This window comes from Pteronotus mesoamericanus, unplaced genomic scaffold (assembly GCF_021234165.1).
Source record: "Pteronotus mesoamericanus isolate MK-2021 breed Mesoamerican mustached bat unplaced genomic scaffold, CSHL_Meso_final contig_164, whole genome shotgun sequence".
Taxonomy (NCBI): domain Eukaryota; kingdom Metazoa; phylum Chordata; class Mammalia; order Chiroptera; family Mormoopidae; genus Pteronotus; species Pteronotus mesoamericanus.
The window spans coordinates 31343584-31413812 of NW_026555065.1; the positions used below are offsets into that span (position 1 = coordinate 31343584).

At 46.4% G+C, this 70229-nt stretch overlaps 2 protein-coding genes and 1 pseudogene across 2 annotated transcripts; all 3 read right to left on the reverse strand.

Annotated features, from left to right (window-relative positions):
* Nucleotides 1-628: 628 nt before the first annotated feature.
* On the reverse strand, nucleotides 629-40129 carry TEP1 (telomerase associated protein 1). Its single transcript, XM_054565634.1, has 55 exons — nucleotides 40060-40129; nucleotides 37705-38207; nucleotides 36154-36339; nucleotides 35761-35889; nucleotides 34864-35025; nucleotides 34298-34459; nucleotides 33923-34000; nucleotides 32176-32300; nucleotides 31802-31959; nucleotides 27141-27250; nucleotides 26521-26611; nucleotides 26105-26291; nucleotides 21994-22162; nucleotides 21358-21516; nucleotides 21145-21222; nucleotides 20240-20370; nucleotides 19598-19657; nucleotides 18551-18709; nucleotides 17713-17889; nucleotides 17366-17486; nucleotides 16876-17000; nucleotides 16489-16602; nucleotides 16282-16399; nucleotides 15937-16131; nucleotides 15633-15808; nucleotides 15376-15532; nucleotides 15086-15265; nucleotides 14527-14619; nucleotides 14114-14246; nucleotides 13806-13956; nucleotides 13433-13566; nucleotides 13139-13227; nucleotides 12756-12870; nucleotides 12081-12321; nucleotides 11768-11891; nucleotides 10780-10904; nucleotides 10557-10656; nucleotides 10192-10347; nucleotides 9846-10058; nucleotides 9446-9599; nucleotides 9138-9350; nucleotides 8421-8581; nucleotides 8047-8160; nucleotides 7025-7132; nucleotides 6540-6672; nucleotides 6372-6448; nucleotides 6134-6266; nucleotides 5856-5992; nucleotides 5568-5692; nucleotides 4413-4556; nucleotides 2355-2451; nucleotides 1538-1643; nucleotides 1256-1431; nucleotides 1043-1147; nucleotides 629-834 (listed from the first exon to the last, which is right to left on the reverse strand). Exons 2-55 carry the CDS (start codon nucleotides 38182-38184, stop codon nucleotides 712-714), a joined length of 7767 nt encoding a protein of 2588 aa, XP_054421609.1. The 5' UTR covers nucleotides 38185-38207; nucleotides 40060-40129; the 3' UTR covers nucleotides 629-711.
* A 7180-nt stretch (nucleotides 40130-47309) lies between these two features.
* On the reverse strand, nucleotides 47310-47805 carry LOC129064114 (S-phase kinase-associated protein 1-like; annotated as a pseudogene).
* A 3063-nt stretch (nucleotides 47806-50868) lies between these two features.
* KLHL33 (kelch like family member 33) lies at nucleotides 50869-59419 on the reverse strand. Its single transcript, XM_054565635.1, has 5 exons — nucleotides 59310-59419; nucleotides 58354-59123; nucleotides 53836-54760; nucleotides 53547-53714; nucleotides 50869-53437 (listed from the first exon to the last, which is right to left on the reverse strand). Exons 2-5 carry the CDS (start codon nucleotides 59102-59104, stop codon nucleotides 52933-52935), a joined length of 2349 nt encoding a protein of 782 aa, XP_054421610.1. The 5' UTR covers nucleotides 59105-59123; nucleotides 59310-59419; the 3' UTR covers nucleotides 50869-52932.
* Between the last annotated feature and the right edge of the window lie 10810 nt (nucleotides 59420-70229).

Genomic DNA, 70229 nt, shown 5'->3' on the forward strand with positions numbered 1-70229 from the left:
TCAACTTATTTTAATGTTTGTGAATTTTCATTTGAAAGAAATATACTTTTTTAAGATTTATTTTTTTTATTGATACACTCTTGTAATCTCTTCCAAGAATGCAAATTACTCTACTGACTCATGCTTGCAAGCCAAGTAGCTGCTGCTGCTCTGTCAGAGGTGAAAGCTAGAAGACTTGGTCTGCTTTCAGTGCTCATCTGGGCAGTTAGTTCTGAGTGCATGGGACTGTGCCTCTAAGGGAAACCTAGTGTTTTCCTACTTCTGTCTAAAGGCCCTGACTAAGTGCACTATTGACTCGCTCTCCCTTCCCTTATCCTTTCTTGACGAAGTGAGAGGTCTCCAGTTCTCCATTCAAATTCAGTGCTGACCAACATCACTTTCATTCCTCCTCCTTGGCAGGAGTGGTATCTTTGATTCCTGGACCCAGCAAATGACACAAGAATTTTAAAGTCTAGTGTCAAAGATTATCTACTGAAGATCTGATTCCCTTTCTTGAAGTTCTAGTAAAAATTAATGTTAAATCATAAAAAAAAAGACCTTATAACATCCATTTTCTTCTCTCTTGGTCCAAATCCACATGAGAACACAGGCAGAACTGCACTTAAGTTTCTAGACACTTTATTTTTATAATTTTATCATGAAAGCTGCCACTGATCTCTTCGGGCTTGCACCTCTAGCCCAAGCAGTATCTTTGGCCTGAGGAGTGCATCTTCATTCCCAGGACAGAAAGTACACATTGCCCAGTGTGTCTCCCACTGCGAGCTGCAGGGCAGCGTTGGGCCCCAAACAAGGTTCCAGGCAGCTCACAGCCCCTTCGCACCGGAACAGGCCCAGCTACAATGGGAACAAAAATGGAGGTTTCCTTATTGACTTGTTTTTCCCTCACATTAATGCCTTTTATTTGCAATAGATTAGTCACACGTTATTTCAAGAAAGACAGAAGAAAACAGAATGTTGAGCTTTTAAACTTTTTTACCCCAACTGTGCTCTCTCGTGACATCTCTTCAGCTCTCCGTGCATACATGCCCACGCACACACTTACCAGTTGCATACTGGGTCTCTCCCACAGCTTCACATCTCTGTCCTTTGAAGCCGTCACCAGCAACTCCGGCAGCACGTGGAGGGCTGTGACAGGGCCCGAGTGAATCTCAGAGAGGAAAGATAAGAGTATGGTGGGCCCTCTTTAGTCGAGAAAGCATCAGGGTCAGACCTACAGACTCTTCCCCTATTTTTGTGACCTTTCCCTCAAACTCACCTTTCTACACTGCCGTGTATTTAGCTGTGTGGATGGCCGCTGACACCAGGATAAGTCTGTTTCTGAAGTTCTAGGCATTTTCTGCCAGATGTTACCTGTGGTCCATTCTCCTTCACTGGTGCCTGTGGCTAGGTTCCAGAGCATCCCATCAGAGCTGGCACACAAAAATGAGGATTCTGCCATTTCATGGACAGAGTTAGAGCCAGGTCTCAGGTTTTGAAGCACCCACCATCCTCCCCTAAACCATCCCTGGATTCCTTAGATCCTCCCATCACTACTCACCAGATTCAGGTTTGGCCTGAGTTACTGATATTAGGGTCCCATTAGGATTCTCTAAGTTCAGAACAAAGTCCAGGCGCTCTTCAAACTCTCCAGATTCCTTTTGCCTCTGTGAAAGGACAGATCATTTTGTTTGGCCTACTTGTATCACGTAACCCTGCCCAGACAATAGCAACTCTTTCCTGGAATGGCCAGGAGTTTTCTTTTTTAACTCTAACCTAGATATGTAAAGTAAAATGTGCATCTCGATGAATTTTTACACATGTATTCATCCATGCAGTACAATCATTGCTCAGATCAAGATGGGGAACAGTTCCATCACCCTGGAAAGTTGCCTTCATGGCCCTTCCCAGTCAATACCAGGGAACTCCACCCCCATGGCTAACGATATTTTGATTTCTGTCACTATAAATTACTTTCTGCTTGTTCTTAAACTTCATTTAAGTGGAATCATGTAATATGTACTCTTTTGTGGCTGGCTTCTTTCACCCAACATAATGCCTATAAGATATGTCTGTATTGTTCCAGACATAAATACTGTGGGAAGACAAGAGAAACAAAAAAAATGTAATTAAGAATACACCTAGATTTATAGTTTCCCATAATTTTATTTAACACTAGAATCTTTTGTATCAATGAAATCTGAAGAGGGAAACCCAATCTATAATGCTCTTAAATAAAGCTGCTCCAGCTGAAGGAAGAGAAGGGGATTTGCAACCAACTGCCTTGCCCTTTCTTTTATCTTCCATCATGTCCCCAAGGTTTTAAAACATTGGTCTGGACACATGTTTATTTTAACGCACACCCAAATAGGACTTACAAAGACAAAAAGACGTCCAGGGTCCTTTGGCTGCAGGGCAAACACACCATAGTCCTGGTGAGTCGACAACATCATAGGATCATCATCAAAGACCTCCCTGGTTTATAAGAAGGAAAGAGACTCTAGAGGACTCCTGACCAAGATGGAGTGTAGGCAGATATACTTCACTTCCTTGCACAACCAAAAAAAGAAAAAAAAACCAACCAATTTAAAAACAAAAACCAACCACAACTGCCAGAAAACCAAACTGTATCTGGTAACTGGGGGATAAAGAAGAAATTCATCCAGACTGTTAGGAGGGGCAGAGATGGGTAGCCAGGGCAGAGAGGACATGGACAAAGCGTCAGCTGATGTACTGGATGGTCCCACAATCACATGCAGATATACCGGGAGGAACAACTGGGGAGCAAGACAGACTATGCAATCCAGGGTTCCAGTGCAGGGAAATAAAGCCTCAAAACCTCTGGCTGTAAAAATATGTGGGGGTTGCAGCAATGGGGGAAATGCCCAGTTCCACCGGAGAGCCCGTTGCAGGGATTCACATGTCCTAGAACGTATACAAGCCCACCTACCCAGGAATCAGCACCAGAAAGGCGCAATTCGCTTGTGGGTAGCAGGGGAAGTGACTGAAAGCAAGGCAAGAGCCAAGCAAGTAGCATGGTTCCCTCTCCGGCCCCTCTCCCACATATAGCACCACAAGACAGTGAAGTGGGTTGCCCCACCCTGGAAAATACCAAAGGCTCTGCCCCTTACAATGTAACAGGTATGCCAAGACAAAGAAATATGGCCCAAATGAAAGAACAGATCAGAACTCCAGAGAAAGAAAAGCAACAAGGAAATGGCCAACCTATCAGAAGTAGAGTTCAAAACACTGGTAATCAGGAGGCTCACAGAAATGGTTGAGTATAGTTGCAAAATAAAGGAAGGAGTGAAGGCTATACAAAGTGAAATAAAGAAAAATATACAGGGAACCAACAGTGAAGGGAAGGAAACTGGGACTCAAATCAACAATTTGGACCAGAAGGAAAAAATAAACATTCAACCAGAATAGAATGAAGAAACAAGAATTCAAAAAAATGAGGAGAGACTTAGGAACCTCCGGGACAACTTTAAACGTTCCAACATCTGAATCACAGGGGTGCCAGAAGGAAAGTAGGAAGAGCAAGAAATTGAAAATTTACCAAGACACATCATAATTAAGTTACCCAAGATTAAAATAAGGAGAGAATTTTAAAAGTAGCAAGAGAAAAGGAACAAGTGACCTACAAAGGAGTTCCAATAAGACTATCAGCTGATTTCTCAAAAGAAACTTTTCAGGCAAGAAGGGGCTGGAAAGAAGTATTCAAAGACATGCAAGGCAAGAACCTACATCCAAGATTACTCTATGCAGCAAAGCTATCACTTAGAATGGAAGGGCAGGTAAAGTGCTTCTCAGATAATGTCAAGTTAAAGGAGTTCATCATCACCAAGCCCTTATTATGTGAAATGTTAAAGGGACTTATCTAAGAAAAAGAAGAAGATCAAAACCATGAACAGTAAAATGACAACAAACCCAAATGTCAACAACTAAACCTGAAAAATGGAAACAAAAACAAACTAAGCAAACAACTGGAACAGGAACAGAATCACTGAAATGGAAATAACATGGAGGGTTATCAGTGGGGATGGGGAGGGGGAGAAGGGAGAATTGGGGAAAAGGTGCAGGGAATAAGAAGCATAAATGGAGGGTACAAAATAGGCAGGGGGAGGTTAAGAATAGTATGGAAAATGGAGAAGCCAAAGAACTTATATGTATCACCCACAGACATGAACTAAGAGGTGGGGAATGCTAGAGGAAGGGGGTTGCAGGGTGAAGAGGGATAGAGGGGAGAACAACTGGGACAACAGTAATAGCATAACCAATAGAATCTATTTTTAAAAAAAAGGAAAGAAGCTGATCCCAAGAACATCTCTCTGTAAGACCCCAGCACTAGTTTTCAGTCAGACCCAACCCCAGGGTAACCACTAACCCACTTTTCCTTTCTCCAGCCTGAGAGGAAACTGCATTTTGGATCTTACCAGATTTCAGAGGGAGCAGTCCCCGGCTTCAAATGCAGTAATTTCAAATCCACATTGGCCAAGATGAGGGAGTGACCGTCAGGGGCCAGGCACACACCTGTCAGGAACCCTAAGTCCTCCTGCAGAACTCGGTTCAGGTGAAGACTGGATCTCCAAAAAGGCACAGGGGCAGAGAAACATCCTCCTTTAGCCCAGCTCTCTCAGGCTCCTCGGGCCCCCATAAATTCCTCAGGAGTGAAGTAGAAAACCTACAAATACTGTTCCTTCTGATTTTCTTGTATCAGTATTCATCATCATCATCCCCTTCTCTGCTCAAATTAGGAATCTCTAACATTCTTGTCTTCTCCTTCCCTCCTGACCTCCAACTGATCAATAAGCACTGTGGATCCTATTTGCAACACGTGCCTAAATCGGTCTCTCTCCTTCTCATCCCTACTGTCCAGATCAGGACCCATATTATGTCTTCCCTGACTACGGCAACAGCTATAAAAGTGGTCTCTCTACCTTCAGTATCTCTCTACTATTATCATCCTCCTTACTGCTCCCAAGTTCTCTTTCTAAAATTCAGATCATTATCCTGCTCAAAAGTCTTAGCACTGTACCCTCTTAGCCCGGCATCTGTTTATCTCATGCCTTTGTGCCTTTTGTTGCTGCTTTCCTCGTCCTACAACTCCATTCCCTTCTATTACTGGCCCAGAAACCTCCCACTCATCCTTTAAGCCCAAATAGCAACTCTTTTGAAAACTGTAAATTTCTCAAATTCTTCAGCCCCATGAAGAGAGAGAGAGAGAGAGAGAAAGAGAGAGAGAGAGAGAGAGTGTGTGTGTGTGTGTGCACGCGCGTGTGGTGTAGTACTAGCCACTTTGAATATTGTTGACAATTTACTTATATGTACCCTCCTCTACTGTGAGCTTTCCTAATTAACAAATTAAGTTCATACTGCCTGGCCCAGAGTTTAGCATAAAGTGGGCACTTGATAGTTACTATTTAAATTGATACAAGGAGCAGAAAACAGTTTCCCAGGGACTTTTTTTCTGCCTAATAACTAACATGCTATTGACCCAGTTCAGAAGTGGAGGGGCAGTGATTTCAGTAAAATCCTGGGTGTAGGGAGACAAGTGTTTCTACCACACTAACCCACTTGCTTCATTTCACCTGCAATTTCTGGGTATTGAACCTTTCTGCAGTTCCACTCGCCACTCGCTGACTTTTTCATTAGCACTGACAACAATCAAGGTGTTCGCCGAGGACCAGATTAGAGCACTGATGTGGCCGGGAGCCTGGTATATACAACAAGTTCATTTCAGTATTTCCGAGAAGCCAGGATTAAGCCACTTTCCTCTCCCAGCCGTCTAGGCAACCTCCAACCTGGGCTTGTACCATTAAATACATAACTGGGGTGGAATTTGCATGGACAAGGATCTGAGGCTGCTCCAGCCTCACCTGTACTGTGGCCACAGCCTTAGCTTCCTGCCATAAGGTTAGTTCCCCAGCTTGATTCCCAGACACTGCCATAGAACCGTCTGGAGCCCAGGCCATAGCAGTGATGGCTGCAGGATTCCGGGGTGTATTTGTCTCATCTGGAGAAAAGAGAAATGATATTCATTAGGAGCTGGACACCTGCTGGGATACAAGAAGAGATTATCAGGCTGCCCCTGACCTTCTTGGTCCCGGTTACACAACCCACTCTCCTACCTTACCTCTCTCCACGCCTCACTCACCTGCCTCCTTAGGAACCTGCCAGAGCCGTATGGAACCATCCTCTGAGGCGGTCAGCAGGAGACTTGAGGCCTCTGAAACAGCAGCTGCATTGATTGGGCCACTGTGTCCCAGCAGGGTGTGTGTTTGAAACACCTAGGAAGAAAGAATGAAGAAGGGACAATAGCAGGTTGACACATAGAAGGTTATCCCGATATGCCTTTTCCACCTCTGCTACCCCAGTCCTTTCAGGAAACTCACCAAGAGTGGATGCCACAACCGTGTGACTCCATCCAGTCCAGCAGTCAGCACCAGTAGCTCTGACCCAGGCTGGCCAGCTGTTAAGACACAGACAGTAAGTGAGAAGGGGAGAAGCAGGGGCGAAGGGAAGGGGCAGCGGGGAATAGAAGGTCGCTGACGTCTCATCACCTGCACGGGGCTCCAGGGCAGCTGCACAATGGCTGATGGGTGCTGAATGAGCAGGGATGCTGGTCAGCTCTACACCCTGATGGTTCCATACTTTCAAGGTTCCATCCCGGCCCACAGACACCACGTGTTCCTCCTGCCCCAGAGCAGAGTCACACTAAGCAAGACAGGGCAAGCATGACTCCTACCACAGAGGTGTGGGCTGAGCATTATGGGCCTAGATGATGTTAAAGAGTGAGGAGAACTGGAGCTGAGGGGCTCAGGGCTGCAATCCTCCCACTGGGTCATAAATCTTAAGATGCTGTGTTTGCATGCTTGCCCTCCCCTCACACCAACCATCAGCCGCAACACACTAATCTTGCTCTAATCCAGGCCCAAGCACCTTAATCTTTATACTTCTTTGCCTTTGGGATTAGATACCCTATGCAGCCAGTCACACAAAGCACCCTTTCCTGAGACCCCCAGTGAACTCTGTGTTGCCTTCTTACCACAGCCACTACGGCGCTCACGGCACTCTGATGACCCAGGAACTGACCGAGCTGCTGTCCCAACTCTGGGTCCCACAGCCCCACAGAGCCATCACTGGAGCAGGAGACCTGCAGAGTCAGAGGTCAGAGGAGTGGGATTATCAGCATCCCTCCAGCATTTTTGTCTGCTTATAATGGAAGGTAGTACATCTTGTGACTAAGAGCATGGGCTGTCCCGGGTTCAAATCCTAGCTCCACTGTTCATTATTTTCTGATCTGAGGCAAGTTCATCTCTCTGAGTTTTAGGTTTCTCATCTATTCAACCAGGATAATGACAGTGCACCTATGTGACACGGTTGTGGTTGAGGCATCTATAAATAAAGGATTTAGCACAGCTGCCTAGAATACAATGAGCAATGAATAAAAAGTACCTATTGTCCTTGTCATTAATATTATGTTGGTCAACAAAGCCAGACAAAGGCTGAAATGTCTGCAATGCCAAGGAAAGATCTGGCTGTCTAGAAGGCAGGGAGAGGACAAACTCTGGCAAGTCTATTCAACTTGCTCCCACTCCTTTCTCATCTCTTTTTGAGAACAATGTGGGAACTCTCCGCTGGACAACTAGGCTTCATCAGCCTCAAGCACATAATGTGAGACTCATTTTTGCCTTCAAACAAAGAAACAACGTAGTACCCAGCTCTTGGGAGAGAGTTTCGTGTTCTTGTCAAGAGCATAAGCTTTCCTCTCAGAACGTTTACTGGCTCAGCTTTATCACTTACATGGTCTTGGAAATGTTCTTTAATCTATCTGAGTTCCATGTCCTTGTCTGTGAAACACAGATAAGAGTAGTGTCTACTTTACAGGGCGTTTTAAAGATTAAATGCCACCACCTACGTAAAGAGACAATGCCTGGCACGTACTAACTGCTCGGTAAATGTTAGCTATTACCATCATAAATGGGTGTTAGAAAAGGATCAGATGGGGAGTGCTGTCCTCTCCCAGGAACCCTCCTGCGCTCTGCACCACTCCTACTCTTCACTCACCAGTAGGTTGCCTTTGGTCCAGGCACAGCCAGTGACCCAGTCACGGTGACAGGCAGAGAAGGAGCAAATCAGAACAGGGGCTGCAGGTGTCCTCACATCCCAGCAGAGGAGACTCTGGATAGTTCCCGGAAGATGGAGGGAGGAGTTAGGACCAGGAGAGGGAGGCAGGAACACCAGGGTCATTACAGACACGAAGTTTCAAGGAAAGAGGGAGTATCAGGGAAGGGAAGGTGTGCAAATCAAAACGTCAGGAAAAGCAACAGGAATTGGGCTGTTGAGGAATCCAGGAACCAGAGGGTCTGAGGACCCAGGGAGAGCAGGACAGGGGGGCGGGGCGGGGGTGGGTGGTGCAGTAGCATCTCTCTGCAGCTCACCCGATCCCTGCCCCCAGTGGCCAGGCTGCCTCCATCAGTGCTGAAGCTACAGCAGTTTACAGGGCCCTTATGTCCGCGGAGTTCAGTGACACAAGGAAGGTCTTCTGCCTTTTGTGGCAGTGTCAGCAACTGCCTTGGCCACAGCCGTACTGTGAAATCCTCTGCATTGGAAATAGGGAGAGAGCAAAATTCCCTGAGAGAGAAAGCGAGACAGGCCTAGAGGCCAAAGACAAAATTGATCATGGGGGCTGAGGATACGTCTGAGGGCACAGCTCCAAGGGAGGGTAGCAGTGAGTCACAGGCTGCGCAGAGGCCCTGGACGAGGGTCAGTCACCATCTGAGTCACAGGACAGGATGCTGGGCACTCCCAGCACCAGCTCTGCAGCTGTCTCTCTCTAACTCCTACCGCACCTCCTTCCGCTGCCCAAGCTTTCTGCCTAGAGAGGAGGACTGAGGTCACTCTGCATTTTCACCTCCATATCTCTCTCACCTCTTGAGGGAAACCCATCCTTTTACACAAAGTCTCCCACTGGGAAGAATCTCAAGGGACCATAACAATTACTAAGAAGTCCCAGAATCAGGGCCAGGGTACAAGAAGAAACAGTCTAGACTGCACAAGATAAATGCATTTAAAAGGACTTTGAAAGTTGTAAAAAAAAAAAAAAAAATTGACTGTATTTTCAATGATTCACAACTGTGCCCACAGCCCAGCAGTACCTGAAGCACAAGCCAAGAGTTCCTGGGAGGTAGCCAGCCCCAGCACAGGCTTCTGGTACCTGGACAGGAGCCAGAGGGACTGAAGGGAGCTTTGCCCAAGTGTCCAGCCCTGCAGGGCCCCATCTTCCGCACCACTCACCAACGTCTTAGGGCTCAGCCAGGCCAGTGCGGACACTGCCACATCTAGCGCTTGACACTGAGCCCCCTGGGAACCTAGAGAATGAGAGAAAATGGGAGAGAGACAGACACTTGGAAAGGGGAGGCCTCTTTTCAAAGGCTCAAACCCCCCATCCTTTCTCCCTTTGTACCTGAAGACACTTTGTAGATCTTGATGCCATCGGCTCGGTAACCAACAGCCACGCGATCACCATCTGGGCTGAGAGCCACGGAGAGGGCAGGAGAGAGAGAAAGGGAACCTAGGCATCCACTGGGCCTACCCAGAGACCCAGACCACACCTGAACCTGAGGGACAATAAAAGGGCTTAAAGATATCCCACTTCCACCCGAGTTACAGCCAGGCTGTTAAAATCCTCCCTCCAGATACTCTTCTGAAGGGCGTCTGTGCGCACATCCACACCCTTCTTCCTGAAGCTCACACCATCCAAGCTATCTCCACAGTCCCCTCAACAAAGGCCTGCCCTCGCCCAAATATTCTCTGACTTTGCTACTCCCTCCCCATAACCCACCACCAGCCCCCTGTAACCTGACCTTGCCATCCTCCCCGGCAGTCAGTAACTGGCACCCAGCACGCAGGAAAAGGGTAGCAGCCACGAAGCCATGGTGGGCAGGGAACGCAGCGAGCCGTGCCCCCTCCTGCCAAGCCCACAGCTCCACCATCTTGTCCAGCCGGCCCACCGCCACAACCCGCCCGGGCACATTGAAAGCCAAGGTACGGACAGCAGCTCCTGGAGCTCCCAGTTCCTACACAGGGAGGTAGAAATGGAAGTGTCAGGGCCTGCTCTCAACACAACCCAAAGTGACACAGAACGTGGATGCCCATCATTCCCCGCCTTCTCCTGCTGCCCTTCCCTGTTCCTCCCCCAGAACCTCTCACCTTAGTGACTTTGAGTCCATCCACCTGGAAGAAGCTGAAGCTGCCAGCCCAGCTCCCTATGGCTATTACCTGCCCCTCTGGGTGAAAAGCAACACAATTCATGGGCTTAGGAGACGTGTGCTGGAAGGCCAGCTGCCCGCGGAATGTGTCCCACAGCTGGAGGATAGAAGAGGAGGAATCAGGTGCTGAAGACAGGTGCCTGGGCTCCTCAGTCCCACAGCTCCAGGGACTACCTTGTCCAGTCCCCCTCCACCAGCAGGGAAGGTGTCCCCAGGCTAAGCAGTCAGCAGCCTCTGCCACATTGACAGAACAACCTCCCAAGCTGACTCTGCACTTAAAGCAACTGTGACTACCACAGTCATTACCTTGAGGCATCCCCCTAGGCACACGGTGGCCAGCAGCCGGTGGTCTGGGCTCAGGCAGCAGCCCGTGATTTGGTACTGGTGAGCTTTGGTCTGGAGCACCCTATCCCAGGAACACAGAGTTAGGCCCCGGGCCTTCGGGCCACAGGCTTCCTCTCATTCCCCTCTCCCTGGGCTTCCCACAAACAGGAAAGGTCCTCACTCTGGGGCACAGGAGACCCCTTACCGACAACCATGCTGCAGGTCCCAGAGCTCGAGGAGCCCATCAAAGGCAGTAAGGAAGAGGGTATTGTCCGAGAGGAACGAACAAGAAGAGACCCCATCGCAGCCGCTCACCACAGACTTCTCCTCCTGAGAGAGTGAGCAGGGCAGCGTGCTCAGAACACTCCCTTGACCTCCCCGTGTCCAGCCACTCCTGGCCTCAACCAAAGAGGTGGCCATGGCAAGAAGGGCTGGAATCCCTGGCTCTCTACATTCTGAGTCTCAAAGTGTGGCTGTCTGGCCCCACGTTAGGAACATCTGTTAAAAGAACAAAGTTTTGGGTCCCACTCTAGACTGAGGCCAAGCTCGGGTCCAAGAGGGGACCTGGGATCCAAGTGGGGCCATACCTGGTCCTGCACTCCAAATGCCATGCATATCCCCAAATCACAGAAGACTTTGATGGGTCTGAGTAGGGAATGAGGTTACTCGTATGCATACATATGGGAAGTATGATATGGGTAGAAAAATGGGAGACCCATCTTTCCAGCCTTTAAGTGTCCTCTGCTGCAACTGTTCCTTGCAATTTACAGGAAACCTTGTCCTCCCATGTGTTTGCTCAGGCTCCTCCTCACTCAAACTGGAAGGCCCTTCCTCTCTGATATCCTACGGTCACTGTGCAACTCACTCAGCTCTGATCTATGAGACATGGCTAGGTTCTGGTTCCATTTTACTTGCTAAGTCTCATCTTTCAACAAAACTAAACTTGGTAGGCAAAGTCAATGTCCTAAACCCTCTGTTCCCTGCAATGCTTAAAAACAGTGACTTGAATGCAAGGTATGTGGCAAATACTTGCTGTGTGATTGATTTTGGGCCAAGCCCTTTTGATCTGATGTGAGGGAAGGAAAGTGGCTCAACCAAACTCGGTGACAGCAGGTGGGCGTGGCCTGTCTAGGGCCTCAGGGCAGTCGGTGAGGCTTTTCTGAAGTTAAACTGCCCCAGCGTGAGTGTCATACCTGCCAGGTCCTCAGGTCCAACAGGTAAACTGTTCCATTGGCAGTGCCCACAGCAGCTCTTTGCCCACTGGGGGAGAAGGCCACAGCTGTGGGCGATGAGGAAACTGCCAGGCACAGGCCGGAGCTAAAGAAAGAGCAGGAAGAAAGGGAGGAAATGAGGAATGAGAGGAAGGAAGCAAATGGGAATTCATTTCTGCATTTCTACGCCTGAATCCCCCTCTCCACAATCTGATCTCTCCTTTACTCTCGTTTCAGAAAGGGCTGCTGCTTGCTCTTTGGTGGCCTTACCAGGGTCTGGGATTAAGGATCTTACCTTTGCTGGCCCCCCATGGTGTGGGGTTTATTAAGCCATCGTAGCATGTGCTGGAGGTGCCATCGCTGGGAGAGCTGGGGGGCCTGGTGGCAAAGAGGCGAGTCTGGAGGTTGGTTGGCTGCCTGTTGGGGCAGGAGCAGAGGGTACTGACCCAGGATGGGAGCCTGTTGCTTCAGGAAGGTGTGAAATACAGCAATGTCAGCCTCAGGAAGCTTATGTTCCTCTTCAGGGACTGAGGAAACTACGGAAGAGATGCAGAGGGTCAATGGGGAGCCAGCCTGGACCCCCATGACCCCCAGCACCAAATACAATTACATGTGTATCTGAAATGGTAAGTCTCCAAGTGTGGCCCTCCGGGGCATCAGGAACATCTGTTAAAAGTACAGATCTCTTGTCCCCACTCCATACCTAGGTACCCAGAATCTGTGGACCCAGAGCTCTTCAATTTGAACAAGTTTCCCAGGTAATTTTAAGAAATAATGTTTGAGACCCTTTAATATAAGAGATTTAGGCAAAAGGCCTCCCGAGACTGACTTGCTGATCCTCTTGGCATTTCCCACTTGGAATGGAAATTGGATTCTTTTTTCCATTACACCTCCCTCTGAGCAGGCTCCCCACAAACACAGCCAGGGACTCCGTATCTCAGAGAAGCAGCCACACAGTGACTCATCTCACCATAGAGGGCATGGGCTTCCAGAAGCCGAGAGATCAGACCCAGTTCCAGGTATGCAGCCACCACATGGAGACTGGTGAGGAACTTTGCAAGAAGACCGCAGTTCCCGCTCTGGAGCTGAGAGGGCCAGAGTGGATTTGTTAGGGATGTGATGAGGCTGGTGAGGAGGAACAATCTAGTCAGACCCACCTGTACAGCTGGGACCTAGACTTAGGAGCTAGGACAAAGGACCTCGAAGAGGAAGGCAAGAAAACCAAAAGCAGGAAAGTAGAGGGAGCTTGAGAGGGGTAATGGCAATGGTGTTAGGGGTCATCGAGGGAGAGAGGGGTCTCAGAACAGTCAAAGCAGTTGCTTGGGAAGGTGCCTGTGGGATGTGGGGACTAACCAGGTGGTACGGCAGGTCTTCCAAAGCCTCAGGAGGGCAACTTCGGAAGGTGCCCGAGGCATCAGGGTCACAGGTCTTCCATAGCTGAGCTGGAAGTATGGGTCAGAGAAGCAAACATTGAGATGAGTTCAGCTGAAGCATTTCCAAAGATCACATCCCTCAGTCTATGGCGAGACATCCACCTACTGGGATGGTAGGTGAGGAGGCCAGTACATAAGGAGCTCCGGTGGGTGGTCCTGGCTTTCGGCCCAGGCCCCACACTCAGTGCCTTGGGCTAATTTGGGCTGTAGTTACCCGCTATCAGGACGTGCGCTGTGCACTTCAGCTCCAGCCTCTTCCCATATCGACATTTAACTGCTGTCCTCAGGGGTCCATCAGGGAGGCAGAGTCGGGCACCAGGACGTTCCAGGGGGCCCTCCCCAAGCAAACTGTCCTCACGCGAGGGAGAGGAGGAAGGAGAACAGAGGGAGGAGGCCCATCAGTGAGCATCCTGGCACAGAGTGGCCATTCCCATCTCACAGAGTAGTAAGTTGAGTGGGAGCCATTCAGGGCCTGGGAGATGCGTATCAGTGGCTACACGGAGAGAAGGGCGAGGTGAAGAAAAGATCACATGAGGCCCTGGTTCAAAGATGGGAAGACATGAGAGGTCAGCTGGGGTCATCTGTACCTGCGCAGACTCTGGACGAGGTAGGCAAATGGGCCCATGGGGTAGGGGACCCCACTGTCAGTAGCAGCCACTGCTTCTTCCCAGGTCTTGGCCCCTCTGGGAAGAAACTGCCATGCACTCAGCACTCCATGCAGCTGGTCCACAGTAAGACCTGAAAATGCAAGCTCTCTGAGGTCCTCACCAGACCACACAGTGTACTCCTCCCCAGGACACCTAGTCCCTCCTTGCACTGCTTACGGAGACCCTAGCTGAACCAACATCATCCAACCACGGAGCCCTCAGCCTCCCAATTCTCCCCAAGCACGGACCACTACGTGTGACCTCAAGGGTGGCCAAGGCTTGGGGAAGGACATCGGGACCATGCTCTTGCTCCAGGGTGCCCAGGATGTGCCGCAGCAGCAGGGGTACAGTGGCTGGCAGGGTCCGGAGTCTCTCAGACACCTGGGAGAGGAGACGCACAGGCTTTGGTCAGTGGGCGGAGAGAGAGAGGCAGCTTTGGTTGTGGGGAGGGAAGGGGGCAGCAGAAGAAACCATGGGAAGGGATGGAAAGGAGAGAAAAGCAGGGTTGGGAGCAAGGTGAGGATGGGGAATGGATGATCACAGATGGCAAAAGGGGAGGGTGGGAAAAGACGAGGAATGGGAATGAAAGACACTGAATGGAGATGGGAGGTGGGATTAGGACTCAGAAGATGAGGAGTGGGGGTTTACATCCTCAACCAACCTGCTCATAGAGTGTGAAGAGCCGCAGGTGATCAGTGACTAGGCGCAGGTAGAGCGGCAGGGCTGACCCGCGCTTCACCAACAGCAGCTGCATCTGATGAGAGACTCAGAGGACTCAGCGTGGGTACCAGGGAGCCTGCCCACAGCCAGCCCTCCGCCCCCTGCTCTCCAGTCCAAAACAAAGCTCACTGCAAGCAGCTCTTCCTCTGAGAACCCCCAGCAGGGGAAAGGTGCACAGCATCACCTCAGGGCACAGCCATCCCTTCCCTATGCTGCTCTGCCCAGAGGCCTCTTTTCTGGAATCCCCTGCGGCTCAGTCCACCCCAACAAATAATCACAGCTTCCCTCCTCCCCTTTCCCAGATGGGCCCCAGAGAAGCCATTCACCAGGGGGAATGGCTGGGGAATCAGTTATCTTATTAACAACTTCCCCTGGCACAAAGTTCCTGAGGGAATGAAGCAGCAGCCAGTCTGTGCGGGGCAGCTGGCTGCCTCAGCACCCTGGTCCTCACCGTTCCCAGACTCACCCCACACACCCACCAGCCCTGGCCTCAATCCAACCTGGTTGTTAAAAGGTGACTCTTCCAGGCGCTTCCCGTACAGAGCGAGCTCCTCTCTCACCAGCTGAGCTCGGGCAGATGGCTCCAGCGGCCCCAGGGCCACCACATGGGCACCTCGGCTCTGCTCAAGGGTCTCCCCCAGGCTCGTGTCACTAGACACACTCAGCACCAGATGTACCCACTGTAATAGTTGGGCAAAAGATTATGGAGGTAGAAGGAAAAGGAGAACAAGGTTGGAGAGGCCCCTTTCCTCCCTGCTGCATCCCACCCCCACCTCCCTCTCACACTCACCCGGGGAAGGGTCTTTGGAATCCAGTCTGAGATCAGCTGCCCATGCTGGTCCACCAACCTGTCAGCCCCATCGATGATCAGCACCAGGGTCTGGCCAGATTGCAGGGACTGGGCAGCCTTGGGCAGCAGCCTCTCCTGCAGCTCCCACACCAGTCCCCTGTATACAGAGGGGAAGGGCCAGGGTCAGCCAGAGAAGGAAATGCAGGGATGGTATCATGCAGCCTCAACAAGGCAGGGCTAGTGGGGAAGATACGCACCGGTAGGTATGGGGGAGGGCATCTGGCTCTTGCAGTTGCCTATGTAGATAGGCACAGAGGCGTCTAAGTAGGGTGAAGGCAAGACCCTGGTCAGGGCGGGCTCCTGAGAAGTGGAAGAAGACTAAAGGGGCCACTTTGGCTCCATTGGGAACCTGCAAAGCTGACACAAGGGATGCCTGTATGGGAAGGAAACAGAAAGCAGAGTCACATTCCACATGCACAACCTCCATGGCCCCACGTCCTCAGCCCTCCTCAGCCCACTCAGCCCTCCATCCCTCCTGCCCAGGCCTCTGAGACTCTGTACCAGGAAAGCAGTCTTGCCCTGTCCCGACTTCCCAGTCACCAGGCTCAGCCTCTCTTGATGCAGCAGCAGCTGCTGCACTGTTTCCTGAAGAAGGCGAGGTCGGGCGGGACTCGGTGGGTTCTGCAGCTGCTGAAAGGTGGCCTGGACCAAGTCATCATCTGGGATGGACAATGGCTGCTCCAGCTGGGCTCCAGGCTGAGGGCACATGGGGCAGTGACTATGTCTCCATGCTCCTCAGGACCCCAGGGCTAAAACTCAGAGCTCCCACAAAGTTACTTCCCATGCATGAGTATCCAGAATACCCTACCCCCTCTCCACTCCCAGGCCACCAGTGCTCCCACGGACCTGTAGGTAAAGTTTCTGGATCATATTCCACACATCCTGCAGAACCAACTGCCCGAACTCCTCCAGCCCCGCAACATAGGGCCGGCCGGCTGCCACACCCCCCCACTCACAGGAGTATCTATGGGCAAAGCAAGCACAAGCCGTGTCAGCACAGAGATCCCCTCACCACATTTCCCTGTACAGGTTCTCTCTTATCCCCCAGCTCACCTGCGACAGGTAACCCCTTCCTGTTCGCTCAGGTAGCTCTTCAGTTCTGAGATCCGACGTACAGCCTCTTCAGACTCAGGAATAAAGTCAGGTTTCCAGGCATCTGGCACAGAGCTGACCACCCAAAAAATGCCAAGAATGCTGCTGGACTCGGACTCCAGCCTCTCACCACCCCCAGCCACCAGACCTGGCTGTGGTTCCCTGAAACTCCTCAAGCAGAGACCTCCCAACTTCAAGGCTGATCTGGCGCTGCAAAGGCAAGCCCTCTGAGCCCTGTTTCTGTCTTCTAGAACCCTTCCTCTATTCTGACTATGGGAAGAAATGACATGGTCACTGAGCATGTCTGGCCTTCTGTGGAGATGGAGGCTTAGAGCCCAAAGAAGTTACCTGAGGAAGCTGGAATCCCGGAAGTAGATGAGCCCTTGGGCAGAGGGCTGTAGGCGGAGGCCCCGATTCAGGAACTGCATCACCTCCATCTCTGTCACAGAGCGACCTGAAGGGTACTGCTGGGCCTGAGGGAGAGGGTAGGGAACAGGGAGGTTCAGTTCTACGTCACACTAACCCTTCCCCTGAGACCTGCCAGAGCTCCTTCATCTCAGTAATGTGCCTCTCTCCCTCCAGGCAACAGCCGATAAAATGTAGCTAAACAGACCTGCCCTCTTAACTTCACATCCCTTGGTCACCCAGAGGTACTTCTCAAAGGAATTCCCTCATCTAGGACTTGGCCGCTCACAGAACCTCTGTCTACATTTCACTTCAAGTCTCCAGGACCTGCTTGTGCATAGTCTCAGGGGTCTTGACAAACCATGGCTTCTCCCCACTCCTGCCTCAACCTTTGCTTCCTCCCCAGGCCCTGCTCCAACCTTGTGTGCCTTACCCAGCGGAAGTGAGGATGGTCAGGGAGGTTGTAGATCGGGGGAACGTAGCCATAGCGGGAGCCCAGAATCCCCACAAACAGCTGTGAATTTTCCACCTCCCCGAGGCATACTTCCAGTTGTCTGCAGGCATGGTTATGGAGCATCATATCAGGGAACACAGGAACAAATGAAGAGCCAGGGCCCTGGCTCACAACTGAGCAGCAGGGAGGCAGGCTGCTCTTGTTGGCATCCAAGGAGCAATCCACTGCTCTCAGCCCTCAGGCAGCCTTACAGCCCCAAGACTGTAAGACCTCAGTTCCACCACTCCAGCCCCCTACCCGTCCCTTCTTCTCTGTGGTCCCCACACCTGTTCCTACGGGTCTCCTCCTCAGTGATGCCCCAGCGCAGGTCGATGGCATGAAGGCTAATGCGGTGGGGGGCTGCTCGGGCCTGCAACGCTGGTAGCACAGACCTCAGCAGCAGGTCCCGCTCCCCGTGCATGTCCCGGAAAGTAGAGGAAATGAAAAGCCGGATGCTGCGCCACCTGGGTGTAAGCAGAGTATTGTGCTCAATCTAGGGATCAGCCCCACAACCCAAGTTCACAGACAAGGCTGTGATCACCCTTCAGCATGACATGAGCCAGGTACAACACACAGCAGGCAGGTATCCAGCAGGCCTCCAAAGAATAGCTGTTTGTAGCCCCAGCTGCAGAGCCCTGGAAATTAAACCCCACTTGCCATTTCTCACGCACCCCTCCTTTGTCCGATAATAATTATGATGCACTTACTATGTGCCCAAGGAAGGCTCATGACAACACTGTGAGGTAAGAATAATTATTATATCAGGTTTACTGATCAAGAAACTACAGCTTAAAAAATTAAGTAACTAGCAGCCCAAGATTCAAGCTACTGTTTGGCAAATCCAGGATAACAAAGCCAGAGCCCATGCTCCTAAGCCCCTTGCCCGAGCCCTGACTGTATGCTGCCCACCTCACACTCTGACTCCCTTTCCCCAGCAGAGAAAGGGGCACGCTCACAATCTGACAATTTCCTATGATAGCGAGACCCCCGCCTGGGAAAGCAGAAGCATGCTTCAGTGAATAGAGCAAGCAGCATCTCAACAGCCAGAATTTCAGTCCCCCAAGTTTCTTTAAGTTATGAAGGCTGCCCCATCCAATACACAAAGGCACAGAAACATAGACTGACCCAGGCTGGGCAATAGGAGACAAGGAGCTTGGAGTATTCTCTTCCAGTGGCCGGAGAGACGGGGCCCCTGTCTTTCCTGAGGGAGGGGGAATCTTGAATATTTTGTCCATTTGGCCCACATGTTCTAGAAGACGGGAGGCCCCACGCTCTGCAATGAACCTGAAATAAATAGTGACCCCCAAAAAATCAAAGCAGAACATCACAATCAGAATCAGTAAAGTCTTCTAAGGGGACAGGGGACAACGATATGGATAGGTTAGGTCCCCCAGCTAACTGGAACGCCTTAAAAACAGGGTCATAGGCAATGACGGTAGACTCAAAATAAATGAGGGTGCAAAACCACAGGAATGAAAGAAAAGAGAAAAACCCAGTTCTAGTCCCTTCTGTTATGCATGGTTATCACAGGCTTTCTGTTGGGCCAGGGGAAAGTGGGCTGGGTGAGAGTATAAAGATGAAGCCATCCTGGTCTGAGCTTGATCAGCTCTGTACCAGCTTTGAAAGCTCCCTGAAGAAGGAGGAATTGCATGAGGCTTACTAATAGGATTTGGGGCAATAGGTGGCATCTAAAGGAAAAGGCAGGAAGGAAAACACGTAAATGAGAAGGCTAAGCATGGAGAAAAAAAAGTAAGGTTTCTGTAAATTTGGCATAAATAAATAACTTTAGCATGGGATTTCCTCTGGATCAAGAATGGAACAAATATAGAAGAAATGTGACCAACTCTTGAGTTTTTCACTGAAAAGCGAACAGTGCAATCTCCCATGTCCCCTTTTCCTCTTTCTTACTAAATTTAATACAAAAATGATGGCTGGAGCAGTCATTTTTGTACCAGGAGGCAGAAGCAGAATATTTGAAAATGGTGGAACGATGAAAAAAAAAGGTGCCTGGGTCTCTGTAATTCAGTGTTGCTGCTGTGCTTAGACAGCTGCAAAAGAGGAATATACTACTATCTTCCTTGAAATCAAGAAAGCAAATGGAGTAGAGACCACAGATAACAAAAAAATGCTCTAACAAACCACCAACCCTTTCAGCACCCACCCTATACTCACTTCAGTATCCCGTCAGTACAGCCTAAGAGTGTCACGTCATTGGGATTCAACTCTTGTATTCTGACAAAGGAAGAAGAAGCCAATACCTATCAGGAACAGCATTAGAAATACAAACACTGCCTCCTAACACCCTAGAATAGACACTCCACCTCTTCATTTTTAATAGGGTTATGTATGAGTCTGGGGCTATGGTGGACCCTCACAAAGGGGTGTGGGCTAGGCTGAAAACTTCAGAGAAGTTCCTTACACCTAAAGTACAACAGACAGCGTTGGCTGGTATGGCTCAGTGGATTAAGTGCTGGCCTGTGAACCAAAGGGTCCCTGGTTCAATTCCCAGTCAGGACACATGCCTGGGTTGTGGGCCAGGTCCCCAGTAGAGGGCGCATGAGAGGCAACCACACATTGATGTTTCTTTCCCTCCTTCCCTTCCCCTCTGTCTAAAAATAAATAAAAATGAAATCTTAAAAAAAAAATACAGGTTCCCCAATTATGTTTTTTTTAAAAAAGTGCAACAGACATAAGAGGCAGAGTTGGGGAGGTGCCTGGAAATTGGGAGGGTCCCAAACTTTAGCAAAGCAGAATGGGTCACTATGGATCACTGTCTTTGGGCACTGGGCAATCAATGAGTGTGAGCACCCTTACAGGTACGTTGTCCTTCTTAGGAGAACACCAACAAAGAGGCATTTGGAGTTCACGTGCTGCCAGAAAATCTGTTTGGCCTGGTTTATCAGTTTCTTATTCATAGTCTCTCCAAAGAGGATGACCCTGTCCACCTGTAAGATAAAAGGAGAGCGGGTAAGGCCAGGGAACAAAGGAACAAAAGACAGGCTAAAGAGCTCAAGACATCAAGAGATGTCTGAGAAATGGGGGAATTTGAGAATTCTGAACAGGAAGAAAACTACATCTCCTGAGAGCACTTAGGACCAGGCAGCCATGACACCCTGACTTGGAGGGCCTCAAAGCAGAGGCTGGGGAAGGGGCAGTGGTGTGTGGGAGCTGGCTCATTTGGGATCCCAAGGGCTGACAGCCAAATATTAAGGAATTTTGTGAGCCAGTTGATAAACATGACCAAAACTAAATATTGAATTGTATGAACTTACAATTAAATAAATTATATTAAAAACAAAGGTAAAAAATAAAAACTCATTACTTCCTAATTATTTTATTACATTTTATCATTATCTAGTCTTGATCTTACTTACACATACTTTATCTGTGCTGTGGAAAGACTACACAATGGTGTAATATTTAGCATCTCTTTCCAACTCTAAGTTCACTGACATCTTAAAATCAAACATGGAAGGAGTATTTAGACCATGGAAATTAGCTACCCCCAAAATACTACTAACCAAGACTTATTTTCCCAGATTGCTGGTTGTTAAAACATTCACCAGCATATTGCTTGTCAGGGGTTGCAGCCAGTAGGGAGATGATCAGGGTACTGTACATGGTTTGAAAGGTCAGTCAGCTTTGAGGAATGAGATACATCAATCATGGAGGCAAATGTAGGGGAAGGGAGGGTTTCTCAGGGACTGGGTGGTACTCACAGGAACCCTCTGGGCAGCCAGAGACAGCAGGTACTTTCCAAAAGTACAGAGGGACCATTCATTACCTCCATCTAACTCCTGAAGGAAAAAGCCTGATGTTATGTGGTTGCCTGGGAGATCTTCAGAACTGTGCATATCCAAGCCTGTCCTGACTATGCAGGCTCTCCCAGGCCTGTGTCTATTCATATATTTTTGCACAGTAGGGTGACTGACCTGGACTTGAGCCTGGAGTTCCACGGCAGTCTTCAGGATACCGTCTTCGGCCTTAATCACAGCAGTCTTCAGAGTACCGCTGCCGCACAGTAAGAGATCTGCGTGCTCCGCCCGGGCAATCATCATTCCGACCAACAGCAACACATAGTTCAGGGGGGGCTGATTGGACAAGCGTCAGAATGGCATAAGACTCCCTTGCTTTCAAATCCTCTCCTGTCTGTCTAGCCCTGAAGATCAAACACCTCCACTGCTTGGGGAAAGGGACAAAAGCCCCAGTTAGGATGGGAGCACTTTTCAGCAGCCCTCAGGAAAAGCTGCCGGGAGGGAGAAGGAAAGAGACCAGGATCCCTGCCCAGATTCAGCACTTGGATGTAGGAAGGTAAAAGAAAATATTTGGGTGACAGAAATTTAGAGATTACATATCAACCAAATGTGAAATGTTAGTATTATAATCCATGAATAGGCTTGAAACCACATTCTAGGAATTGCCCCTGGGGACCAAGGTCTGACACTGGAAAGCAAAGGCAAGTCCTTTGTTTCAGTTGCTTGCTTGCTTATGAGAACCAAGTGTACAAACAGGATATCTCTGAGACGCCCCAGCATCCTATCAAGCCCCCACTTCTTTTATTTTTTTACCCCTTGTGGGTTGCTCTTGGGACACAGCTGGTCTGCATCAGCATCTGTCAGATAGGCCAAGAGGGTGCGGCCTGGCAGCGGGGGCAGGCTGTGCTTCACAGAGAGATTCACCGCTGTCTCCAGGGCCTGTCGATACCGAGCCAGCATCTCACTGTCATAATTCCACCGTCTGCGGGCAGGAGAGGCACAGAGATAAGGACTTAGGGGCTTCTCTGTTTGCTGCTTTAACGTAGATGGGAAAATGAGAAATTGACAGTCAACTATTGAGTCTTCCTGACCCCCCACCTTCCATGGTCCACCTCCATTGCCAGTAGAAAACACTGAGACAGAGCTTCCCTTTGCTGTCATTCTGCAGGACTCTCCCAATCCATTACCATGGCAGGAGAGAAGTCATCTGGAGACCTCCTCTCTGAAATCACTTATTATACTTGCTTCCTGAGGCAAGACTTAACTGCCACATATTTTTAAATTATATTTTAAAGAACAAATACGGCTTCCAGTCAAGATGATGACTTAAGCAGACATGGCTCACTTCTTTACACAACCACATCAAAATTACAACTAAAATATAGAACAACCATCACTCAGGAACGTCAGGAATCAAGTTGAATGGAAGTCTGACAACTACATAATTGAAGAAACTACATCCATCCAGACTGCCATGAGGGGAGCGGATGCAGAAGGGGCTGGCCCCAAACCCACGCAGATAAAAATTTGGGAGGGATATCTTGGGAGCCAGGAGGCCAATGCTCAACCAATGCTCAACTACGAAAGAAGGATGTACAGAGCCTACACAAATGGTATATCTTGAGAACCCAGCTTGGGTGATAGGGGAGTCTGTGCCATTGGACTCTATAGGACACCTACTACATTAGGCCAACTACCAAGACACAGAGTTAAAGCAGCACTACCTAATACATAGAAATTAACACAGGGAGGTTGCCAAAATGAGAAGACAAAGAAACATGGTCCAAATGAAAGAAGAGAACGAAACTCCAGAAAAATAGCTAAATGAAATGGAGATAATCAATCTATCAGATGCAGAGTGCAGAGTTCAAAACACTGGTCATAAGGATGCTCAAGGAACTTAGTGAGGACTTCAGCAGCATAAAAAAGACCAGTCACAAAGGATCCACTAATTGAAATAAAGAACAATTTACAGGGAAACAACAGTAGAGTGGATGAAGCCAAGATTCAAATCAATGACTGGAACATAAGGAAGCAAAAAACAACCATGCAGAACAACAAGAAGAAAAAAAAGAATCCAAAAAAAATGAGGATACAGCATAAACAGCTCTGGGACAACTTGAAGAGGTCCAACATTCACCTCAAAGGGGTGCCAGAAGGAGAAGAAAAAGAGCAAGAAATTGGAAATCTTTCTAAAAAAACAGTGAAAGAAAACTTCCCTAATTTGGTGAAGGAAATAGACATGCAAGTCCAGGAAATGCAGAGAATCCCAATTATGATGGATGCAAAGAGGCCTACTCTAAGACACATCATTATGAAAAAGCCAAAGGTTAAAGATAAAAAGAGACTCTTAAAAGCAAGAGAAAATAAGTTAGTTACAGGGAGATTGCCAGGTGGGAGAAGGAAGGGGGAGAATGGGTGAAGAGGTGTGGGGATTAGGAAGTACAAATAGGTAGTTACAGAATAGCCATGGGGATGTAAAGTACAGTATATAAGAAATGGAGTAGCCAAAGAACTTATACACATGACCCATGGGCATAAACAATGTGGGGGGATTGCCTGAGGGAGTAGGGGGCACTGGGTGGAGTGGGGAAAAGGGGGGGAAATCAGGACAACTGTAATAGCATAATCAATAATATGTAATTTAATAAAAAGAACATATACTGCTTCTTTACTCTGAAAACTGGCAGTTAAAGAGGAAAATGTTGAGCATTCATTCCATCTTTCCAATACAATCTCTATTACAGAGTAATTAAATATCTTTAGTAATTGAGGGAGGTTCTTTTTAGAATTTCAACTAATAAATATTAGGAATGACAGAAAACCCCCATCTGCAACTGCTAATGAAACAATTGGTTCAAGCAAAAACCATCAATGGATGAACTATTAACATTATACTGGCAGATCAGGCTATCATCATACTTAAGAGCACTGATCAATCTTAGCATTACTATGACTGGAACAACTAGACTTTTTGTGCCTCTGGATCCTATATCCTATTAGGAAGCAAAAAAGTCTGAGGGTCTTACTCATAGTGTACAAAGAATTACCTAGGAAATATTCTTATAAGAAAAAAAGTTAAATCTGAATTATTCAAGCCTTTGGAGTTAATGGTCAGGGTGCATGCAATAGGGGAACAAATTAGATGAAATCATGTGGAAGTAGACAAATTTAGAACATGGGACATTATGAGGGGTCCCTGAACCTGGTTTCTGCAGCAAGCAATAGCATGAAAACAATTAAAAGATTAAAAGAGATTTAAGACATAAAATAACCAAATGTAATGTGTATGCATCGTTTGGGTCCTGATTTGAATAAAGCTAAACTAATATTTTTGAGACAAATAAAATTTTTTATGTGGACTAGATAATAAATGATACACCAAGGAATTTTTTTCAGTTTTGTTAAGTATATTAATGACTTTCTAATTGTATACATGTCTGCTTTAAGGGACACATGAGCCCTGGTCAGGTGGCTCAGTTGGTTGGAGCACTGATCCCATACAATAAAATATCATGGATTTGATTCCCAATCAGAACACATATCTAGGATGTGGGTTCAACCTCTGGTTGGGGTACATGAGGGAGGCAACCCATTACCAATTGACATTTCTCTCTCACATTGATGCTTCTCTCTATCCTCAGGTAAGGATTTAAAAAAAGTGAGAGAGAGACACACACACATGAAACATATGGAGGGGTGAAATAAAATGTGTCATATTATTTGACATTTGTTTTTTAAAAACATATTCAAAAAAGGAAAAGTAAAAGAAGAAAGGGATCAAGAAAGGAAGTGTGGTAAAATGCAGATAATCACCAAATCTGGCTAACCATTTTATAGGAGTCCATTAAACTATTCTCATTACTTGTATGCATGTTTAAGTTTTTTCATAATAATTTTTTAATCTGTAGAATTCAGTAATTATTACGAGTATTATCCAATAAAATTTAATTGCAATTAATTAAATTTACACACACATGTAATTTAAAATGTTCTAGTAGTCACATTTAAAAGGGTACAAAGAAACACGAGAAATTAATTTAAATTATTACATTAAACCTAACACATAAAAATATTTTCATTTCAACATGCAATTAATAAAAAATGATTAATTAGATTTTTTTACATCATTTTTTCATACTATCCTCAAAATCTAGCACATCTCAGTCCCAACAAGCTACATTTCAAGCGCTCAAAAGCCACACGTGGCTATGACCAACAAAGGTATACTCTTAGACTATAGCCTAAGCTTGACTCTTAATGAACGGTGTTTGCTGGTCACTGATTCAGGATATTTCTGGCCACTGAGTTCTACCAGAAGGTTAGATGATCCCTGCCTTTGCTTTGAATTAAAATGAATAAAGATACTGTTGAAGTATCTAAAAGGACGGGGTGCTGGGAACTTAGAGGTTTCATGTCTGCATTTGAGCCTGCTTGCAGATAACTGTATCTGTGTCAAAAGTAAAAGGAAAGTGAATGGATCAGAAAATACAGAGAGAAACAAAATGAAAAAACAGGTATCACAGAGAAGGAAAAGAAACAAAACTGTGAATCAGAGTAGAAGCAGAAAAGACACCAGCATACACAAAGAGAAAGGGAGATGCTACAGAGACTCACAAAATCCATGGAAACCAATGAAATAATCACAAAGAATAGAGCAGAGGCCCAAACATAAATTTTGTTTCATGATCTCTCTAGAGGACAATGTGGAAGACAAGTTTTGTTGCACAAGAGATGATTGAAACCAGGCAAGTTTTAAGCCATTGGGATGACTGCCAAGGATGTCTTTCCAGCATAAAAGTTGGGGTTCCCAGATGACTCCCAAGCCTTGGCAGGGTACCTTTTATTGCCCACCCTTTGCTTCCAGATAACTCACACACACACACACACACACACACACACACACACACACACACACACACACCTGGTCCTGTGTATTTTCAGTTTCTCCCACTTGAGTTGCTCATACAACACAGGCATCATCATTGCTGCCCGAAGTTTCCGACGATTTAGGTTGCAAAGTTCGTTTTTATAGAAACGCCTCTTGACAATTCTTGTATTTCTAATCATTATCCGCCTCATCAGTTGTGTGTTGGAAGGCAACGGCAATGCTGTGTGGCAACAGGTAAGTATTTGAGTCAGGTAGTTTATGTTCCCTTATCTTGCTTTCCCCATCGGTACCAGTCCTGCGCCCCAACCCTTGGGGCTGGCAAGCATCTGACCTCTGCCCACCCCACACCCTGAGGCTGGAAGGCAAGAGGCTGAAAAATACCAGTGCTGCTGCCTCATCTATTCTCAGACACGAGAGACAAACTGGAGTTGGAAGAAGAAAGATAATACCTTTAGTTTTCAGTTGAGCCTCAAGGTCATTGATGGAATCATGGGCATTAAGGAATCTGAATGGAAACTGCCGACTGCGGATTACAGACTTCTAGAAAGCAAGAGAGGGGTCATGAGTATGAGGGGCATTAGGGACCTCAGTGACCAGGAACTTGACATAAGCACTCTGGATTTGGGGGAAGGCAGGGAAAGACAAAATGAATATTACAGAAGAGATACTGAGAAAAGGAGAGAAGATTAAAAAGAAAGGCGTTACATGAGAATGTGAGAAGAGGTAAAGAAGAGAGGAAGTAAGAGAAGGATCTGTCTTTGTTTTGCATCAGACTTCCTCTGAAATCAGTTCAATTACAGAAGTGCCTCCTCCTAGTAAGTCACTGATCTCAGAAAATAAAAAGGAAAGTTCTTTTACTCTAATTTCTCAAAGGGTTGATGAACCCCCAGAGACTTATCTTCCCCCACTTATCTGTATCTCCATACCTGTTTTCAACCCACATGGAAATAGCTTGGCAGCCATGGCCTTCCCCAGCCACTAGGAAAAGCCTGGCTTTCAACGCTGCAGCAGCATCTCCACACCCACCTCTACTGGCTGGGCCACCCAGCTCCCTGCCCCTTGCAAATACCGCTTGCTGGAGTCTCTGCAGTACAAGCTCGTGGTGGTGGGCACTGATCCCAACCTGCAGCAGGTTGCACAGATTCCGAAGCATGGCCATGAAGGGAAGCTTGCCATTGTCTGCAGAAGGTGGGGCAGAGGGTGGGAAAAGCAAAGGATGAGTGAGAGAGGTCAGAGACCAGAGCAAGAAGTTCAGAGGTCATATAGAAAATTCAGGATAAAGGGAGTGAGGTATTAACATATGATCTATCCAACTCAAAACATTTTAAATGTCCGCAAAGAAAAAGAAAAAAACATGGATGGCCTGAAGTTTGGAGCAAAATCTATACAGCACTGTTCATGGGATAGCTATTTCAACACACAACTTGTTATCACTTTGTTTATTGGCTCCAGCCCTGTGACTGGGCTCAACCAACAAAATATATTCTATTATTTAAAGTAATGATATCCAAACTTTTTAGATAGCTAAAAGAGAAATTTCCTAGTGTTAAGATTTAATTTATAAATAGTATACATGTAATAGTTAATATTTCAAGGCACCATATATACTTAAAGTAAGGCTCATCATTATGATAGTGAGTGTAAATCTCTATTTCAAATAGTCTTCTTGATACTTTTTAAGTTTTCTGGCAAAACTTCTTGTAAGATCTGATTAAATAGTCATTATTTTTCATTTATGTACAGGTGAAAAAGACTTGCAATGAAGCACAACTTCATCTCTGTCACTTACTTATTGTTTATTTGTCCTAGTGATATTAGTACTATCTTCAAGTCATAATTTCTTAACAATAACCTTTTTAAGGCATGTGTCAATTTTAAAGGGTTAGTTTGGTTAATAATAATTCCAAATCCATTTATGATTCAAAGATAGGTTGTGATGTCACATTAAATAGAAACAAAAAAAAGAGGGAGGGGCACCGAAAACACCCTTGTATTTTGGCCTCCTGGTCTTCCTCAATACACCTCAGCCATCATACACCATACACCATATGGACTAAGTAACTAGTATAGATAGAAAAATTCTTTCTATCTTTTAGATAAAGGTAAACATCAGTAAGAGATATGATATTTTTCCTGGGTACCCCCACTTTTAGAGACCAGGGCTGCCAGCACCCAAACCCACATCCCATGCACTAGCCTGCACTTAGCAGCAGCTTTCATCAGGAGAATAGAAAAATAAGGATGTGTACACAGTATAATTGATGTGTCCCAGCTGATGAACTCTTGTATCCTTTGTTTTGTTTTTTCCCCTTGAACAAGCCATTTTTTAATACATATTTTATTGATTATGCTATTACAGTTGTCCCATTTTTTTCCTCCCATTTATTCACCACCCCTTCGATCACCCCTCCCCTTCCCCCGTTTAGTTCATGTCCATGGGTCGTACATATAAGTCCTTTGGTTTCTCCATTTCCTATACTATTCTTAACTCCCTATGCCTATTTTGTACCTACTATTTATGCTTCTTATTCCCTGTACCTTTTCACACATTTCCCCGCCCCCCACTCCCCTGTGATCTCCATTTCTATGATTCTGTTCTGTTCTAGTTGTTTGCTTAGTTTGTTTTTGTTTTTTTTAGGTTCAGTTGTTCATAATTGTGAGTTTCTTGTCATTTTACTGTTCATAGTGTTTGATCTCCTTTTTCTTAAATAAGTCCCTTTAATATCTCATATAGTAAGGGCTTGGTGATGGTGAACTCCTTTAACTTGACCTTATCTGGGAAGCACTTTATCTGCCCTTCCACTCTAAGTGATAGCTTTGCTGGATAATCTTGGATGTAGGTCCTTGTCTTTCATGACTTCGAGTACTTCTTGCCAGTCCCTTCTTGCCTGCAAGGTTTCTTTTGAGGAATCAGCTGATAGCCTCATGGGAACTCCTTTATAGGTCACTTGCTCCTTTTCTCTTGCTGCTTTTAAGATTCTCTCCTTATCTTTAATCTTGGGTAATGTAATGATGATGTGCCTTGGTGTTTGCTTCCTTGGGTCCAACTTCTTTGGGACTCTCTAAGCTTCCTGGATCTCCTGGAAGTCTATTTCCTTTGCCAGATTGGGGAAGTTCTCCTTCATTATTTTTTCAAGTAAGTTTTCAATTTCTTGCTCTTCCTCTTCTCCTTCCAGCACTCCTATGATATGGATGCTGGAACATTTAAAGTTGTCCTAGAGGTTCTGAAGCCTCTCCTCATTTTTTTGAACTGTTTCTTCATTCTGTCCTGGTTGAATGTTTACCTCTTCCTTCTGCTCCAAGTCATCAATTTGAGTCCCCATTTCCTTCCCTTTACTGTTGGTTCCCTGTATATTTTTATTTATTTCACTTTGCATCACCTTCACTTTTTCCTCCATTTTGCGACCATACTCAACCAATTCAGTGAGCACCCAGATTACCAGTGTTTTGAACCGAGCATCTGATAGGTTGGTTATCTAGTATTCACTTAGTTCTATTTTTGGAGCTTTGATCTGTTCTTTCATTTGGGCCATATTTCTTTGTCTCAGCCTGCCTGTTACAGTGGGAGGGGCAGAGCCTTAGGCATTCGCCAGGGCAGGACAACCCAGGTCACTGTGTTGTGACACTGTGTGTAGGGAAGGGGCCCAAGAGGGAACAATGCTGCTTTGCTCCGCTCTCGGCCCACTTTCAGCCACTTCCCCTGCTGCCCACAAGCAAATTGGGCCCTTTTAGTGCTGATCCCTGGGTGGGTCATTTTGTGTACATTCTAGGACCCCATGGGTCTCTCCAACAGACTCTCCTGTGAGGCTGGGAGTTTCTCCTGCCACCACAACCCCCACAGATTTTTACACCCAGAGGTTTTGAAGCTTTCTTTTCCCACAGTGGGACCCTCGATTGCGTGGTTTGTCTCACTCCCCAGCTGTTCCTCACGGCTTATCCACACGTAAATGTGGGACTGCCCGGTCCTCCAGCCACCGCCTTGCCACACGTCCTCGCCACCCTGGCAGCCCAACCCCGCCCCTCCTACCAGTCTGTATGAATATTTCTTCTTTAGCTCCTTGGTTGGCGGATGATCATACAGTTCAATTTTCTGGTTATTCTGGTTATTTTTTTTTTAATTTGTTGTTGTCCTTTTGATTGTGTGAGGAGGCAAAGTGTATCTACCTACGCCTCCATCTTGGCTGGAAATCGCACTGAACTAGTGTATCCTTTGTAAAGTCCTAAGTTTTTCAGAACTGTTGCTGTGTATGAAAGGCCTTCTAGATCATTTTGGTAAGAACTTAAGTCCAAGATCATATTTATGATACTAGAAAATAAATTGAGTATTTATCCTATAGACTGAGAAATTCACTGATTTCATTCCAAAATAAATTGTTAATAAGTTAATGAACCAGTAGTCTCCATAGAGGGGTCTGTATATCTAATTACATTTTATCTTATACTTTATACTGATGTTTATATATATTAATATTTTATTTACTTATGTTGATTTTCACATATATTTTAAATAACTGTATTTCATATATTTCTTAAAGTAAGTTAACTTATTAGCATATGTACAAAATTTTTTTAAATAAAAAAGTAGATTTACAGTTGTTCATATGAAAAATAATACAATACTTAATAAATAATAATACAAGAATAAACTGTGTTTTGCATACTCACAACTATAAACTTACTTTTGTCCCGCTTATATATGTACATATACTCTGCTGTATTCCAAAGTTTTTTGCAACATGTGATTAAGAAAAAACTCTAGAGACCAGTGGATTAGACCATGGGAATTTGTCTCAACTAAGAAAATTGACACAGTTTTAATTTTCAGGGACAGAGAAAGAAAGTGGACATGATACAAACTAGAATCATCTGCACATACTGGTTGCCATCCCGGCCTCTTTGTTCTACTCCACCCGAAGTTGAGTCAATATTGGGGAAGAGACTGTCAGGCACATGTGTCCATGCGTGTGTTTTAATTCCCACGTGATTCTGATGCGGACTCCATCAGTGACAAACACAAAGTGAGAGGAGTACTAAGCAGCTGAGCAATTCAGGTGGCCCTGAGTATAATCTAATGGCAGTTCACAGGGAAATAAGGTAAAAGCCCACATGGTCTTCTAAAGCTCTAAAATGTGAAGTCTACAAAATTCAAGGAGAAAAAAGGTCTAGTTAGACATTTCTAACAAAAAGAAGCTGACTTTAAATTTTCCAAGATGAAAGAGGAAGTAAAAGAAAACAAAATAGAATAGAAAGAGGCTTCTATAGTTAAAAATAAATTAACAAAAAAGAAAACAGAAAGAGAAGATTGGGAATAACTTGTTCCTCCCTGAAGTTTTCAAAATCAATACGGGCAAATTACCTAAAATGTCCATGTCCTAAATATAAATTTCTGTGAAGATTCCACTGTCCATGTGCCAGACAGTTCCTACCTTATTTGGATGAGTTACACAGGTATTGATACAAGTGAAATCAGGGAGAAGGTACTACTTTTGTCATGTATTGATAAAGACTTGTGTATCACCTAACCTCATCTGGAATAACAGTCTACCTACAATGACAATGCTACTCAAGGCAGGCACCATTGTCCACTTGGGTGTAGTCCATGGCATACCTTATAAGTCCAATCACCAAGCAAAAGAATAACTGCATCCATGTATGGAAATCCTCTAGTCCAAAATGGAGAGGCATAAATGGGAAGAGCAGAAGAAGGTGTGACAGTCAAGGTTAACGTACCAATAAGTTCCTCCCAGACAGCAGCTTTGTTCCCCCGCAAGCTCAGCTCCCGCTCCCATGTCTCTGGCGGAGACAGCTTCATCCGCTTCCCAGCTTTGCTAGCATCCCATGGTCCAGGAAGGCGACTTCGAGAAAAGGCCTGTAGGTTGGATGGGTATCTGGAACAGAGGAGGAAAAGTGTATCATTTCATAGCCAGCTGAAAATAACTCAGGAAAGGAGAGGTGAGCCATTCAAAGCTAGTCAGTCACATTTACAGGCCATGTCTGCCCAAACTACTGTTGCTGGGGTGAGAACTACAGGGACTGGGGCCACGGATGTTGAAAAGTCACAGGGTTGCCCAAATTGAATGTACAGTCAGGGTGTATCTTCTCACCTGTAGCCCAGCAGGGAGAGCACATGCTGGGCAGGCTCCCGGATATGCAGTCGCTGTACCAACTTCTTCAGAGTGAACGCTGGTGGCTTCTTTTTCTCTGGCACTGCATTGTAGGTCTCCTCAAACTGTGGAAAAATCCCCAAGTCCCACAGGGGTCACTTTAATCTATGGCCATGGTCACTTTCTTTAGAAAGCAGAACCTGAGACCATCCTATACCTCTGAGATCATTTCTTTCCCCAAAGTACATTTGGGCAAATAGTAGGAATAGGGCGTAAAACTCTTAGGAACAAGAACTCCAATGGCAAGCATAAGCTAGCAGTGCTTTTGGGTCACTGTGTTTTATTTATAAAAGGATAAACTATCAATGGTTAAATGGAGTGACTGTCTTGTGAAAAGAAAGACGGGGAAGAACATCTTGTTTTCAGAAGGAAGAAGCAGAAAAGGGGCTCTTACTTAAATCACTAAGACTTGGAACAGGTAAATGGAGGCATCAGAACAATGCAGGCTGTGAGGAGTTAAAAAACTGAAAGAGGTTACTCTGACTACTGTGGCTCAGTTGGGTAACATGAAGCAAAGTTAAATATTGCTGGTTTGATCTGCGGCGGGGGCACGTGCCTGGGTTGCGGGCTGATCCTGGTCAGGGTCCATACAGAAGGCAAAACAATCAATGTTTCTCTCTCACACTGATATTTCTCTCCCTCTCCTTCTCCCTCCCTTCCCCTCACTCTAAGAATAAAGAAACAAAATCTTAAAAGAAAAACTGAAAGAAGTTGTTTTTCAGAATCTTCTATGGTAGAAGAGCTAAATTTGGAATATATTAATAGGATGAAGAAAAAATATCAGCTGACCAACTGAGAATGTGCCTTCTGATAATGCTTATTATTTTCCTAATCTCTGTTTTAGTGATTGATGATGGTGACAGCTCATACTTATTGAGTGCCAGGTGTTGTTGGTATTGTTAGCAATACTAGAAATACAGTGACTGATTTAATCCTCACAAAAACCCAGTGAGGTATGTATTACTATTACCTCCATTTTACATCTGAGGAGGCTGAGGCAAGAGAAGATAAATCATTTGGTCAAAGTCCGGTAGCCTGCAAGTGCCAGTGAAGGTGGGATTCGAACCCAGGTCAGAATGTAGATTCTATGCTCTTAAACACTAAGTGCAATGACTTATTTGTTATGAATCAAAAAAGAAAAAAGAACTTGGTTTGTTTTTAAAACTTCCCATGGAAGGTAAATATTTCATGTCTTTAACTCATTTATCCAGCTGGATATGCCACTTGTCAGTAAAGGAGACCTCAATGGGACGGGGAAAAGGAGCCTTTCCCAGTGCTTTCAAAACCAGATCCCATAACCTCAGCTGAGAATTCCCCAGCTAGAAAATTGACATGTGCCTACCATATCCACTATTAGTATTTCTTCTTTTTTTAATAAAGATTTTACTTAGTTATTTTCAGAGAGAGAGGCGGGGAGGGAGAAAAGGAGGGAAAGAAACATTAATAGGTGGGAGAAACATCGACCAGTTGCCTCTCGCACGCCCCCAACCAGAGACCTGGTCCGCAACCTAGACATGTGCCCTGACTGGGAATGGAACAGGTAGTTTTGCAGGATGACACCCAAGCCACTGAGCCACACCAGTCAGGGCTCCACTGTTAGTATTTCTAAACCAAATGGAATTCCATTTCTAGATATTAGAGAAAAGATTGTACATGCACATATAGAGCCCCAGAACAAGGCACTCACCTTCTCCTGTTCCATTTTAAAAGGCACAAGGTACCTTGGAAAATACTGCTGTCTCTCAAAAAACGGACGTTCCACCTTCTGTTGGGACAGGAGAAGCATTCAAAAAGGGAAATGGAGGTTGTCCCTGGAGAGATCCATTCCAATAGCCCCAAAGGCCCATCTCTACCATAAAGGAAGCCAGCTAGGAAAGAGGCAGGCCCTGCCCTCTCTGCCCCGAGCTCCTCTGTATTTTTCCCGACTCTGCCTGTTCCTGGTGTAAGAACATGTCAGGCACTTAGCATGGGGTCCCCTAGGGTCAGCATGTTCCTTCATTCCCGCCTTTCCAGAGAAAAGGGACCTGGGCAGTAAATGACCAGGGCTGAGAAAGGGACTGACCGGAGGGCGGGGGGGTCGGTGGGGGCATCTCTTGGCCCGGTGCTTCCGAGGATTGTACTTGGCCAGCTGGTACTCATCAAACTGGGTGAATTTGTCAGTCATAGCAGCACGTAGGCAGGCAGGCATGGGTACCAGCTTGTCCCCCTCTCCTCCATCCAGGCTCTGTCAGAGAGAGAGGAAACCGTCAGGAGACCCAAATGAGCTCTCCAAAACAAAACAAGACCCTTCACAGAATTAAATGAGAATAGGGAGTGAAGACTCAGCTCCAGCTCTAAAATTACAGTTTCTGTGTTACTAGGCCTCTCAGCAGACTTCTATGAGTCTCGTTTTCTTCACTGTAAATAAAAGGTCCAGAATAAGATGAATTTTTCTCAAACTGTGATCCAGCCCTTCTCAATTGTATTCTCCCTTTTGGGCAACCCAGTCTAGTACAGGGAGATGCTGTCTTGTCTGGGCACCAAGGTGGAGGACAGCAGAGGGGAGCCCAAACTGTCTTGAGAATTTTCTCTAGGGATGAAATGAGCAACCCACACGAAGGCCAAAATTCAGGGGAATGAGTATCATACCTGGTAGATCTCAGCTACCTGGATCCAATCAGAAGGCAGCTGGACGATGGCACAGAAATATCGTCGCAGGTAGGGGCGGCAGACTGGCAAGAAGGCAGCAATGGCCAACACTCTGTTGGCCACATCCCGGAGGTTCAGCTGCTGCCTCGCATACAGAGACGCCTAGAGCAGAGGGAGGGGCGGGTTGGCCTCTCAGCCACTTCCGAGAGCTTCAAGCCCTAAACAAACTTGCATATCTAATCTACCTGCATAAAACCTTTCCTGAGCCCTCCGCACAGTCTATAAAATACAAAGTTCAAGCTTCTTAGCTTTGCATTTTCAGTCTTCCATAATCTAGTCCGTATCCACCTTTGTTTGCAGCATGCCTTCCGGGTCTCCTAATCACCTCCCAAGTCAACCAAGCCCTTTCCCTCTTCGGAAGACCTCCCGCCACCGCTGTCTATCAAAGACCTATCCTGGGTTCAAAGTACTGATGAAACCTGACATCTTCAAAGTCTCATAGAAAACATTACCCCCCTTTTCTCTACTTCTGTAACAGTCACTTAGCTACTACACCATTTGCATTTACATATTTGGGAGTGTTTTGCAACAATACAACAGGCTCCTTAAGAGCCAGATCATGTTTCATTCTGTTGGTATGACCCACAAGAAACTGTGTACTTAAGACTGTATAGTTGCTGAACAAATGAACACTAGTATCTCCTTCCCAACCACCTTCCCTGCTCCTCAGAGAACCCCAGGGACCAGGCCATAGACTCACCCAGAGATCCTATTCCCTCCTCAAGCGAAGCCCCTTCCACCCACAACACAAAGCTGGTCACCATCCCCTGACACACTATAAGCACATTCTTTAGCTCCCAGCTTCCCACTCCCATCCACTCTCTCAAGCCACAATACCTTGAGGATAAACTCAGGCTCCAAGGGAGCAAGTTCAGTACAAACATTCAGGATGGAAGGCTCAGTACAGACACCTTTCATGTTTGCATTTGATGCCACAGTGGAGCACAACAAGTTCATTAGCGCCATCTGGGGATGGAGAAAGAGAGGGGAGGAAGGAAGAGGTACTGAGGACCAACTTAAGCATCTCTTAGGCCAACTTACAAAATCAAGGACAGAGGGCATGGACCCCAGATTCAGGAAGATGTTTGTTCAACCAAGAGGTTAGAAAAGATTAGAAAGTGCTTGGTAACGGCCCTCCCTCTGGTTCAGCCTTTGAGCACCACTCCTCCCACCCACCCCACACCCTTACCTCCACCACCAGCAACCTCTTCCCCACGCTGGAACTTTTACCTTCTTTTGCTGAAGAACCTGGACAGTGGGCTCAGACCAAGACTCAGAGTCCCCAGAGGTGAGCTTCAAGGCCAGCTCCTCCACCTCATCCTCCTCCTCCGCAAAGCTTAGACTGTAAATAGGCATTTGAGTCTCTTCCCATTTCTTCTCTTCTGGCTTTTTCTCTTCTGAAGAGGACCAACAACCCTGGGGATAGTGGCAGTTATTAATCACAGCCCCTCAAACATAGATCTCAAGGTAGCTCACGGGGACAGGAAGCATCCACAGTCACTTCTAGCACCTGAATTCCTCTCCCTCTGCACCCAGCGGTCCTCTGTTCTGTGTGACATAGGGATTTCTCACTGTCACACACACCACATTTCCTGACCTAACCTTCTGAGCCTTTGCTCAGGTGTTTTGTGATCCCCCTGCTTTATTTCCTTATTGATGTCACAGCCTTGGAGCCCAGGGGCCCCCTACAACATACTTCCTATGATGCTATTAAAGTATTTTGGAGTCAGCAGGCCACATCCCAGGTTAATCCTCCAGCAACTTTGGGCTGCTTAACCTCTGCACCTCAGTTTCCTCATCTCATTCCCTACCACCTGCCTGATGGTGCTGTTAGAAGATTAAGTGGGTTAATTCATGTTTGACTCTTGGCACATTGCAAAGCCCTAAATAAATGTAAGATGGCAGTAACTCTAATCCTGACAATGACCCTGTGAGGTAGATTTTCAATGACCTCATTTTAAAGATGGGGAAAGTAGCCCTGGCTGGTGTGGCTCAGTGGATTGAGTGCCAGACTGCGAACCAAAAAGTTGTCGGTTCAATTCCCAGTCAGGGCACATGCCTGGGTTGTGGGCTGCGTGCCAGAGGCAACCGGTCAATGTGTCTTGTACATCAATGTTTCTCTCCCTGTCTTTCTCCCTCCCTTCCCCTCTCTCTAAAAATAAATAAATAAATATTTTTTTAAACGATAAAATTAAAGCTTCAAAAGGTTAATAGTCTTACCCGTGGTTAGGCTTGTAATTGACAATATAGGGCTCAGATTAGTCTTTCCTGTCTAATCTGAGGTTCAGTGCTCAGTCTGGATCCTGAGACTCTACATAGAGGAATGTGATTGTGTACTGATGACCTATATACTAAAAGTGCTCATATATGCATATATGTAAACATGCAGTATATACGTACAAGTAAACATGTGTTTGTACATGCAGAAAGGAGACTGGGCCAGGGTATAGCAGATATGTCTCATGCCTGATACACAACCTCAAAAGCACTTGATCGACTGTGCTACTGCAACATCTTGATGGCTCCCTTCCTGAGCAGAGGCTAAGGACAGGAACTGTTTTTGTTCTATTGTCCAGAATGTCTGAACTAGACATGTAATGAGAGTAATGATGCCAATGAAGGCAACCCTGGGATAAAGGGCACCTCAGGAAGAGGCTTTCAGGAGAAAAGGTACACACACAGACATAGAGCAACACAGAGAGACACTATGGCACTGAAAACTAGGGACTAAAGAATCCAACAGACACGGCTGCAGTCAAGACGAGTGCCTGGAGATATTACCAAAGCTGTTTCCTGAGTTCTATCTGTGGCAGAAATGGATGTCAGGGCCCTGGGGCAGGTCAGAAGGCCTCGTCCCTCAGAAGGACACTGAGCACTCCTCCAGGCTAGAGGGTCAGAGAGCAGGTGGTTGCTGGTGTTCAGGCTACACCGATCAGCTTGAGCCCGCTGAGATATCTGGAGACCCTGGAGCAAGGAGCTGGCAGACACAGTGCTCTTTAGAACAGGGAGTGTAACCAGGCACCGGTTCTCCAAGGAGAGGATGTCTGGGTGAGCAGACACATGCCCATGTGGCTTCTCCGTGATCTTCAGGCCAGGAAGTGTTGCCAGGCACCGGTTCTCTAAGGAGAGAATGTCTGGGTGGGCAGACACATGCCCATGTGGCTTCTCCGTGACCTTCAGGTCAGGAAGCGTTGCCAGGCACCAGTTCTCTAAGGAGAGAATATCTGGGTGGGCCGACACATGTGTATGTGTTTTCTCCATGGCTGGAACCCAATTGGTATATCCTAGAAGGAGAGAAAGACAGGTGATGTATACCTGGCTGCACTGAGAGTATATCTTTCCTATAGCCCTCCTGGTAATGCCAGTGCCCTGCAGGCACAGAGCAATCAATATTTGTTTCCACAACTGGGTTCATTATAAGGATGTATCCAGGGAGTATTCCCTAGAAAGAAAACAGGGAGTATTCTAAGGGAGAAGAGTAGGGAAAGGTAGGGAAGAAGCTTAAGGGCACAGAAGTTTGCTTTTTGTTTTTAAAGGACATGTCTTTTCATGAAGGAGCCTCCAAGGGCTATAGGTGTGATCCCAACTTAGTACAGAGGCCACACTTGTAACCTGGACTCTGGATTCTTAGCTCCAGAGAAACATTTTGATCAGGCTGTCTACATTCACAACCTCAACTTCCTTGCCTCCTACTCATCTTCAACCAACTAAATGGGATTCTGTCCCCAATACTCCTGCAAGGCTGTCCTCTTAGGTAACTAATGGAATTCTTGTTACACAAGAATAGACACATCTGGGAACTTATCTTATTTCATCTCTCAGGTATAGTATGATACTCTTGATCACTCTCTCATTGAAACTCTTCTCCTTTGCTTTCCATGGCATTACTGTCCTGATTTTCTTTGTTGTTGTTTTTAGATTATTTGTTCATTAGATTCCACATTCAAGTGAAATCATATGGTATTTGTCTTTCACTGATTGGCTTATTGCACTTAAGTCAATACCATCTTGGTTCATCCAGGCCTTGGCTTTCATCTTAGAACTCTAGCCACACCTTCATGGGGGTTCCTTCTCTACCATTCCTTGAACGTTAGTGCTCCTTAGAGTTCTAATCATTCTGTATGCTCTCCCAACATGGTCTCATCTAGTTTGTGGCTCCAAAACATTTCTATACTGGCAACTCACAAAGTTACTCCTTCAGCTTATGGACAGCAATGTTGGATACATCCAAGAAGATCTGAATGGATCAGCAATCCAGGGCCAGAAAGGACAATGGATAGCTCACTGGACACCAGTGTGGGCAAATTACACCAAGAATGACAGCCTCTGTGCCCTGTATACTTTGGGAAATCTCAGAATTAACTCAAGGTGTTTTTTTCTTTAAGTCTCAAAACAAAAATGAACAGAAAAATACAACTTAATATTTTCTGCACCCTGGAGTTTGTGAATGGACATTCAGCTGTGAAGTACAAATGAAAAGTCCTCGCCCCTCATCTCTAGTTCCATTCTCCTGGGATAATCACTGCTAAGTTTTATATGAATAGTTTCAGACACTTTCTAAGCATGAACAAATAAGTGTATATACCTCCTCCCTTTTTTTCCTTCTCTTTACACAAAGAGCATCATACTTTAGACACTACTCTGCACTCAGTATGTCTTGGAAATCTTGTTGTGTTAACATATTAATACCCATCTCACTTTTACAAAAGTTGGCTGTATGATATTCTATCCTGTCTAACGCAGCCCAGGTTTCTGTTATTACAAACAGTGCTCATATCACCTTGTTTGTGGCAGCTACTTTCCTTCCAAGGAGCGCACAGCAAGGAAGTAAGGGAAACTGATTCTCTCTCACTTGGCCTTTTTCTCCCTCTTCCGTGTCCTTCTACGCCCTGCCCCTCCCTGGCCCTCACCCTTCTCCATTGGCTTTCTCATCTGGCCTTCTCACTGTCCCTTACACACACCCACCGCCACCGCCACCGCCGCCACCACCACCTCTCTTCTGGAGCTGCCGAGAGGAGCTGGACAGACGCACTCCACCGGCATCCGCTCCACCAGAGCCTGGGCAGCGTCTGCCCTTCCCACCGGCTCTAGGTACCGAGCCCACCGCCCCAGACCCGGGGCCAGGGCGGCTTATACCTGCGTTCTCACGCTCCCCAGAGTCGTCCGGAGCTGGAGAAGCTGACTGCCCAACGCGGGGCTTCTCGGTTCTCGGTAACAGGAAGCAGCAGGAGAGCTCTCTGCCCCGCAAGTCGGAAGAATGGGAGCGGGAGGAGGAGCCGGGCGGGGCGCGGGCTGTGGACTGCACGCGGGCGGAGACGCGGCTGGAGATGGCGACTGCTGGGGGTTGCGAGCCCAGAGCTGCGAGCCGCCTACTGGCAGGGCAGACGACGGGCAGGCGATGCGAATGCACGGAGAGCACCGAAGCCTGTTCTGGGACCTGAGTTTGGTAGCCCCAGTCCCAACTTTTTCCCCTTCCTGGCCCTCCTTTCTCCTGTCCGTCGGGCTTTCCTCTCTACCAAGGTCTCCTCTTTTACTAAATTTCCTCTCCTTTCTCCTCTTGTGTCTTCGCACAGTTTCTTGAAAAAGATTTTGGCATGTTCCCTGCCTGTCCGGACACCTCTTTTCCTGGTGTCAAAAGTAGTTGCATTCTTAATTCATCCAAAATTTACTTTAGAAATAAAAGGAGACGGAATGTGGTGTTACTATGGCAGGGTGAACTCAGAGCAACCCGTGTCCATCTGGAGGAGATGCGCGGATTACAAAGAATCTCTCTGGAGCCGTTCTGAATAGCTAATGCAAACTGTTTCCCAGAAGGTGTGACCAGGCTCAGGAAAGACACAAGTGACCTACCTGTAGGGTGGTAATGTTAGTGCTCTTTTATAAAAAGCAGGGCCAAACAGAAAGTAGCAGAAGAAATATCCTTACCTCGTGTAAAACAGATTATCTGTCATCTGGGAAATATCCCTTTACTTAGGGAGGTGCCCTTCATTCCCTGGTAACAACTGAGCTTCAGCTCAGAATTGGGACGGTCCAATTCATTCAGCCAGATTCCACCTTCCTTCCTTAGATGACTCTTACTATCCACCCCATCAGTCTCAATGCTCCTTTTTTATAGCAAATATTTTATGTACCTTTTATCCTCCTGAACTACAATTCATAAATAATATAACTTACCTATATACATAATTTTTAAAGTAACAAAATATCTTAAAGAGATAGAAAGGAAGACAAATGTAAGGTGACTTATTATAAAATACTATGTGTTTAGATATGTAAATATTTTGGCATGATATTATGGAGGATACAATGTGATGCTCAGATGCATGTGTCTCCAAAGAGAATTACCTTAAAAGTTACAGCTATAAATGCATAATGATACAGGGGTGTTAGGATGGTGATTGAAACACCTTAAATAAAGTTACTTATGTGGCATGATTTTCCAAAATTATAAATAATTTTTGGCAGATTTTCTAACAAAACAAAGTATGATCATCCCATGATATTCATGGTAGTTTCATCTCTGGAAAGTTCAGCGTATATTAAACTACGCTTAAAATGCCTTGTGTTTATATTTAAAATTCTTAGTTCCTAATTACAGTGGATTTTGAACTATATGTATGACTGGCAAGTCATTCAAAGTTGTCAGAGAGGCAGGAATATCCCTCATTGTGTGGGACAGTTGCTGAAAGCATAGCAGTCTTGGACCCTGCCTATTAAATACCTAACCTTATCACTGTGAGAGCCTTCCCCATCCACCCCCTAAAAAAAAAAAAAAAAGCACCTCCACAAATTTCTGAACCACCCCCTTGCCGGCAGTAGCCCTTGGAGGCCTGTCTGCAGAGAAAGAGGACGAGTTTCGGTGGGAAAACAAGACCTAGGATACCTGAAAGAAGAGGCTGTGAAGGCAACTGGGAGGCATATTGACAAGAAGGAAGAAGAGAGAGGAGTCTACTTAGGACTTTTACTTCCAAAGTCCTGAATCTGTAAATCCACTCTCTTGAGTTGAAGCAACCTTTCTTCAGATTACTATCATTGATTCATCCAGGGAGTTTTGCCAATCAAATAACTATACCAGGCTTGAGGAGATATTTTGTGTCTCACTGGAGTAACTCTCCTGGAGCTTATTTTTCCTACTTCCAAGTTCTTAAACTCACCTTCTCCTTCATATACAGCCCACACCCCTAATTGTTAATCAGTGACACTGAGCAGCAATGTCTAATTGGTGAGTGTAGTGTCCAGGTTGGTTCTTGGGCCAAGGATGCCATGTCCTCAGCCTATAGAAGCCCCCTTTTCAAGGGCCCTACTGCCTGGTAAAATTGCTCACCGCTTTTAGTTTAATTGCACACTTCTTATCCTCCCCCACTTTGATTCAAAAAAGATCTGTTTAGCACCTATCAAGTCTGAAGGATAGCATGTAAATGTATAAAACATGCCTCATGAAGTTTTCATGGCCTCATGAAGGAGAGAGGCATATGCAGAAGTCACAAAAATGCATGGTGGCTTATAAGAAGTGCTACCAATTTAGCACAACTAAGTAACATTCCACTAAAGAACAAAATACAAGGTTATTGAGGGAAGGATCTTGAGCAACTTCCTGGAGAAGCTTTGAACCTGGAAGGGCAGGCTTCTGATAAGAAGCGGAGAGGAGAGTGGCAGCCTGGGAAATAAAAAAGCTATTGGTTCTACCAGAATTTTTTTCCCCTTTGTCAATAATTACCTTTAGATTCAGAACTTGAGTTTCTGCTCAGTCTAACCACTGCCAGTTTCAAAACATTGTACAGGCTGTGATACGTGAACAAGCACTTAGTCAGTAGGACTTGACATTCCAAAGGAGCCCTTCTGCGCCATCTGAAAGCCCCAGAAGCCAATAAGCACATTACATGAACTTCGAGGCCTCTCTCTTCTAGTTCTTCTGACTCAAAACAACCCTGCATTTTGTCTCTGGCCTGCTGACACTTACTAATACCTCACTTTACCTTCCTTCAAGGGGTATGTTCCCCTGTGATCCATCCTTCCCTCTCTAGTCTTCCTTACGAGATATGGTAGATTAAAGGAGGCCACATAGTCTTTGCTTCTCTTCCCATTGAAAAGTGGAGTCTGATTTTTCATTTCTTGAATCTGGACTGACTTAGAGACTTGCTTAACCAATATACTGGCTGAAGTGACATTCTGGGACTTCCAAGGCTAGGTCAAAGGAAACTTCTTGGACCTTCTACCCAGGATTCCAGAATACTCCCTCTGGGAGCGCTGAGTTGCCAAGTAACTCCCACTTCCCTTAGATTGCCATGCTGAAGAGAACACATATAGGTGCTTCAGTTAGTCTCAGCTTTCCAGACATCCCTACCAGAGCACCAGACATGTGAACAAAGCTGTCTTGGGCCCTTCAGACCAGCCCATCTACCAGTTAGTACAACCAAGTAATTTCCATCAGTGAACATGGAACAAAAGAATCATCTGGATGAATCCTGTCTAAATTTAAGTGAAACCAATGACACATAAGGTCATGAGAGATATACTAAAATGATTGTTGTTTTAAGTCACAAAATGTGGGGCAGTTTGTCATGCAACATTAGATCATTGGTGCAACAGACCAATGACATTTAATGCTGTTTTACATCAGAATACATTGTTGTCATCCTATACTCCTTAAACCTTTTAAGTCACCTCATTCCTAACACATTGGTACTGTGCAATAGTTCCATGTATTGGAATTGTTCATTTTGGGAGGCAGGTTAACTGAGATAGATGCCAATTTATGTGGCAAATATATCTAGATAAGGAGACTTGTGTCCATGGAATTGGTTATACTTTTTCATCATTCATTCAACAAATATTTGTTAATTGGTACTGCCAAATTAATTAACATCCAAACCAACCCCTAGGATGTATGCAGTGAATTCACATTTCCCTAATAACTATACAGCCTCAGGTTAGGGCCAAGAAGCACAAAGAAATACTGTAGCGATAGGTTCAGTACTCTCTCCAACCCTTATGTCCTAGTATCCAATCTTTATACTCAGAGAAATGGCTCTATTTCTCAGCCTACAGAGGTATTGGAAAGAGGTTCTGACACAAGGCAATGAACATATTTAATATGTTGTTCTCATATATTCTTCTGTGTTTCACATAAAATTTTAGTATCAGCCTCCATGCCCTCTTGGGACATTTGCTAAAGAGCACTTGTACTTAATAACTGCTAACGTCTAAAACTCAGTCAACAGGTAACTTCAGCACTTGCTCCTTGCATATTAGCAAACAGGTGTTTGGACAAAGTGGTCAAAAGTCATTTGGGGTGGCAACGTTGTAGATTTGTAGCCACAATAGAAATTTATCCAAATTAACTACGGAAGTTACTATGGTCAAGCACTGTAGCCAACCTCATTATCAGAGCCCTAACCTCTGAGCTCCCTTTCTTAAGCACACTCTGGGGGCTATATAGTCATTTAGGCGATGAGGGGCTGGTATTGTTGCTTTAGCTTTTGGCAAATACATCAAGAGAAAGTGAAATTATCTGGTATATATAGGACAGACTAGAATACATTTTCAATCAGATAATCTCTTAGCACTGCCTCCTGTGAGGGCCTGAGAAGTTCCATGCTGTGGACTAGTGAGCCTAGGCTCTAAACAGCCCCTGAAGAATCCTGCCCATAGCTTGCTAGCCACATTTTAGCAGTTGGAGACAAATAGCTGTTATCACTTTACAAACTGCTCATTCATTTCTCACTGGACAGTTAGTCCAAAGGGTTGAAATGACTTGCCCAGGTTGGACAGCTGGTCTCTTGATTCCCAGTCCAGTGTTTGGCCACAGTAGCACCTGCTCCATTTGACATTTTTTTAATGTGATTGCTTACATAAGGTCACTGTTAAAATGAGCTCTTGCCCTGGAGGCCTTTTTCATGAACACTTTAAAAGAGTATGTCAGCAGTTCACAAGTCTGGGAAGATAGGGCCTGCCTGAGGAGTACAGACTTATGTCAAAAAAGTAATCATAATAGAACCACGATCAGGATACCTGATGTCACATAGGATTGGAGTGCTTCTTCTTGGGTAGACAGGGCATCTCAAAGTAAACTTAACGTCAAAATACTGGACTTGGGGAAACATTTTAATGGCTGGTAGGAATAATGAAACAAAATATGTCGGTTAGGATAGTCCCAGAAGGACTGGAATACTTGGGCACCATGTTAGAGTCATCTAAAATGGGGGTGGTGATGGTATAATATAGCTTAGTGGTTAAGCATGCACTCTGCAGTTCAGCAGGTATGTGTTACAATCCTGCTCTGCTATTGATGAGCTGTGAAATGCTAGTCTGCAGAAGAAAATAAGGTAGATAATCTCTTAAACCCAGAACAGAGCAAGAGGCTGGTCTTGAGTCTGCAATAAGATCAGATGATGTTGATAGAGTAAAAGGGCCAGTCAAGATCCTTCATTTGAAAAGTTTCACCTTCCCTTTATGTCCCAACTAGTGTGGCTCAGTGGGTTGGGGGTCATCCTGCAAAAGCAAAGGGTTGCCAGTTCAATTACCAGGCAGGGCATGTGATTGGGTTGCAGGCCAGGTCCTTGGTTGGGTCCATGCAGGAGGCAACCGGTAGATGTTTTTCTCCCTCTTTGTCTCCCTCCCTTCCCATCTTTCTAAAAAAAGGGGGGGGGAGAAAAGTTTCACCTCATGTTTAATATTCATAACAATCCCTGGCTCACACATTCTAATAAAGAAAACAAACCCTTGGAAGGAAGAACCCCTTGCTCTGGTTGAGCTTCTTTGAAATTCACACCTAGTATGTTATAGCAATTGTGTGTTAAACTCCTCAAGACCATGTTTCTAAGCTTCCAATTCCATTTATACCCTTCAATTGCTCCTAATTATATGAGTTTCCAAGTATGAGTTCCATGAATTAAGGCTGCCACCTCCGTGGAGGTGGATCTGCACTAGAGAGATGGCATTATTTTAATTTTTTTTTTTAAAGCAGGCTCTGAAGTCCTTCACCTGAGTTTAAATGCATGCTCAACATTTACAAGCTGCATGACCTTCGGTGAGTAAATTCATTCTTCTAAGCTTCAATTTTCTTATCTATAAAGTGGGGATAATAAAAGCACCCACTTTTATAGGTTGTATTGGCATTTAAATGCGATAATGTATATAAAGCACTCTGTGTACTGCCTGGCACATAGCAAGCACTTAAACACTATGAGATATAACATTTTTTTAAAAAAAAGCAGTTCTTATGAGAGAGTTGGCTTTCATTAGTGACAGTTTGCTTGAAAGATACGTATTGGGGCTCGGATTGCCTACAGTGATGAGTCAAGCTGCCATATAGTTAGAAGACCTCTAGTTTCTTAAATGTTTTGGCCACAGCTGGAGTCCAGATGAACCCATGTCCCTATCTGAGGAGCAGTGTGAGGCTGCAGTAACTGGGGACAGACCTTGGAATCCTCTGCATGGCCCTCATGGTCTCAGGAGCCTGTCACGGCAGCACACTGGCCGCCTTCCTTGGCATCATCTAGCTTGCTGACCTGAGGGATGTGGGCTGGGAACTTGATTTACAGACTACCAGGGCACAGTGTTCTAAATGTGTCTAGAGGTGCTTAGGACTATCCCAAGCTCTGGGGCTCATGACTATAACCACACTATGATGACTATAGTACAGGTATTATCCCTATTTTATGGATAAATTCAAAGTGATTAAGAGACTTATTCATCGTTACCAAAACAGCAATCATTTTGGGGCTTGAGCCGAAGTTATTGATTCTAATTCAATACATATTTTCAAGCTATATGTACTTTTTTCATTATTCTAATAAGAAATACAGATTATTATATCTTGAATCATCAGTGATAATAATAATACCATGAGCATTTGACTTTCAGCGAAAAAACTATAATCTCATCATTAATGATATATATTACATGTATTTATGCATATGTATAGTTGTGTGTGTGTGTGTGTGTGTGTGTGTGTGTGTGTGTGTGTATGGTTGTATTACCAGAAGTTTCTTTTTTCTATTTCAGAAAACTTTTGCCAGTTGTTTTATTTACAATACCAACTTTTAAAAGGTCACTAAACTAAAGTTAACTGGACAACAATCTAGGCAGCAATCTCTTTACAAAAAGAGGGAAAGCCCAAAATGCCACTTACCATAGAGAACCCACAATTCAGTTTTATTCAAAGCAAAGAGAAAATAAATTTTTTGATCATATTGGAAGAAACTCAGCCATAGGTTTGGAGTCTGTACCCAAACTACACAGGCAATGAAGACAGTACTCTGTTAACACAATTGATTTGCTGCTGCATTTGTCTACTGTTTGTCTAATATCAACAATTATGAACAGAGCAGTACAACTAGTATTTGGAACCATCCTTACAGTGTTACAGCATCAGACACAACATTTCACCTCTCTTCATACCACTGGTTCTCTTTGCATACCTGGGCTTTCTCTTCTTCTTCTTCCTCTAAGTCACTTTTGATGTTGAAGTTCTTGTGAATTTCTTCAGGAGTTTCCCCCTTAATCATATTGGCAATGATCTTGTATGTAACATTAAGCAAACCTTTGATGTCTAAACAGTTTGCAGCCAGAATAAGTTCAAAAGTGTTCCTTGGTCAACGTTCAGGAATTCTTGGTGCCATACAGGGATAGACTCTGCTCATTTTTCTTTGTTCTCATCATCCTCAGGAGGAGAAGGGTCATCCTTGTGGTGAGTGCACCACTGAGTGACCTTTTTAAATATTGCTGCGCTAACATTTGGTAGAGTAACTGGGTCATCACCGCCTTCACTCTCCATCCCTAATCTTCTAACATGGTCTTGATAGTCACAGGTTATTTGGCAATTTCAGCATAGACTTCAAATATCTCTCCATCTGAACTCTGCAACTTAACTGAAGGCATAGCGCTCAGTCTCAAGGAGAGAATGGGTCAGAGGCTGATGAGAGCGGGGCAGCGTCAGCAGAGACAACAAGGAAAGGCAGAGAACAAGGTCACTTCTTATTACCAGTTTTGATAAATTCACACTTTTCCACCTATGATCTCTTGATTTCAAGGGCTTGCCAGGATTTGAAATTTCGTCTGTAGCCCTGAAAGAGTAATTACGGCTGTCCTGCCCATAGAACTAACCTGTGATGTTTGTCCTAGTCAGCCTCACGGTCCTTATGTACAGTTATATCACCTGGAGAATGCACTTATGAGAAGCTTTCTGCTTCATTATCCAGACTGCACATGCCTTGGCTTTCTATACTGTATAAGGAAGGGCAATGTAGGAGGCCACTTTGAGTGGTATCAGGGACTGTAGTCCCACGCAAGCTGGGGCCTGGGAGAGGCTCCCTAAGTCTTAGCCGGAAAACTGGTAGTGTAGTTGATAGGCAGGACCCAATAATAGATCCAAGGGCCCCCGGGGGAAATCAGGCCTAGCAGTAAATTACACTCCTTGAAGCAGGCTTTGTTTCTTCCTCAAGCTCTGTTGTTCTCACACAAGATAACTGGCTCAAGCTGGGAAAGAAATTTACATTATTCATGGACCCTGATCCTAAACCATTTGGCACCATTATGTTTACACTCATATCGCAACCAAGCAATTTGGTGTGTTTCCAGCCATTTGTCTTCTTCAGACATCACCTATTCTCTGTAAACATTAACATACTGATGTAATGAGATTACCTATACATTCCTGCTACCTTTCCCCCTCTTCGTAACCCTCTCAATAAAAGCCATTGAGCACAGGGGCTCGGAGCATCCCCCACTACAGGGAATCGCCATCCTCTTTCCTTGACAGGCAACCTGTGTCTGGAATGATTCTTCCATCCGCAGCAAATCTGGGGACTTCGCTGGCCGAAGTCCTCCACAGGGTTTGAATTACATGGTCTACAAAATCTCTTCATTCCATGATTCTATTAAATCATTCTAGGCAGTTTTTCACTCTTCTGGTAGGACATTGTTGATTCTACAGCTCAGATGGTCTGTCTGAGTACGTAATGGGAGTTCGTTTTGCAGCCAGTAGGACTTTCGTGTGACTTTTTTACCCTTGCTTTTTTTTATTTTTATTTTTACACATTTTCTGCTGTCAATTTTCCAGGTGTCCAGGACATAAAATATATAGTTAATTTGACAGAGAAAATATTGGGAGAAGAGACAAGTTAGGACGCTGTTTCAGTAGTTCAGAATTACATAATGAGTCAAGGGAAGAAGATAAAGGGAGAACAAACTCAAGCTGATTACAAAGATTCATGTCTAGGAAAAAGGAAAAATGATAGTGCCAACAAATTGTACTGGATTTGAATAGATGATAGTGTATATCCAAATGGAGGTGAGAGCAACTGAAAAAAGTCAGACTTAGAACCCATGCAAGTCATTATGTCTTGAGACAGAGGAGAGGTGAGCTTTCTGAAGAGGAGCATAAAGCAAGGTAAAAGAAGAACATGGACGACCCAGCATTAGGCATAGGAGACAAAGGATCGTTATAGTCCAACACACTTACGGTACTAAATATTATCCTACATACCCAATCTGTCCAGTTCCTGGGTCAGTCTTGGAAACATGGAAGCAATAACTGAAAATCTACCCTTGCCCACAATTTGAAGGAAGAGTGTGGAGGAGCCAGAATGAGAGAATCGGAAACACCTTGGCTCATTATCTGATTTAACAAAGATAAGAATCCTGAGCCTCAACACACTCACCAAACTGTAGCCTAATCCCCAGATTGCCCTGATTTCCCAGTCTGTATGAATGGTTTCTGCCTCAATTTCCGATTCTCACTGTACTTCCTTTCTGGGGTCAAAATCCTACCTGAATTTCAGTCTACTTGCTTAGGGCCCTAAATGGACTATGTCAGGTCCCTCTCACTCAAGAGTGGACCATTGACAAGGGTCCTTTTTCTTTCTTTTTTTTTTTTTCGGGTTTTAAAACTTTTTATTTGCAAATTTTAATATTGTGTATTCCAAAAGTTAAAATCATCTTAACAAAAAATGGCATTCTGATTAAACTGCATTTTGGAGCCTGCAGGACACCTTGGACCAGCTTGGTTTTTACTCTAGATTTCATTGTCATTCCATTTAGCTTCTTCCTTCACCAACATGCAAGTTCTTTTCTTTCCCTGCCAGCCAGACAGGCAGATGCGAGCAGCAAGTTTGGCCTATGTTGTCAGTAGTTCTCTGACGTGAAAAGGGGCAGCACAGTCATTTAAACTGATCCAACCTCTTTGGATCTTACAGAGTTAAACAGCTAAAAGAAATAAAATGAGAAGGCGATGCTTGTGGAGTGTACAGTGCATAAAGGTGATGCAGGCCTCATTACAATTCACCTGCTTGTTTCTCCTTTTCAATCCTTTCTTTGGAAGGCAGATTTTCCTCCTGTGTTTCTGTCTTCAATTTTGATTTATCAAATTTCTCAATCTCGGCCATATCGAGTTCATCAGACATGGTTGGGGACGAAGTAGAACGAGGTGCAGTGAATGAGAGGAGTCTGATTTTGCTCAGCAACCACCCCTGAGTCTACCAGGGTCCTTTTTCACATCAGAGACTTCCTCCTCTCTTCCCATTCCATCCTCAATATTAAAACTAAATAACAAAAGCCAAAGACCTCCACAGCTAACTGCTCCCATCTGCATACTTTCCTGCCCTTGGCTGTCAGTTCCACCTGGGATGGAACCGTGCCCTCTGGGACACTATGATTCAGCTTTGTCATCTCTTTGGATTGGAGAAGTAAGAGAAGGCTTGGGAGAGTGTGCTGTATCTGGAGCCAGGGGAGGAGAAACTTTTAGAGTAAAAGCTTGTTTTGAAGCCAATCAATTCCTGCAGAAAAATGGGGAATGAGAATGGCCTTAGATCATTTGATCTGGTGACAATTAAGTGACAGTAACAAAGAGGGCGAATGGCTTCAATAGTGTGATGGAGATAGAGGTAGAATTACAGGGAATTTTAAGTGTCTTTTTTTATAATAAAGAAACTTAGACAAGAATGATTCAATCATGAGGAAACTTTTATTTAAATCTGTTTTTGTGCACAGATCATAAAAAAGTGTTCATAGTTCACACAAAAGACTCAATTCTTATAGTTTCTTGATGCTTCCAATTTCTTCCTCATTTTCTTCAATCTTTCTTATTTTATCTTATATTTCCTACTTACCCCTCCTCATTTTCAACTATGTTCCAAAACAGAATTAGGAAAAAACCTTAATAAAATAATGAAACAAAAAGTATTTTTTCCAAGTATCTCTGGGGCCAGTATGAAGAAAGGTACAGGGGAGGTTCCTTCCTCTCACCTTCAGGAGTATGAGAATCTTAATAAACAATAATAATAGAAGATTGATCTATGCAAAGAATTTGTCATTCTTTGTCCTAAGCTGCTCCAGGGTCAGAAATGGAAATACCAGACAGAAAAGATTTAGGGGAGCTGTGGAGGGAGGTCATATGCAATCATTAAGTGAAGCCATTGTCTTGAAAAAAGCCTCCAGAGGAGAGAGTGGGTTGGCCACAGCAGCAGAATTCTCTGAAGAACCACTGGAATTCTGATGTCCCATTTGCTATGGAGACACAGGACACTACATTCCCCACTTGCATCCTTTCTCTGCCAGGAATGACTTCCTCCTTCTCTGACTGGCGAATCAGACAACCTTCAAGATCCAATGCACCCATCTGATAACGATGCCTTCTGTAACAGAAGCCTTCCCTGTGCGGAGTTCACTCCTCCATCTCCATCCTCTGGGCTCTCATACCACTAAGTACAGTACAATATTTTGAGAGCTATGAGGTAGGAGACAGTTTATGAGTTGTAAAACACTTCTAAGTCCACTGAAAAACTTGTATTTGTTTACAAGGCTGTCTGCTTGTCAGGAGCTCTCTGGCTTTTGTATCCTTAGTGTCTCATATAGTGCGTGGCATATAGTAAGAAATTAATAAGTGTGAGGGAGAAATGAGGAGAGCAAAGAAAGAAGGAAAAAAAGGAAGAGCAGGATGGAGGAAGTGAGAGAGAAAGCATCTGACTGAGCGTTCCCTGGCCAAGAAAAAGAGAAATTGATTCAGAAAAGCCCAGAGGAAAGGCACAGAAAGGAGGCAACCCAGCTTTCCAGGTCTTCTCTGCCCCTCACTCTTCTCCCTACCACTTCCTCCCACAACCCCACACAACTTTCCTCGTTTCGCTCCTAATACCTCAGTTCACCCCAGAGGGAAGGGAAGAAGCCAGGCAGGCTTCTGACTTCTTTCACCCCATCCCCTCAAACCTCATATCATCCCTTTGCCACCATGGCACCTCCCCACTTTGGCTCTGCCCTCCTCACCTACCCCACAGGCAGCGCTCCCACCTCATCGCCCTGCGTCCCAGGCCCCTGGGCTGTGCCAGGTCCAGGTGGGGACTAATGCCTCAGACTGAAAACCAAGAGGTTCTTAGGCGCATCCTATGGTGTCTGGACTGAGGAAACACTAGTATGGACCTACAAGTTACCTGAGAAAGAATATTTTCAAGAGGGTTCAGGTGTCCAAGGGACTAGTGAGTAGAGAGGAGCAAAGCCTGAGGAAAGGAAGGGCTCGACAATTAGATTTCTCCCTCTCGACTTTTCTGACTCATTCATGGATGGCCTTTCCATGTTTTTCTCCTTGATTCCTGGGGCAGAATTGTGATTTGCCCAGCTCTCTTTTGGCTACTGGAGCTTCTTAACTGTCTTCCCAGTTAGATGTACTTTTCCCACTAAGAATAGTACCAGGGTCCCTAAATCTTATAGAGTTGCTCCTGGGTCTCCTTTCCTTGCCTGGCTATTCAGCTTCTCCCCTTTTTCAATGCCCTTTCCCCGGGAATTCTGGAGACCTTTCTTCCAGGGAGATCATATATTCAAAAGCAGTTTATGAGTTTTAAAGCATTGTACTAAGATAAAATATGTACTATTATAAATAAAGCCTTCTCTTTCTCCCCTCCATCATCTCTGTCCTTCTCTCATGATGTGTCTTCTCCCCTCCTCCCCTATCCACGGCTGTTGCCCCAACCTCACCCAGCAGGTTTGGTTTGGTATCGTGTGGGACCTAAAGCTATGGTGCTACACAGTGGGCCGTGTCAGGATGCAGGCAGGCATCTCGGCCCGAGGCCTTGGCAGAGTTCCCAAGCAGAGCCATCGGCCCAGGCCAGGACAGTAAGCATGGATGAGGTAAGAGAGGGCATAAGTAAGGTGGCTGTAGCCCCCCAGCACCAGGAGTTCCCCCTCCAGCACAGCACCTGCAGCTCCCACATGTGGGGAGGGCAGGGGTGCCAATCGAGTCCAGCTATCAGTTTTTGGTTCATACTCCTCAAAACTCAGAAGGTCACCAGTCTCACCTAGCCCACCTGCGACATACAACCGCCCACCCAGAGCAGCCATGACATGGCCAGCTCGAGGTATGCCCATAGGGCTCAGAAGTGTCCCTGGCTTCTCAAGTTTGGGATCATACTGCAGCAATGAGGCCAGGTATTGGCCAGTCCCATTGCAGCCACCGCTCATGTACAATCGGCCCTCCAAAATAGCTGCTGCATGGGCAAAGCGTGGTGCTGGAAGTGCAGGTGCTGGCCTAAGGGAGAACAAGTCACACGATCAGGCAACAGTCATCCTCAACTCTCCTCTTCCAAGTCTCCTAGTCTTTCCCTGATGCCTAGAGCCACGCCCCCTTCCCTGCTTACCTCCAGACATTGAGCTCAGGGTTATAGGTCTCCACAGAGTTTAGAACAACACCATGGGCTCGTCCACCCAGAGCATAAAGTAGTCCATCCAGTGCCACCAGCGGGAAAAAACTCCGAGCCTGGTACAAAGGTGCCATCTCCTCCCAGTCCTCTTGACTGGGGTCCCACCTGTACACAGTATGACAAGAGATGGGAAGAGTGACTCTGGGAGTCTGTGGTTGGCTGGGCCAGCAGTTTCCCTCAGATGCCCACCTTGGGGGTCTACCACTCTTGTTGGAGGGGGACGTACCTGAGGGTCGAAGCCAAGGTGTTGAAGTCACTGTAGTAATCCTGTCCCCCACACACATAAATTTCATTTCCTGCTAGGCTTGCAGCCCCATGCCGGAAGCGCCCTGGGTCAGGTAGGGCAGGCAACCGCCCCCACTCCACAGTCCGAACAAGTCCAATGCCACAGCGGAAGGCCCGGGCCCACCACACTCCTCGGGAAGGCTCTGTTCCAGACAAGTCTGATTTGAGGCTGTCTCCGCCAATCACTACCAAAGCCTGATCAGGCTCTCTCCGCCTCTCTTTACCTGGAACCTCAGACTCCACCATCAACTGATGCAGCAAGTCCTGGGAAAGGGGTGGAGGCAGGCCTGCTGCCCGTACTTTCCGAAGCTCTCTGGTAGACATACGGCCAAAGCGGACACACTGAAGCAGGGCCTTGGCCTCTGACTCCTCTGTCTCAGGGTTGGCAGCTAGCCAACACCGTGCAGCCACAAAGGCCTCAAACTCCTCTTGCATGTGTAGTTCATCGCTATCCAGGAGTTCAGCCAGACAAGCAGCTGGTAAAGAAGGGAAAGTGGGGCACAAAGCTACAGCAGGCAGGTGAGTGAGCAAGTATTGACGAGCTTTGTTCCAGAGCCTCTCCAGTCCGGGGGCTTCGGCCATGGGGTAGAGGATCAGGCATCGGGCAGGGCTGAGGCCCCGTGCCAAGGCTCTCTGGCACAGAGCCAGGCAGGAAGGACTCTGGTACTGCAGAGCAGCCTGAGCAGCTCTCAGTAGTCCTGGCCATCTTGCCCGTACAACCCCAGAGTAGGCAAAAGAAACGAGGAGTCGCAGGTCCTGGGCAGAGATGGTGTGCAGAGACACCTCTGTGCCCTGGGATTCCCTCATCCCACTCAGGAGCATGGCCCCAAAGAACTCGCTGCCGCAGGCCAGGGCTGCTCGGTGCACTGAAAGAGGGAGAAGAAGCAGAGGGGTATCCAAAGTTTTGCAAACTGCTAGGCACTATCCCACTTCAGAGCCCCAGCTTTGGACCAACCACCCAAGGCCACAGGACAAACTGTGGTGTGCATCGAAATACCATGGGGTACTTGTTAAAATGCAGGTTTCAAGAACCCACCCCTGGAGATGCTAATTCAATTTGTCTGAATGGAGTTCCTAGGATTCTGTATTTTAACATTCTCAAGCACGCTGCATGACTCTCATGTTAGTGGCCTGAAGACGCTTTGATAATCATTGCTTTTGTCTTTTTGATCAAGGTCAATTAGAAAAAGAGTCTTGATGTATCAAGTTGAGAAGATGCTAGAGACAGCATTTGCTAAAAAGGGATACAAAATAGACCCTGGCCAGGTAGCTCAGTTGGTTAGAACATTGTCCCAGTAAGCCAAGGATGCAGGTGCAATCCTTGATCAGGGCACATCAAGAATCAACCAATGAATGCATAGGTGAGTGGAACAGCATATAGATGTTTCTCTCTCTCTCTCCCGCCTTTCCTCTCTCTCTAAAATCAATAAATTAAAAAAGAGGGGGCATGAAATAAACTGCAGAGGCCAATGTGAAACTTATATAGGTCTCTCTACACTGTGCAGAATAAAATTCTTTTACAATTTTAAGAGCCACCAACATCAGCCATTCTGTTATTCAGATTTTACTCAGAAAATGCTTTGACACTTAGGAATGGTTATGAGCCTACCTACTCAGACTGCCATCTCCTCTTGCCCAAGATTTAGTGCTTAAGAATTCCCATGTGTTCTAGCTTTCCTCTGCACACCCCTCACTTGGCATCTTGGTATAGTTTATGGAATCATGATATTTTAAACTAGAAACCTTCAAAATCATCTAGTTCAATTAGTCTCTTTAAGATAAGAAAACTGCATCCTAGGGAAAAGAAGAGATTTATTTTCTATTTGAAGCGGCTCTCCGGGCAGATCTTCACCATCCACTATCGCTGGTGTAAGGCTGCTCTGAACACACTTGTGCATTGATACCCTGCTTATCTGCATGACCCTTAGGACAATGTAACTGTCCTATTAACATATGCTGCTCAACAACTAGCTCTCATATACTTCCTAACATAACTCAACTTGAGGTGCTTGGCATCACCTGCGGAGTACTCTGACCAAAATATTTAACCTAAATCTAATCAAGACTTAAGCTCTAAATTCAAGTTTATAGGAATTTGAGAGGCTAACAGAACAAATTAAACAAAAACAGGAGGGGAAAGGCATACAGACCTAGAAAATGGAACCTTCTATAGGGCAACTAATCTTGTTTCTTCAATAAGTCAAGTCATAAAAAAGAGAAGGAAGAATGTACAAGAGTAAAGGAACCTTAAGAAACATACATCTGAATATAGCACAGTCCTTGATTGGCTCCTGGATTGAGCAAACCAGTTCTAAAACATTTTTGGGACAAGCAGGAAAATTTCAGTGTGGACTAGGTGACATCAAGGAATTATTGTTCATTTTGTTAGATTTGATAAAGGTATTGTGGTTATATGAGAAAATATCCTCTTTTAAAGAGAAACATACCCAAGTATTTTATGAGTGAAATGGCATAGATTTACAAATAAATTAAAATGTTAATTTTTAAGTGTAGGTGATGGGTGTTTGGGTTTTCATCTTAACACTCTCTTTACTTTGCTATGTGTTTGAGATGCTTCATAATAAAAAAGAGGGGAATGCTGCCCGAAGTCCCCTCAGGCAGGTGACACAGGGCCAAGCTCCCGTGAGGCTTTTGAGCCTCAGGCTGTTTTGACCAACTGTGGCACTTTGCCTCTCTTTGGGAGGTGATGTTGATATGGCTTTCCATGGTCTTTTTAAGCAGCACGTATGGCTCCCCAAGCGGTAAACATCAATGACAGCTTTCAAATACAATATATTGCTGGGAAAATTTGCCTTCCCTGAAGCAGTTAAACCACCTCATCTTCCATATCATAAGTTAACCTATAGCTCAGAGCCAACTGGGAAAGAGTGCATAACCATCTGTATTCATCCCTGATTCATCATTAGTCTCTACAATTTTAAGTGACAGGTTCCCATCATTAAGTTGGAATGTCTCTTAGAAAAATGAAAAGTGTTTGAATTCCGAACCCTAGTGGGAATTTTATAACTATAAAATTTACATTCCCTCTCCATTTACTCTATCTAGTGTTATCAGAAATGATAATGAACACATTAGAGGTCTGCTATGGACTGACTGTTTGTGTCCCCAGCCCCGAAACTTGTATTTTGAAGCCCTAATCCCCAATGTGATGATATTGGTAGGTGGGGCCTTTGGGAGGTAATTAGATATGAGAGTACAACCCATCTCTCTCTCCCTGCCCCCATGTGAAAATACAGTGAGAAAGTAGCTCTCTGCAAACCTGTAAAAGGGCCCTTACCAGAACCTGACCATACTAGAATCCTGACCTTGGACTTCCAGCTTCCAGAACTGTAAGAAATAAATTTTTGCTGTTAAACCACCCAATCTATGGGGTTTTGTTGTTGTCGTTGTTGTTGTTGTTGTTGTTGTTATAGCAGCCCAAACTAAGACGGGATGCTTTTCCTTCTGCGAGTCCCAGAAGCACTTTGGGTCCCCGTCATTCCTGTAATGAGCAGTAGCTATGTGTTTGGTCAAGACTCGAAGTCTGGCTTCTTTATCAATGAAATATAAGAACTGAACTAGATAATCTCTAAACTAATCCCTTTTAATTTTAAGTATTTATGTGCATGCATTCCAATTCCATTTGCCAGTTCCTACATGCTTTTGGTTTGGCTGCATAGGTGGCAATGCATGGCCTAATGAGCGCAGGATAGGCTTGTATCCTGGATCTCACCAGTTAACATCTCCTAGTTTAATGTTCTTTATCTGTGCCTAGGAATAATGGTACCTGCCTCACTACTTTTCAATGAGAATTAAAAGAGATGGCATATGTAATGAATCATGGGACCCAGTACCTCACTAAATAAATGTTAGTAGAATCTGAACTCAACTTGTTCAACCCTCCTTAGCTTTCCTTATGATGAGCAGAATTAACTTCAAAGTGCCATGGCCCAGCAGCCTTAAGATGCTGGCAAAACAGTACCAGAGCTTGCCCATTAGCTGTAGGACCATGTCAGCCATGGTGTCAAGCACACTTAGGTGAAGGGATGCCTTGAGTTTTTCCACCATGTTCCTCTGGCTTTCCCTGAGTCCTAAACAGATGATGCCAGGAAGAGCCTTTTGTTAATCCCTGTTCGAGTCAATCACTTTCTGCTTGTCCTGCTGGCATGGGCTGCACCTTAGCTCCAGCCAGCAAGCTGTTAATTCCTTGGTACTGGGCCCAGAAAAAGCCATAGCCTGGAGAGTCAGGTTAAATTTATCAGGGAGCCTAGGAAAACAACTCAACTGCGCATGCCCCAACTCTCAGTGGCTCAGTAGAGGCACCAAGGTTCCCCTAGGGGAATTCGGGCTGCAGCAGGAATCAAAATCGCTGTGGTAGGGATCAATCCACCTGCTGTTTGCACACACTTTTCGGGTAGCATTTGCACCTGAAGTAATGTAATGTCCCACAGGCCCTCACCCCGCAGCCGGCAGCCGCCTGCCTCCAGCTCCAGGTCACACCCGACGCCCTCTTGGTATAAAAGCTCAATGCTGCGCAGGTTCTCCCTCAGCTCCTCTGCCTGGCTGGGCGGCTCTTCGTCGTTCTGGGTGCTTCCAGCCCTCTCGAGTTTCCTCTGGGCCGCGGCTTTCACCCGGGGCGCTCCCAGGGCCTCCGCGGCGACCAGCACATCCCCCAGCGGGGCGGGACTCAGCACTCCCTCATAGGCAAAGGTCAGCACGGCCTCCCAGGCCCCGGGGGCCACGTCGAGGCAGAAGGGGGGTCGCGGACCAATGCCGTTCAGCAGCCTGCCTCGAAAGAGGCTGCTAACTGCGGCCAGGATCACCCGATGCACCCCGTATAGTCGCCCCCCGACTGACACCTCTTCATCCAGCAGCAACCTCTGCTCCCGCAGCCGCTGTGCCTCCGCGAAAAACTGGCTCGGGTGCTCCTCGCTGCACAGCCCCTCCGGCTCCGCGGCGCCCTCTTCGTCCTCATCTCCCTCCTCCTCCTCCTCCAAGGACAAGGCTGGAGAGGGAAGGTTCCCTGGGGCCATTGACCTGGGGCCGGGCTCTTCCAGAGGAAAGGGGGGCAAACCGGGATCCTCGTCCGGGGTCCGGGGCCAAGAGGCGTTTCTCAGGCCAGGCGAGGGGAGGTCAAGACGGTCCTTCGGGATCGCAAGGGAGACGCGCCCCCGGTCCGACGGACGGCGTTCGGAGTTCGAGACGCTCATGGCCCAAGTCGCGGGATTGCTGCGGATGGCAGAGGCAAGAGAAGAGGGGGTCAGAGCTGAACCCAGAGAGGTCGGAGGAACCCCTGCCTCCAGCCCAGCGGCGGGTCAGCAGTTCTGTCCCTGCTTCAAACCCCCGCCTACCCAGCCCCTCGCACTTTCCCCCTACCCCGCACCCCACTCCCAGGCTCAGGCAGCCAGGCTCTACCGCGCAACTCTGGGCTTCACGAGGTGCAGAGAAGCGAGCAAGAAGCGTGTGTGAAGATCCGGTCCCCGCGGCCGCACCCGACGCGTCTGGTCCTCAGCCCAGCAGCCCCCGTCCCGAGACCCCAGCGCTCCCCTTTCCTCTAACTTGAGCTTGTTCTGCTTCGGGCCGCGCAGCAGAGGGAACTCCCCCGCATCCCCGTCAGCAGCCGCACCCGCTAATTATAGCCGGCGCTGGCAGGCTGGGGCCTGGGCTCCGGCCCGGGATGACCTCCTACCCCCTTCCACCTGTAGGTCACGTCCCGCTGCTGAGCGAGGCAAATTCGGATACCAAGGACGATGCGGGGATGGGATGGAGTGAGCCAGGGCGGAAAGGCTGCGTTTATCCGACCGGGTTGGAGGGGCAAGGCGAACTGTACTGGACTGCGTACACCCGCGGAAACGTGGGGCGAAAGGAGTGACACTGTTTCGGGTCCTGCCTGGACTTTAACTGTTGATTTTCCTTGCACAGTAAAGCTGGGACCCTGGACCGACTGATGTGAAACGCAGTTGTACCCTGCTGCGTCCCTCGAGGATGGAGTGGAAGGGGGGGTGAAGGGGCAGCGGTCAGGGTTACCATCCTAGGTGACCAGCGCCCAGTAGGGGTTTCCTCCATGCCCAGGGGTAGGGTAGGTGGTGAGAGAGCGAATCCCAACCTCGTGTCTTCATAAAAGTATAGAAGACTCTACCCCTCACCTTGGTGGTTGGGATGAGGACCAGAGAGAGTGTGGAACATGGGTTTGATCTTTGCTGCAGCGGGGACCAGAGTCCCGGACTGGATGGACTAGGGGAGCTCTAGGATTCTCTGTTTGAGGCAGGACACCAGCACTCACTCCCTCAGCCCAGGCAACACCCCTTTCTCATCCTGAGACCTCTTAATCCATGCAGTTGCAGTTATCCTCATGGAGAAGGAATTTAGAGAAGGGGACAGCGATCACCTTTCTCTCCCTGCTACTGGGGAGGCAGGTCAGGCCAAGGGCTCCTGGGGCTGGCTTCCCGGGCCAATAACATAAAGGCTGTCCCAGGCTGAATAGATTCACCTAACAAGCTGATTTAACCTGGGAGTGAAGCCAGATTGTTCCTTAAGACTCAGGTGAAAGGGGTGGTGTTCCTGCGGGGGAGGGGCAGGAAGGTGGTTTGCATGGTCATGGCATCTCCCCGGGCTTTCAGAGCTGTCCCTGCTTCTCCACTTTACACTTGGGTAGCCCTGCCAACCAGGGGCTGCACTCGCCAAAATGGTTCGACAGAGAAAGGTGGCCAGTGGTTGTCCTGGCCAGAGAAAGGGGCGATAGTGACCAGCCTCTGTACTCTTTCCCCCAGTTCAGACTTCTCATGGCCTCCTCCCAGTGAGAGGGGGCCAGCACCTGGAGCCCCCACCAGGAAGAGGGGGACCCAGCAGGTAGAAACATACTGCAGGTTGGTCTCTGCTCCTACCCCACCTCCCAGAGGACACCGGACCCCTCTCTGAGTTCTATGCCAACTCCTTGGTATGGGGACTGCAGCAGCTGCTCTGCCACAGTGAGGTACATGTCCCACAGCAAACACCAGAAGACTGGATAAAATCCCCTCTTTTGGGCCATCATCTACCCTCCATTAAAGCCTTGGGACTAACACACCCCGCCCCCGCCCCCACAGCAACCCCAGGTCTATAGTCTTCCTCCTGGTTGTTGATGTGCTGGCTGGAAACAGGTCTTGGCATCTCAGCCTCATCTGTGCTGTCTCAGTCAGGGGCTAGCCTGGCTTCCACCTCTGCAGAGGAGCCCCACATCAAGCGACACCTCCAAGATGATGGGAGAATTTGGGGCCAGGCCTGGGAAGGCCCAAGTGCACTTCTGCTGGGTCATGGGAGTCATAGCTCAGGGTTCCTAAAGGTTGAGGATCTAGGCAGGGCAGAGAGGACTTTGCTCCAGAGTTCTCAGAGGATACCTCTTGGGAAGGAGAAGGGGGCAGAGGAAGATTTCAGTTTCTCCCTCACCATCCTGCTCCACCAGGGCTGCTACATGTTCCACATCTGGGGCACCATCCTCTCCCTGCAGCTGCCTTGTATCACTGCTCAGGTGGCCAGAAGTATGAGCTCAGGGCTCTGCTGGGCCAAAGGAAGGGATTCCAGGACTCAGCATGAATGAATTAAAGGGGCCCCATTCCCACCTCCACCCCAGGGCTCACAATGGCTCATTTTCCTACTCCCCGCTTTTGTCACTATCACCAGCCTATCTTAGCCATCTCCACCAATGGCAAAGTCAAGGCTGATGAGATTGTTACCACCCTGTTATCTCAGGGCCCCCAGTCTTGTAAGGAATGGCTGAAACCACAAACTGGCTCCTGATCAGGTGGCACGTACTTCCTCATCCCATAGAGTTTCTGTTCTGGGCTTTACGGTTCCATCAGGATCATCTTCGCTTTTATCAACACAGTAGCCATGGCTTTGCACACAGCAGGCTTCAGGGACACCATTTTTTTCCTGCTCAGGATACTGCCCCCCTTGCCGTGTCCTTTTCTCAAGCCAACTAACCACTCAGCCTGCACTTTTTGTGACTCCAGCCTGGACTAATTATTTTAAGAATCAGATGGAAGCATCAGATCAGCCCGCTAAGTTTCTGTGCCTCTCTACCTCTGCATTCTGCCCTTCTTGGAGGGCAGGGTGCAGCTGTGGAAAATGGATCCTGAAAATGAATTGTAGGAGGTGGGCGTGGTGACTGTGACTTTTTCCGGGCATGGGGGTCTAAGGCCGGCCCTAGGAATTGAAGTAGGGCTGAAGAGGCTGAGGAGATGGCTGTGAGAGCTGGATAGATCTGGGACGGGCCAAATGTGGGGAGTGTGTGTGTGTGTGTGTGTAGCTGGCAGAGCAGATTTCAAAGGACCCAGACCTGAAACAAGATGGTTTTGCTGGGAGAAACTCCACATGTCAGTTTTTCAAAGGGACGGTAAGGAGGATTCATTCTGAGGATTTCTTGGGATGAGCACTAGATAAGATTACAAGATGAGAAATTCTGTTTCTTGCTCCCAGATATTTACAACCTTGAGATTCACCCCTCTGGTATGGGAAGGGACACTTTGCAGTTTGAGGCAAGAAGGAAAAGGACTCCATTTAGCCACATTCTTTTATGGAAAAGACTGGTGGGAGAGACAACTAGAGGATTGGAGAGGAGAGTGAAGATGAGACAGGGGTGGGGGGAGTAGTACAAGTAGTACTCCTTCCTTTGCATTAATTTTTCTTTTTTTTCTTTTCTTTTTTTTCTTTTTTTGGTTACCCATGGTATTCCAGGTCCAAGTTATCTTCTGTGTCCTCCTCTCTTGTATCAGCTACCAAATTGGGACATTCCTCCCCGCAAATCCCAGCAGACAAGCCACTGGCTTCTTTGTGTATCTAGGTGAGACAGCGGGAAGATGACTGAGAAATGAATAATGCATTAAAGGGAATGAATGGCTCAAAATGTCCCCTCACCTTGGAGCAGCAGACCTCATTAGTATAAACCTCAGAAAAGATCCCTTGACTTCTGATTCTGAGCGTCATTTGCAAATTGACCATCAGACAACTCAGAGTCCTATTAAGTCCCAGGGATGGCTGGTTGGCAAAATTCTCTTACTCTGCCCAGCCTCACCTAAGTTACAGACACTAACCTGGGTAAAGAGGTAATAATCTAGGCTGAAGGCCAGGAAGCGCTCTTCCAAACCCCATCTTTTCTCTCTGTACTTTTATGTAGGAAGCATTTTCTTGGAAAACAGTGGCATGGTCCAGAGGGCAGTTTTGCGGGGGAAGTTTCCCATCTCCTCTTCAGCAATGGTATAGTCCCTGGGACGAATATCTCTGGGGATCCCAAGGTGAGAAGGATGTCCAGGCATGGAGTACACTCTCTCCCTCCACTAATGGTTCAACTTTTGTTCCCAGGACCCTGCTATGGCTATCCCCAAAGAACCCTCCTTGCCATCATGTGGACCACACTTTCCTACCTGGCCATCTCTGCCACCATTGGTAAGGCCCTCCACTCCTGTGTTAGATGAAGAATAACCTAGTGCCCGGGTTTCTGCCTCTCTGAGGTGCTAGGGTATAAGTGATGAAAGGAGGAAGAACATTCATCAAACATATTCAATGTATTTTACATGCCAGTAGCCTCCACCTTCCTTCACCATTTCTGCCCATTGCTCATTTCATTAATGAATTGTATCGTAGTCTATGATTATCAAATATGGCCCCTCCTTGACCTAGCCAGGTGTTTCAGTTGGTTGGAACAGCGTCTAGTACACCAAAAGGTTGCAGGTTTGATTCCTGGTCAGGGGACATACCTAGGTTGCGGGTTCCATCCCTGGTCAAGGCATGTATGGGAAACAACTGACCGATGTTTCTCTCTCACATCAGTGCCCCCCCCCCAATCAATAAACATATCCTCAGGTGAGGATTAAAAAAAAAGATCACTCCTCTCTGGCCTCATCCATATACATTTCCATTTATCTCTTTGGCACCAGTGGTGCCAGAGAGCACTGCTACCTAATCCCAGCTATGGAATGGGATTCCCTTCCCATGAAGAACTGTGTGTCCTCATTTCCAGGCTCCTATATGACTAGAGATAGGACTGACACATATGTGCAGAATGAGAGCTGCCTGGGGCCAGAGTGCCAGTATGACTGGGGTATTAGCAGTTGTTGAGAGCAAGGGTCCTGCCTCTGTGGGCTCTGAAATCACCTCCAGGTGAGCAAACTAACAGACTGACGGATAAATCTTACATAGACCACTGCTTACCAGTAATGACAAGTAGATGCACATGGGTAGGATAAAATCTTCAAAGATATGATAAAATGGCCTATGCTCCCCAACTTGTGGGAAAGCTAGGTGAAAATATGAGGTGAAATGCATTGATTCCTACCTCTACCTGCTCTTCTCAGGCCATGCGCACGGCGTGTGCCTTCAGTCCCCTGACTCAGCACTGCAGGAATCTTCAGTGCTACCCTGTCCTCTGCCCTTCGTTTCAGCCCTTCCATGTTAGCTGGTATCTTAGCAAGAAGCTTGGGTGGGGGTGGAGGGGTGGGCAGGAAAGACAGAATGTAAGTAGACTGAGCCATCCCACGAGTCGAATTTTGGGGGGAGGAGCAAAAGAGATCTCCATCTCAGCAACCGAGTTAGATAGTGATGTCTGCCCATAAATCCAGGCTAAGTTTGGGGAAGGCGTCGCTCTTCTATCCTCTCGTTTTTCCCATTGCACATTCCCAGAGATCTCACCACGCTCTATACCTTCTATCCTTTCTTCCTGTTAAGATCCCTAAGCTCCCTCAACTGTTCCCTCTGTGCTCCCCACTCACTGCTGCCTCTTTAGGAGTAGGAGGCTACCATTCTCCCTCTTCCTAGGACCCTCCCCTGATGATCGCCATGCCTTCTTATAGTGGCTGTGCCAGGATAAACTCTACCCAGTCACTGGCTTTTTGGAGGGAACAGCTATGGCAAGACCACTGAATCTCTGTGAGGCTATCTGTTCATCTTCCTCATTGCTGTTGGTTCCATCCTTCCCGGCGAGTGTTCCACGTCCACCTCCCACACGGGGCTTTATTAATCACCATCCTCTCATGCCCCCTACTGTCAGACCTCTGAGCTTTAGGGTCTGATCCTAAAGCCTCTCTTCCACCTCTCTAGTACTGAAAGTGGATGAAAACATCTGCTAACTTAATGGTGGTGGAAAGTGGTATGTGTGGAAGGTGGAGTGGGGAGTAAGGAAGAGTGGAGTATAGGAAAGAGAAGCCAGAAGATGATGCCCTTGACTCTCCAGACATGGATCCCATGACTCCAGTTTGGAAAATGACCCTGACATTTCACCTCTCCCAAAGCTGGTCTGAACACCGCTTCTCGCATCATCTCCAACTTCTTCCTTTGCTCCTATGCTCTTGTCAGCTTGGGCTGTTTCCATGCCTCCCTTAGCCAGTCACCTGCCTAGTATGGGCAGGTGTTGGGGTCAGGCCCAGGGTTATGAGAATTTGGGAGAGTTGGAGAAGCATCCTTGGGGTACAGGGGTGGGTGATACAGAGATTTGGACAAGGTTTGGGCTGCATTCACTCTGCCCTGCAGGCTGGCACCCTCCCTTCCCCTGGCTCTCCTGCCTGGGCTGCCTGCCCTGTCCTCCCTGTGCGTCGTGTTAGTCCTCACCTGATGGGAAGCGTTCATTGCTCTGTTGCTTATCCTTCTGCTGCTGCTCTATCCACTCTACAAGAAACCTGGTGAGTTGGCAAGCGGTAAGAGAGTGAGATACAGTAAGAGGCTGACCCCCTTAAAAAGCCCAGAACTACCAATGGTAAATCATTTCTTCTCCTACCTGACCAGTGAGGCCCCACCTCTGATCACTCTGCACCACCTCTTCCTCTGCTCAGGTGTGAACTGGGCTCATTGGTCCATTTAGGCACTGACCACTAGGCACTGTCCTACTCAGTGAGCCTGACCAACATACAGGACTATGTCAAAAACTTCCGGTGAGGGAGTTTCTAGACCAGAGGTTGAAAACTGGTAGCCTCTGAATTGGATCTTGCCTGCAAATGAGTGTTGTTCAGATTGTACAGCATTTACAATTTTTAAAAAAAATTGCCAATATTTAACCTGCATCCGGTAGTCCTGAGCCTCCATCCCACATGACACACTTAGCTGGAGCAAAGTAGCAACTGTCCCATGGGACAGGGCAGGTGCTCTCCACGTGGCCACAGTTCCCACCTGGTCTACTTTATTCTTTGATATGACCAGTTCTTACGGGATTGAGTTTTTCAGTCCCTGCACTAGACATAAAAGGAACCCAGCTTCCTAAACTCTGGAAGGAGCAATGGAGGAAAAAGAAACAGAATTCTAGTGGGGAAGATGGGGCAGGGTTTTCTAAGAGGGTGATGCATGGCAGGAGAAATGCCCCAGGAATCAGCTTCCTCCATTGTGCTGTGATATGGAGAAGCCTTAGTCTTGCTTCCTCCCTAAACTCTTCTCTAAAATTCTCCAATGGATGGGAAAGAGCTGACCACTGCTTTGAACATTATGTCTTCCTCTCCACAAGCCATAGTGCCTGGTGCAAACTGGCGTACACAGTCAGCATCCATCCCTGGTGGATTTTATGGAGGCCTTCACCGAGAACATGAGTCTCGCCCTGGTTGGTGTGGCGCAGTGGGCTGAGGACCAGCTTGCAAACCAGATGAATGTTGGTTTGATTCCTAGTCAGGGCATGTGCCTAGGTTGTAGGCTTGGACCCCGGTTTGGGGGGTGCGAGGCAACCACTTGATTATCTCTTGCACATTGATGTTTCTCTCCCTCTCTTACTCCCCTCCCATCTCTCTAAAATAAATGAATTAAAAAACCTCTTTAAAAAAAAAAAGAGCATGAGTCTCATGATCTGTAGGTGTGTGGTTTTGGTAAGAGAAGGGGACTGAGTACAGGGAAGAAAAATGGGTGGAAGGATCCACAGGTCAGTGAGTGAGCTCAGAGAATTCGGAGAGTAGTGAGAGTCAGGTAGGATGCTTTAAGGAGGGACAGTCACAGACTACATTTCTCTCTCTCCCTCTTATGAGTTGCAAGCCATTCAAGGCTCTGAGAATCATGTGAACTGCCTAATGTCTGCAAGATTCATTCTCTACAATCTTATCTAAGTGCAGGCTAAGATCTGGGGCCCAGAGCCTTATGTGGGTCAGCCTGACACACTATCACTTCTTGTCACCCTGTGCCCAATATACTCTATTTCCTTCTTTCCTCATTGCTCTCCTTTCAGGTCACAATTTGGGGCCCGCTGAAGGCCATTGTACTGGTCTTGGAATATAAGCACAAGTGCAGGAGGTGCTTATATTTGCTGTGGAGGATTACGTTGGCATTATATAGTAAGTGGAGAGCAGAGGGGGTAGGGAGGTGAAGACGGGTTTAGAAATGGTCAGAAACCATGCCCTGGCTAGTGTGGCTCAGTGGACTGAGCACCAGTCTGTGAACCAACAGGTCCACAGTTCGATTCCCTGTGCAGAGAACAAGCCTGGGTTGCAGGCCAGGTCCCCCGTAGTGGGTATGCAAGATGCAACCACACATTGATGTTTCTCTTCCTCTCTTTCTCCCTCCCTTCCTTCCCCTCTCTAAAAATAAATATATAAATTAAATGACAACAGCCAACACAACATTAGCTGTCCAATATGAATGAATAAAAATTTTTTAAAAAATTTTAGGAAACCACGGTAAGAAGAAACATAATCATGGTAAAGCCCTGTTCCCTCCAGCTGCCCAGCAGAATCTGTGTCCCCAAGAAGGGGAGGCCCCCCTCTCTTCAGCTGTTGCTCTTAATCTCTTTTTTCCTCATTAAGAACTTTGACTACAACTATGATGTCTGCCTCTTACGAATGCCATGGGAGTTAAGCCCGGCTCCCCAACATCAAGCTCAAAGTGTGTCAAAAAGGGATAGGCCTAAGAGAAGGGTAAGGTGTAAAGGTACAGAAATTGGCTGTCAGAGACAGTCACAGGAGGTAAGCAAACTTAGTTACCAACAGTTGAATCAGGTAAAACAATGTGGGAAAATTAATTTTGCTTTGAAGATCTTGTTAACCTTAGGGAGGTGGGGAAAATCTTTTTTTAGAAGTTATCTTTTTTTAGAAGTTATCTTCTAAATTCAGGTGGCAGAAATGTGAATGAAGAGATACAAAACAGCAGCATAAGGGTGAGCTGGAGTATGGTCAGGAAGGGTTATGGTCCAATTCTAGAGCAGGGTTTATGGAGCTATTTCAATTTTAGTAATAGCACACATCTAACTAGCATACAGTTGGGGTGTCCTCACTGACTGGGTGGGCTCAACAAAGGATGCAACAAGACAGCATTCTTTCATGTTATATGCCTACCAATCCCTGTAAATCCGTTTTGGGATACCACAGGAATGGATTCTCAGAAGAGAGAGACCAGTTCTAAAACGGGTCCTATTTTAGGGGAAATAAGAGTTGGGGAATGTGGGATAGAAGAGCAAGGCACCCAGTAAAGTACTTGTGCAATATACTCTCTGCTCCTTGCTAAATCTCGGTTTTCCCTTCTCTGCAACCAAATGGCTTTCAAAGACTTGGTGGCCTTATATTGGTTGCAGAAGCCACCACCAAAGGGAGACCTGGAATCTACCTCTATCAACATTCTGGTTTCTTTAGGCTACATCTCTGAGCAGGACCTGTACACAAACCAAAAGCAGGTATATGGGAACAGGGCGAGCAAGTGGAGCAATTGTCCCTGAGTAGAGACTGACAATACACTTACCTTGTCCTCTGCTGGCTCCTCCCAGCCATGTAGTCAGCGGGAATGTGTCTTTATGAAGTCCTATAGCAACGTTCCCTTAGGATGCTGTCCTCAGTCCTGTGAGTCTAGGAAAATTCCCAACTGCAGGGCACAGGTGCCGGGGGTCGGGCTAGTCCAATGGCTAGGTTAATGAGGAGAGGGTCCATCCCACGCCCTGCCTTCCATAACGGGAGTCCACCTGCGATCTCAGTCAGCCTGCCCAGGGCCCGGGCATCCCCCATTGCCTTCATTCCTGTAAATCAGCAGGACATGCTGAACCTGTAAGAGATTCAGCTCAGGAGACTGAGCTAGGAGAAGGAGCCTACAATTTAGGACTCATGGAGGCATGATTTTAGTCTCTTGGCTCCATAAACTTTGAGGTTATTCTTGAGAGGCCTGAAGAAAGAATCCAAACTTTGCTAAGGTAGTAACTCCCCTACTACAGTGCCAAAGAAGGTCCTCCCTTCGAGGTCCATTCTACCCCAAAATATTAATAAAAACATACACATAAATACCCAAGGCAAATGTGTAATAACTCACTTGATTCCCAATTATAACCCTAACTACCCAGGACTAGAGAGGCAGAGATCATCCTGTCTTCAAATAAATTCAAGGAGAGGAATTTATCTTCTTTATGCTTGTATCCCAAACACTATCATCCATCCAAAAGTTTCTGATTTTATTTTTTTTAAAGACTTTACTTATTTTTAGAGAGAGGGGAAGGGAGGGAGAAACAGAGGAAGAGAAACACCAATGTGAGAAACATCGATCGGTTGCCTCTTGCACACCCCGACTGGGACTGAATCCACAAACCTGCCCGGGAATCGAACCAGTGACTTTTCACTTTGTGGGACGACGCCCAACCTGCTAAGCCACACCAGTCAGGGCCAAAAGTTTCTTATTTAAAACTTTATTGTCTTAGTGCGTTTTGAACCCATTTACATGTCTTTTCTTTGTAAGTGAAAAAGTGTTTATCACTACTTTCTACTTAGTGAGTAATCAGAAACTTTTTTCCCGAAGCTCATAAAATCCCCGTTCTTTTTTTTGGCTCAAGTCCTACTTTATAGTCTTTTGATTATGTCTTTGGTTTACTTCCCCATCAACTTATTCATCACTCTAAGTACTGGGAGATAATATGGCAATGAATAAAATAAGATAAAAATCCCCACCTCTCATGAAGTTTATATTCTTTTTTACAATTTATTTTTCAATTATAGCTGATGTGCAATATTATGTGTTTCAGGTGTAGAAAATAGTACACCTTATGAAGTGAGCATCCAGAGGGTTTATATTCTAATGGGAGGAGACAATGGCATTAAGTAAAACTATTAGATCAGAAGGTGGTAAGCGCTATGAAGACAAATAAAAAAAAAGAGAGCTTGAAAGTTTTGGAGTAAAGCAATTTTAAGTAGGGTTGTCAGGAAGTCCTCACTAAAAAAAATAAAGTTATGGACTATGATGGAGTAAGCTATGCCGTGAGGAAGAGCTTTCCAGCCAAGAGCAACAACCATAAAGACCTTAGGGGGTCGGCACACCTTCAGCGTTGAAGGAAAACAAAAAGGCCGATATTGCTGGAGCAGGGTGAACAAGGTGAGTAGCAGGAAATGAGGTCAAGCAGTAAGTGGGGAAGGGTGGGGCAGCTTCTGG

Excerpts from the sequence above, each read along its gene's own strand:
- KLHL33 (XM_054565635.1), bottom strand. The coding sequence starts at position 59,104 with ATGAGCGTCTCGAACTCCGAACGCCGTCCGTCGGACCGGGGGCGCGTC. Across the intron at positions 54,761-58,353 it reads AGGCGGCTGCCGGCTGCGGG|TGCACCGAGCAGCCCTGGCC; the intron begins GTGAGGGCCTGT and ends TCCCTCTTTCAG. Across the intron at positions 53,438-53,546 it reads CCTGAGCTCAATGTCTGGAG|GCCAGCACCTGCACTTCCAG; the intron begins GTAAGCAGGGAA and ends GTTCTCCCTTAG.
- TEP1 (XM_054565634.1), bottom strand. The coding sequence starts at position 38,184 with ATGGAGAAAACACATACACATGTGTCGGCCCACCCAGATATTCTCTCC. Across the intron at positions 10,348-10,556 it reads GCCTAGGGGGATGCCTCAAG|CTGTGGGACACATTCCGCGG; the intron begins GTAATGACTGTG and ends TCTATCCTCCAG. Across the intron at positions 5,693-5,855 it reads AGGCTGTGGCCACAGTACAG|GCTCCCGGCCACATCAGTGC; the intron begins GTGAGGCTGGAG and ends TGTATATACCAG.